The sequence below is a fragment of the Myotis myotis genome, unplaced genomic scaffold (assembly GCF_014108235.1).
Source record: "Myotis myotis isolate mMyoMyo1 unplaced genomic scaffold, mMyoMyo1.p scaffold_m19_p_12, whole genome shotgun sequence".
In the NCBI taxonomy this organism is placed as follows: domain Eukaryota; kingdom Metazoa; phylum Chordata; class Mammalia; order Chiroptera; family Vespertilionidae; genus Myotis; species Myotis myotis.
Window position 1 is genome coordinate 15,124,329 of NW_023416316.1, and position 56,663 is coordinate 15,180,991.

Sequence of the window (56,663 nt, forward strand, 5' to 3'; positions counted from 1 at the left end):
GGTTCATAGGTCGACGCTCAACCACTAAGCCATGGCAACCAGGCACATCAGACTTCTTAATAGCTACACTGAATGTAAAAAGACACTGCAATTTTTTAATGCATAAGAGGGATACAACTTTGAACCCATAATTTTACATCCAGCAAGTTGCCATTCAAATGTAGAGACATATTACAAATAATCTTAAGATACATAAAGAGTCAGAAGGTTTGCCACACAAAGAGACTCGTGGAAGAAACACTTAAATGAAAAGGTAAACATTTTTAGGAAATAATATAAGGTATATGGAAATGAAAAATGGTCAAATATCTTAATAAAATTCTTGGGTTTTTTAAATACTTAAATTAAACTAAAAGGAAATGAGGGAGTATATCCATTAAATCAGAATTAAAATTCCTACAAGTCACTGTCAAAAGACAATCAACCTGCCCTGGCCAGTTTTTCTCAGTGGTTAGAGTGTCTGGTTTGATTCCCAGTCAAGAGCACATACTTCAGTTGTGGATTTGATCCCCCGCCCCAGGTGGGGCATTTACAGGAAACAACCAAACAATGTGTCTCTCTCATGTCGATGTTTCTTTCTCTCTCTCTCTCTCTGCCCGCTTCTCCCCCCTTCCACTCTGTCAGAAAATCAATGGTAAAAATATCCTCAGGTTCAGATTTTTAAAAAATAAAGGCAGCCCAGCTGGTGTGGCTCAGTAGCTGAGCGTTGACCTATGAACCAGAAGGTCATGGTTCGATTCTCAGTCAGAGCACATGCCCAGATTATGGGCTCGATCCCCAGTTTGGGGTGGGCAGGAGGCAGCCAATCAATGATTCTCTCTCATCATCAATGTTTCTATCTCTCTCTCTCCCTCTCACTTCCTTCTGAAATCAATGAAAATATGTATTTTTTAAAGAATAAAAATGATTAGACTCTTTCTATAAAGAATGTGTAGGAATGACCAATAAGCACATGAAAATGTGTTCAACATCATTAGTAATTGGGGAACTGTTCATTAAAACCACAAGATAATGCTCCATATGCTCTAGAATGACAAAAATATATATTTTTTAACTCTAAGATTTCTATTGTGAGAAAATATTTTGTTTTCTGATTTATTTACTTGAGAAAACCAAAGTCCAGAGAGGATAGCGAACCTCATAAAGTCACAGAGCAGTCATTTAGAGTTTGAGGATTGGGACTGGGCATGAACCAAGCTTTTCCCTCAATGGATACTTTAGAGACTAGTATTCCCAGATGTCTCTGAAACCTCCCTCAGAGAGCTCTGGGGATTGTGCTAGAAGCTGCATGTTTTCCTGGGATCCTAGCCAGGCTGACTGACTCAGGATCTAGGATGCCCTTCTCTCATTTCTTCTTCCTTAGAGTAGATGAGGTTTCCATATACCAGGGGTCCCTTCTGCCTTAAACATAGGGGAAGATGCTATCTTTCCATCTGATCATCAAATATGACTTCATCAGTCTTGACAAGTGAGAACTGCGAACAGAATAATCAAACATGTACTTTAACATGAAGAAATAAGCAGCTCTTCTTGGCCCAGCTCAGGACTGACAGTAAGTCATTGGCCATATATCAAGAGAAGCAGAATGGTCCACTGTAAATTGTTTCAGGAATCTTGTTTTTGGTAACAGGTGTAGTGTTGGACAGATTGCAGCAGCTCTTTGAGGTCTGTTTACTTGTTCATAAAATAAGACAGTTGTATTAGATGGCTTAATGTCCTTTAAGTTCCTCAAGGGTGGAGTGGTTAGATAGATTTGGCTATTGCCCAGATTATTAATTTAACCCTTTGGTCCCTGAAACCACAGTTTCCTAAAATTACCATATACCCCTGAGAGGGGCTTGACATGTGAATGGAGCATATCAGATCATGTTGGCTGTTTTCAAATATATAAAAGCAAGAGAATTGGTGAATACTTCTCAGCATTGGGAAGGGGCACATGAAGATACGCTCACATTAAATCTGAATTCCAAGCATTAATTTCTTGTGCATCTTTTTAAATTAAAACAAAACAATATTTAATTCAAATGTAAGATATAAACAAACCATGAATTCAGTACTTGTGAAAATACACGATTACTAATTCAACATCCACAATACATTTTTTTAAATATGGTTTTTATTTATTTCAGAGAGAGGAAGGGAGAGGGGCAGAGAGATAGAAACATCAATGCTGAGAGAGAATAATTGATCAGCTGCCCCTTGCACACCCCCTACTGGGAATAGAGCCCAAAACCTGGGCATGTGCCCTGACCGGGAATCAAACCGTGATCAGGAGATCAGGAGAACGTTCATGGGTCAACATTCATCATGCCACACCCGCTGGGGCATTTTTTCATTTTCACAAAATTTTGAACACCTTCTATGTACCAGAACATACGCTAAGTAATCGAAGATCTTCATTAAGAGTCATCTGCTTTATTAACTCTCTGTAAGTAAAAGGCAATGCTGGTAGCTAAACAATAACACCATACAGTTTCACTGTGGCTTAAAATGTCATTTTACTGTCTACCCATCCATTGATTTATTCAATAGAAGATCACCAAGTACATACTAAGAAGAAACAAGATGAATAAAAATGAGTCCCTGGCACTGAGGACCACACAGTCTAATGGAGATAAGCAATTATAAGGCAATATATCAAGTGTTCTACCAGAGACCCATATACAGGACTGGGAAGCACAGAAGATAAAGCAATGAACTCCAACATCCCCAGGTGTTAACACCTGCCTGAGCTCTTGCCAGGTGGAGAAGAGGAGGAGACATTCAGGGAGGTGGAATAGCTAAGCAGCAAAGGCATGCAGGAAAAACACGATGAGTTGTTTGAGGACTGTGAGTGATTCATGGGCAAGAATGTGGAGTGGCATGGCATGCGGGGGTGGGAGGAAGTGGGAGGTGTTACTGGACAGACAGATGGGGAAGGAATTGTGAAGGGCTGGTTATGTCATAAGAAATAGCATCGACATTTTCCTGATGTGAGGCAATGAGGAACCTCACAACAGCCTATGAGACAGACTCAGTTATCCCTCTTCACAGGGAGGGAAAGTACAGTTCAGAGAAGCTAAATGAATTATTCAATGCATATTATTAGGTTGGATATAGAAGGTGAATCAAAATTCTTCTTCTTTACTCTATGCACCTAAGTATTCTCCTAGGAACACATAAATGAGTCTAAGGCAGAGGTTTCAAGTGTATAGATACCGTGAGAGTTCCATTTTGAAATTTCCATTCCTATGCTCCCCGTGTGATTGTGACACACTCCTCCAGCTTGGACCCTTGGCCAGGGTGTTAGACCATTTGTCATAATAATCAAATTTAAACCAAAAGACATATTGTTTTCCCAAAAGTTAATTGTTTTACATTTTATTAGTTTATAGGCCCAGAATATCAGAAGACTCAGATTAATTCATTTTGTACATTTTCATTTGGAATCAGTGTAACTGTTTATAATGGGTGATATGCTTCTAGTGAATAATGAGATTCCTGAAGGTTAAGTTACCCTTGAGCAAGAAAAGTGAAAACTGGAATAAATGTTCATTTATTTCCAATTCTCACTATAAAGGTGATACAGTTGGATGCATATAAAAGAATATATCACTGTATTTCCTGCTATTTGCTAAGCTCCTAAGTCTAGATCCAGTTGCATTTGGGGACAGAGGAGAGAGAGACACCAGAAAGGAAAGAGTCTGGGCCTCTCATGTAAAAATCATGGTTTGAGGCCTTAAGCTTTACAAGTATAGAAACTGGATCTTATCCAAACATTGGGCAGAAGTGGACTGATTTACATCAATTCACACTCACATAAGATTGATGCATAAGCCAATATTACAAAATATCCTCATTTGCCATGAACTGGAACTGCCCAATTGAATGAATATTTCAGTTCTCTAAGGTGATGGATATGTTAATTAACTTGATTGCAGTTATCATTTCACAATGTATCTGTAGTTATGCACTAAACATATTAAAACATCACATTGTGCCCCTTAAATATATGCAATTTTTATTTGTCAGCTATAGCTCGATAAAGTTGGAATGAATGAATTTGCTGATGTTGCATTTTCTCCTTATTGAACATATGCAGGAAGCTGAGCTACAGTTAGAAAGTGGTTTGGAGAACACTGAAAAGCAGCATAGCAGATCAGAGAACTTAGGCTTTTGATTCAGACAATTTAACTTCAATTCCTAAATGTGTGGTTTTTTGAAGTTTCTTAACGCCTTAGAAGCTCAGTTTCTTAATAAAGATAATCACAGCAACTCTGCACAGAGTTATCACTTAAGAGAATCTAGTGGCCAGCACATGGCTAGTGCTCAGCAAGTGTTATTATTATTATTATTACTCTGACTTTTTCATTAACTCAGAGCAATGGATATGGATTGGTTAAACCTAATATCCAATATTTAGTTATGAGATTTGTTATGAGATTCCTGATGCATCTGCAATATGATTGCTATGGAAAATAAAGATATCTGAGTCTCAAGTAAAAACATCCTCTTCTCTGAACAGGGCTGGAAACAAACAGGTAGTTTGGGGGACGAACTAAGGATTTGACACCTTCTATTTAGCTTTGCAATAGATCGATCTAGTATCTAAATATAAGAAAGCCCTGTGAGAGCAAAGGAGTCAGAAGCTGGAATATACTGTCCATTAGATTTTTAAATACGGATGAAGAGGTTCAAGGTGGGTGGAAAAGCCAGATGAGTGAGAATATCAATGTTGTCAGAGAAAAAGCACAGTAATTCCCAGCCTTGTCAGAGCGAATGGGAGCAATATTTTATGCACTTCCTACAGCCTTTTCTTTGGAAAAGTTGGGAAGATTCAAAAGGGCGTGCATGGACTGGGCTATGATGACAAATTACTGCTCCCTCACTTGTTCTTTCCTTCACACAGGGTCAGAGGCATTTGATTTTTGTTCTACTCACTTGTCAGACCTGCCTTTCAGAGAGTACACCCTGGTCAACTTGACAGAACTCCCCCAATCTCCAAGCCTTCTGGATGGTCACTTGGATTAATTCAATTAATCAATCGCATCCTTCATACTTTTAAAAGAATTTTTTCATTACAAAGATAATACGTTCTGTTAAAACTGAGTAATGAAGAAGGTGGCACCCACAACCTTCTGACCCATACTCACTTCTCAGAAGAAAATACTATTGACCTCTACACGGTGTTTATTTCTGTGTCCTTACTCATATACCAACATTTATGTTTTACTTTTACAAAAATGAAATTATGAATATACACGCTGTTCTGAAATTTCACTTTTTAAAAAAGTATTTTAAATAAATTATCCAATTATTTTATTATATATGATCAATTAATTATAATTAATCAAAATTTTATTTACTTAATGGCATAATTATTCAGGGAAGTTATAATCATCCAGTGTGCTGATAGGATGGGTGCCGTCCAGAGCACCTTCCATACTCCCTGCCATGTTTCATGGGGACAGCTGGAATCGTTTGAAGGAGCCTTGGATATCGGGTCAAGTGCTGACACCAATCTATAACTTTACAAACCATCTGATCCAAATGGTCTTTCCTAATGTGCATAGTTACAAATTTCAAGCTCTCCCAAGCAGAATTGTCTAAAACACAGAACTTTTGTAGGAGCTCGAAAATTTTAACACGGCTATATTTTACTTTTTGCTACTTATACTTAATACAATTTATTTCATACAGAATTCCAGACATGGAAAGAAGAAACCAGACCAGCATCCATGAGTTTCTTCTCATGGGCCTCTCTGAGAAGCCAGAGCAGCAGCCTCTCCTGTTTGGGCTCTTCCTGGGCATGTACCTGGTCACTGTGCTGGGCAATCTGCTCATCATCCTGACCATCAGCTCTGACATGCACCTCCACACCCCTATGTACATCTTCCTGGCCAACTTGTCCTTCTCTGACATTGGTTTCATCTCTACCATAATTCCCAAAATGCTAGGTAATATTGGCTCAGGGAATAAGCTGATTTCTTATGGTGAGTGCCTTACACAACTCTATTTCTTTGGCCTATTTGCAGATCTAGACAACTTTCTCCTGGCTGTGATGGCATTTGATCGCTATGTGGCCATCAGCCACCCCCTCCATTATGCCATGACCATGAACTCCCAATGCTGTGTCCTTTTGGTGGCTGGGTCATGGATGGTCACTATCCTCCATGCCCTAGTGCATACCCTCCTAGTGACCAGGCTTTCTTTCTGTGGCCCCAATATCATCCCCCATTTCTTCTGTGATCTGGTCCCCCTCCTGAAGTTGGCCTGTTCCAGTACTTATGTCAATAGCCTGATGCTCATCTTTGTAGCAGGAATACTGTTAATTGGACCCTTTGTCTGCATCCTTACATCTTACTTTTACATCGCATTGGCTATTCTAAGAATTGATTCCCCAAAGGGTAAGCAAAAGGCCTTCTCCAACTGCAGCTCCCACCTGTCTGTGGTCTCTCTGTTTTATAGCACAGCTATTGGGGTCTATTTATGTCCTCCATCATCCACCTCAGGTGGGAAGAACAGAGTCTTCTCAGTGATGTACACAGTGGTCACCCCCATGCTGAACCCTTTCATCTACAGCCTGAGAAACAAGGATATGAAGGGGGCTCTAAGAAAGCTGCTCAGAAGAAAAACACTCTAACACTCTTTCCAGGACCAAGACTCAGAACTAAGAGTCGAAAATTAGCCTCCGGAGAGCCCAACAACTGTAACTTCTCTAAACCTGAGACTCCTGTTTTTCTCGTGTTTATATTTCACAGTGCAGACTGACATCTGAGGACAAGGAGAGGATCTGTGATAGCAGTAACGTCCAACCATCTCTGTGAAGTGCCCATGCTTTGAGCAGTGTACTACCCACTCCCACAACAGTACTTGTTCATTTTTAATGGATGACTAAGAAAAGTCCACAGGTGGGGGCTTGTAGACATATAAAATGAAAATAAAAGTCCAAATTTTTTGTTTAGCTCACGTTATAAAAGAACTATAGAAGATATATATCTCTAGCTCAAGAATACAAGATTTATTCTGTCTGGTAGAAGGAAATACAAAGGAAATGACCAGATACTTTACATTTAAAGAGGCAGTGTTCTAGAGAAGAATAAGAATGAAGATTTCATTTAAATCCTGGGTTCCAGTGTTGGCTTTGCCATCAATGAACTGTGTGACTGCTAATCACTTAATGTCTCTGAGCCTTGGTTTCCTCATTTATAAATTAAAGTAATTGGATTATGTTAGTCTACACTCCTCCCCACATATACCCTAGTTCTAATTACATTTAGTGTTTTAGTGACAAGAACTCAAGACTTAATGTCAGAAGTTACAAGTCACAACCAAAAGTCCACCGTTTTCATTCTATGTAACCTGAGGAAAATTCTTTGTCTCAGCTCTGGTTTCTTTTTCTGTAAAACTGAAATAACTACATCATTGGATTCCTCTAAGTAGTAAATAATATGTTAACTAACTTGGATCACAGTAAATGCTCAATAAACAACACTTAGGCTGTTTCCATATCTTGACTGTCATAAATAATGCTACAATGAACATGGGGTAACTCATATATATGCTTACTGTGAGGATTAAATGACATACAAGCATTTGAACACTTTAAACAGAATGCCTGACACATAGTAAACACTCAACATATGTGAGCTGTTATTATTGCCAATTCTGTCCATTCGATGATGTCAGTCTTCATACTAGTATGTGTTTCCGATTTTTGAGCACTGACTGACATGAAATCTGACAAAGAAATGTCACACTGCCCTAGCCGGTTTGGCTCAATGGATAGAGCGTTGACCTGCAGACTGAAGGATCCCAGGTTTGATTCCAGTCAAGGGCATATGCCAAAGTTTCAGCTCAATCCCCAGTAGAGAGCGTGCAGGAGTCAGCCGATAATGATTCTCTCATCATTGATGTTCCTATCTCTCTCTCCCTCTCCCTTCCTTTCTAAAATCAATAAAAAAAAAATGTTACACTACATTCTGGGGAACTAATGATTTGTGTTCTCAGAATGAACAGAGCATAAGTAAGAGAAAAAAATGTCCATCCACGCTGGATACTGAGAATACTAGTAGTTAGAGAATTATGAGTCAGATCAAGAAGGAAAGCCTAAAAGAATATCTCTTTACCACATTATAACCCTTATAAATCAACAAAAAACAACAACATAGCAATCACATAGAAAAAGTGAGCAAGGATGTAGCTGGAAAAGTCAGAGAAGAAATGCTAAAATGGTCAAAAAATTGCCCCCGGAAATTAGGAAAGTAAAAAGTAAACCTCTTGTAGTTTATTTTTTTGTCATTAGGTTGGGAAACAGCAAAGAGTTTGTAAATGGTGCTGTCAGTTCATGTGAAAAGGGCACTCTCATATGCTCTTAAAGCAGCGGTCCTCAACCTGTGGATCGGGACCCCTTTGGGGGTCGAACAACCCTTTCACAGGGGTCACCTAAGACCATCGGAAAACACATATATAATTACATACTGTTTTTGTGATTAATCACTATGCTTTAATTATGTTCAATTTGTAACAATGAAAATACATCCTGCATATCAGATATTTACATTACGATTCATAACAGCAGCAAAATTACAGTTATGAAGTAGCAACGAAAATAATTTTATGGTTGGGGGTCACCACAACATGAGGAACTGTATTAAAGGGTTGCGGCATTAGGAAGGTTGAGAACCACTGCTTTAAAGGCTGTAAAAATTGGTTTTAACTTTTTTGAGGACAATCCAGTGGCACTGATGAGATTTAAAATACACATATACTTCCATCTAGCATTTCCACTTCTATAAAAATATATGTACATGAAGAGCCTGTAAAAGAAAATCCATGTAGAGTTTCTTTTGTAATAGCTCCCCCCAAAAAGGAGATAAGTGGCATGAGTGGGGACATTTTATAACTTCTGGCACATCTAATCATCTACAAAATACTTTTAAAATAATGAGGTAGGCCTGATGGTGACATAGGAGGACTATGATATATTGATGAGATAAACAAAGAAAGCTCCACAAATTAACTAATTTCTGTGGAAACAAAATTGTACATATACATATGCGTACCGGAAAATGTGTTAATTGGGTACATGTCGAAACATTAACAGAGCCCTAGCCGGTTTGGCTCAGTGGATAGAGCATCAGCCTGTGGACTGAAGGGTCCCATGTTCGATTCCAGTCAAGGGCACATGCCCGGGTTGTGGGCTCGATCCCTAGTGTGGGGTGTGCAGGAGGCAGCCGATCAATGATTCTCTCTTATCATTGATGTTTCTATCTCTATCTCTCTCTCTCTCTTTCCTCTCTGAAATCAATAAAAATATATTTTTAAAAAAAACATTAACAGAGATCACCCTTGGAAAGGAATGGGAAAAGTGAGAAACAGACTCTGTTTTCAATACACATTCACAGCTAAATATTTTGAAAAACAAGAGTGTATCACTTAAAAGAACGTTATATTTCAGGCCTCAGGCAGGGTGATACCCATCCATGTTTTGACCATACCAAAGTTTTCCTGGGCTTTCTTCTCAGTGCCACAGTTTGGAGCTCACATCAGAGAACCCCATGTCCAGGCTGGTCTCCCAGGTCCTGGCTGCTCTCCTGGGATCAGCTGAGATGCCAAGCCACGGTCACTAATACTAACTGTGGAAGTACTACCTCATGGGCCCCACTCCCCAGAGAAGGCAGTGAGCTCGGCCAATGACACACTTGGAAAACTGTGCTGCAGGAAGCAGGGAATTCATGTAGAAACACATGCTCAGTCCTCCCAAGGCCTTTACCGGACACGCTTTCCTGCCCCTGACAAGCAGAAGCACCCCCAGGAATCTAGCTGTTCTGCCCTTCAACCCTTCCTGATACCTTTCTTTCTTCTGTGCTGGGCAACTTTCTCTGTCTTCTCCGAGTGGACTGCTCCGTGCTGCAGTCAAAACAAAACATGACGGCACATGCTGCTGAAGGGAGGATGGCGTGCCAAGCCCAGCCCATTGCAGTCTAGTTGGGGATCTGCAGTAAGGTGAGTGCCTGCACTCAGGGCTGCACACCACACAGAGCTTTCTGAGCACCTTAGACTATTCCTACATAGAGTCCTGGTAATTTCCAGAGGGAAGACCATCTTTCTCAAATATTGTGCACACTGTGGAGTTTGTCTCTGACTCCCTACGTCATCTTCCTTTTCCTCTTCTTTCCCTTCACAGTGCCTCTTCCCTACACCATCCTCAGATATGCTGTGTGTTCATGGACTCTCTCCCCTCCCCTTACTAAAACTTAACCACAAAAAGAATGAATAATTCAGTCAGTCAAGAGTGTTCCACTCGGGGACATTATCCTGATTCAAAGAGAAAATATCTGATGGAATTTCAGAAAGCATCAATCAGCTGGGGAGGTATTATGGGTAATCAGGGTTGGATGGTCCAAAAGTCGGCCCCTGGACATGGTTGTCCACTTTGTCTTCTCTTAATGATAGGCCCAGACTTTTCTTTCCACTTCTAGGGATTAATGATCAAACAGAGAAACTCAGAGAATAGACTGCTATCCAAGTGCCTCCTCTATTTACAAAGCTCACTTTGGAATGAAAGGCAGCTGTATTATCAGAAAGTCTCTGCATTAGACTATTGGAAGTTATGGGGACCTATCTGTGAGAGAGAGCCCAGGTTCCTACAGAAATCTAACGTGAACAATTTCTCACTGCTTCATAAGACTTGTCAAGGGCTTTTATGTCCATGGTCTCTTATGTTTTGTTTTGTTTTGTTTTGTTTTGTTTTGTTTTGTTTTGTTTTGTTTTAACAAAGACTGTGGATTGAAAACAAGTACTATTCTTCCCATTTCTCAGATGAAGAAACTGAGGGCCAAAATAGTAGTGATTTTAAGGTCTCAAAGAAAATTTTCATAGCAGATCTGAGACTAAAGCCCAAATCTTCTGGTTCCTAGATCAAGACATCCCATTTTTCCTGAACCAAGAGCACGACAAGAATGAAACATGGGTGATACGGTAAATGGGTGAGGTGGGAAAGAGCATTGCTTCCAAGTTAGACAAATTCATGATGAACCTGGCTCCAATCCTGTGCTCTGTGACCTTGCTGGGGCGGGGGGGTAATTCATCCCCTGGTCCTTAATTTCATGATCTAAAAATGGGAATAATATCTACTTCCTAATTCTATAATAAGGATTAAACTAGAAAAACTATGATAGACACTTATCACAAGATAGGTCAAATGCACAAGGTAGCACAGTGGAAAAGGAAAGTAGGAACTGCAATAGTTGGGGAAAGCTTAAAAGGAGGCATAGCCCAGTGGTTAAGAGCGTGGAAATTGAGGTCAGATGGAACCGAACTTAAATTCCATTTCTACCATCTACTGACTGTGACTTTGAGCATGTTACAGAACCCCTCAGAGCTCCAATGTCCTCATCTATAAATTGAGAAAATAATACCTCTATCTCAGAATTGCTGTGATCATTAAGGGAAAACACATACATAAAGCTCTCAGACCAACTTCTGGTTTACATGAAGTGCTCAATAAATGTGGTTACAACTCTTAGTTCTTATTCCTCATCATACCATAGTGAAATCAATTAAGGATAGCTCAATGGCATATTATGAATTTGTTCACTTTTATAATTGAACAAGCTAATGCTCACCCTCTTAAGCTGTACTATGATGACATCCTTTAATTTAACATATAAAAGTAGACAGTCCAGGAGTGATGAATAAATCCATTTCCATAGGGGAGATGCTAAGTAAGCTAAAGGGGAGTGTGATGTAGCCAGACACACATAGTACTCAAGGCATTCAGACATAAGTGTAAAGTCCAGCCAGACCATTTATCCTGAGTAAATCACTTCACCTCCCTCTGCTTTGGCTTCCTCCTCCATGAAATGAGGATAAGTGACTGCTGCAGTCAGAAGTGCTGTAAGGCTTATATAAGACCATGCATCTGAAAGTGCCTTATACGGGGCAGATCTTAATTGTTTGCACTTTTTTCTTCCAATGACCTAATTGTGAAGGTTAAGTATTCTTGGGATAGCCATGGACATAGCTCACTTGTGGACTGCCAACTCTGATCTCCACCCAAAAATCTATGATTTATGACCAGAACAAATCATCATGATTACCCTGTGATGAAAGAGCAGACTCACAGAATTTTGCTTAGTTCTGAGAGCCACATTTTATTTTAATTTTTATTTAATTCTTTATTGTTTAAAATATTACATATGTCTCCTTTTTCCCCACTGACCTCTCCCTGGCCATTCCTACCCCCCTGCTCCAAGCACATACCCTCATCCCCCTACCCATGTGTCCATGGGTTCTGCTCATATGCATGCATACAAGTCCTCTGGTTGATTTCTTACCCCACCCTTCCCCTGCCTTCCCTCTGAGGTTAGACGGGGTCTGTTCACTGCTTCTCTGTCTCTGGATCTATTTTTGTTCATCAGTTTATGTTGTTCATTATATCCCACAAATGAATGAGATCATGTAACATTTCTCTTTCTCCAACTGTCTTATTTCGCTCAGCATAATGCCCTCCAGGTCCATCCATGCTGTTGCAAATGGTAAGACAACGACAAACTGGAGCAGTTTCACTGTAGAGAGGCCTGGATGGCAAAACACTGTCCACCCAGAAAAACCTGGAGACTGTGCAGAGAAGACTGAAAAATTGATAGGCATAGTTGCTGTCACTGAACAGTTCCCAAGGACCAGGTACTCTCATTTAATCCTCATAACAACTTTATGAGTAATGTGCTATCAAAATCCCCCCATTTTACAGATGAGAACACCTAGGCTCCTAGAGGGTAAGTGGCTTCCTCAAGGTCATATGGCTGTTAAATGAAAGCATCGGGGTTCTAGCTCACTGCACAATGCTGTCTCTGTTGATTGATGTTTAGATTTAATGTTGAAAAATAGTAGACTTGTTCTTTGAGATTCCAGGGGACCAAACGCTGTCCAAGTAATATGACAGTAACTAGTGTTACATATAATCAAAAATTATTTTTAATGATGTGCTGACAACTAGATTAGGTATTCAATTTTTTTGAGAGCAAGCAATTGGAAACCCCTCAATCTAAAAATATTTGTATTCTGTTCATTAAAGTAATTCATTTTCTTAATAGTTCTAATTGTCCCTTCATTTGGCTCCTTCGGGGTTTTTATATCCTGAGCCAATGCAAAAGACTTGGATGGATTAAAGTATGTCTTTCATTTGTTACGTGGGAGACAGAAAATGCATAAGGTGGCATCTTGAAGACTAAACGATTTAAGAAAAGAAAAATGCAAAAGCTGAGAATCTGGATACTGATTCTCCTAAAACCATGTCTGTGCACTCTGAGAAGTCATTGGGCATCACTGGGGTATGCATTCCCCAAAATAGAAATTGCTGGACCAAATGACCTCTGAAATCCCTTTTAGCCAAAATGCCTATATATAGCCTGTCAACAGGTCTTATTACCATGGACGAGATGCCTTGGTTTTAATTTGAGGAGTTGTGTTATGCACTGTCACTAGCATAGCCTCTGGAGCCAGATAAACAAAACTTTAAGTTCAGATTTTGCCCTTTTATGAGCTTAAACTTTCTATACCTCAGTTTTCTCATTTGTAAAATAATAATAATAATAATAATAATAATAATAATAATAATAATAATTGCTTCTATAGAGTTATTATAAAAATTAAATGTGATAATGTAGCAAAGTCCCCGGTTCAAGGTAAGTTCTCCGTGAATGTTAGCTATGGTGATAGTGACGATGTTAATTATAATGAAAAATTCATACCTCGTTATTTAGGAAAACAATTAAGCACTTGATCCTTTCATAAACACCATATGTAGTTTACATTGGAGCAAAAAAGTGATAGTAACTAAATGGCCTGCTCCCATGTCCAAGACTATAAAAATAACCCTTTTTGACAAACAGTATAGAGGTTCCTCAAAAAAATTAAAAAGAGACTCACCATGTAATTCAACAATTCTACTTCTGGGTATTTATTCGAAGAAAAAAAACACTAATTTGAAAAGATATATGCAACCCCATATTTACTGCAGCATTATTTACAATAGCTATGGCAGGGACACAACCTAACTGTCCATCGATGGATGAATGAATAAAGAAGATGTGATATAAATAAAGGAATATTATCCAGCCATAAAAAAAAGAATGAAATCTTGCCATTTGCAACAATGTGTATGGACTTTGAGGGTACTATGCTAGGTGAAATAAGTCAGACAGAGAAAGACAGATGCCATATGAACTCATTAATATGTGGAATCTATAGAAAAAAACTCATAGATACAGAGAACGGAGTTGCGGTTGCCAGAGGTGAAGGGTAGAGAAGGTAGGCAAAATGGATGAAAGGGATCCAAAAGTACAAACTTCCAGGTATAAAATAAATAAGCCGTGGGGATACAATGGACAGCATGGTACTTGAGTTAATAATACTATATTGCAGATTGGAAAGTTGCTAACAGAGTAGATCTTAAAAGTCCTCATCACAAGAAAATACAATTGTAATTAGTACACTAGCATGTGGATGCTAGCTAGATTTATCATGGTGATCATTCCACAATATATACTAATACTGAACCATTATATTGTACACATGAAACTAGTATAATGTTATATGTCAATTATACCTCAATAAAAAAACTAGTAATAATCATTTTTGTTCTTATGGCAACAGATGGAAAATACCAACTGGACCAGTGTATCCCATTTTGTTCTCTTGGGCATTTCTGCCTACCCACAAGAACAGATCCCCCTCTTCCTTCTTTTTCTACTTATGTATGCAATCAACATTTCTGGCAACTTTGCCATCATCACACTGATTATCTCTACTCCACAGCTCCACACCCCCATGTACATCTTCCTCAGTAACTTGGCCTTGACAGACATCTGCTTCACCTCCACCACAGTCCCCAAGATGCTGCAGAACATTTTCTCTCCTACAAAGACCATTTCCTACATGGGCTGCTTAACCCAGACCTATTTCTTCATATGCTTTGCAGCCATGGAAAACTTCCTCCTGGCTATAATGGCCTATGACAGATACATCGCCATCTGCCACCCTTTCCACTACCATATGATTCTGACCAGGATGCTGTGCTCACAGATGGTGGCCCTGTGCCTTATCCTCTCCCATCTTCATGCCCTGTTGCACACCTTTCTCATGGGCCGATTGATCTTCTGCGCAGATAACAGGATCCCTCACTTCTTCTGTGACCTCTACCCTCTGATGAAGTTATCCTGCTCCAGCACTCACCTCAACACCCTGATGATTCACACAGAAGGTGTTATTGTCATCAACGGAGCTCTGGCCTTCATCATTGCCTCCTATGCCTGCATCATCTCAGTGGTCCTCCGGAGTCCCTCAGACAAGGGCAAGTGGAGAGCCTTTTCTACCTGTGGGTCCCACCTCACTGTGGTGGCTATCTTCTATGGCACGCTCACATGGCTCTACTTCCAGCCTATTACCAGCTATTCAGTGGCCAAAGGTCGCATCCTGACAGTCATGCACACAGTGGTGACCCCCATGATGAACCCCTTCATTTACAGCCTGAGAAATGGGGATGTCAAGAGAGCCTTCAGGAAATGGAGGAGCAGATCATGGATTTCTTTCTTTAGATGAAACCCCAAAACACTGTTCCAAATTTTATCTGTGATTCTGGGGAAACAGTTTTGTCCCTCGCATATTTTTCTTTTAGAACTTCCTAGAAATATCTATATTACGTACATCTCACAGACTTTCTCTTTGGATATTATCCTGAGATATTCCTTAAACCCAAAGCACATGAAACTATGTATTTAGTGTAAAACAATAGCATGGCTTTGGTTATAGTTGAGGTTGTTTTCTGGCCCAGTCATTAAACACTCAGGTTCTAATGCTCAGAGTTACTTAGATGCAAGGAACAAAAACCAATTCTCATTGAATCGTGAAGGTAATATGGTTATTGAAAATGTACATGAATTTTCCAAGAAGATTAAGTGATGAGGCTCAATAAAATAGAAAAGAAACACAGTCAAAATCATACCTCAGATTGGTCTGATGAGCTCAATGCTGTAATCACCACACTGTTCACTGCCACTGTATCCCCAACAACAATAGTTACCAGCAACAGTCACTGGGCATAGCCCTTGGAGGCCTGAAGACCAGATGCGGCCACCTCCAGTAAGAACTGCCCAGCTCTTATTCTTTGCACCAACACATCCAGATTCAAATAAGGTGGTACAGGTGAATGGCCAAGTCTTGGTCACTCGCCCATGTTCTAGTTCATAGGGAAGCTGAGAGAGCAACACGGCTGCTTTTATTCTCTATGATAGAAGGAGGTTCTGTCTCTGACCAAGATAAATAAAATGGGGGAATTATTTCAATATAGGGAGAGGGATATAATGACTAATGTCCATTGAATAAGGTCAGGAGTTACAGTTGCCTCGTTCAACCTGCAGACTTTAGACTGAGAAATAAATGTCTGTTATAAATACGGAGGTTTTGGATTATTTCTTATTCAGTGCTTTGAAGGAAATCCCAAACACAATACAAGTATACTATGAACTGCTATTCAGTCAATAAAAAGAATGAGGCAGATTAACTCCTGACCTTACTCTCAGTTCAGCAATAGTCTCTAGGTACATATAGATACCCAAGCTTTACCTAGCAGCTCTTTGTACTTATATCCCATTATTTCTTCATCGGTATGCTAATAATAACAGAATATACATACATGGTACTTACTATGGGCTGGTCACTCTTATGAGTGCTTTCCATAATACAGGCTAGAGCAAAAGTAAATTTATAGTTGTTCGTATGGAAAAGAATACAATTAATTAATAAATAACAATACCAAAATAAACTGTTTCACACTCACAACTATAAAGCTACTTTTGCCACACCCTGTATATCAAATCATCATGTTCTAAACGTAAATTTATACTATTTTTATTTTTTAAAAATAAAATAACATAAATAAGGAAACTTTCTGGTGTTTTGCCCTTGCTCCTTGATGACTTCAGCATCTGATTCTCTAACTCTCTCCACCGCTACTTAATTATCACTTTGAAAATACAAATGTCCATGTAACTGGTTTATCTTACAAACAACTTGAGTTCTCAGTTCCTGACCTGTTTAGCTTCAGCAATCTTTTACTTTACCCCATCTTAACCACCCACTCAGGTATGGTCATATCTTAGACTTTGCCATTATAAATAACCAGAGGCCCAGTGCATGAAATTCGTACACTGGGGGGTCCCTCAGCCTGGCCTGTGCCCTCTCACAATCCGGGAGCCCCGCAATTGATCGCCCCAAAGAGGTAGGCCCCACCCACCCACCACAGCACCACCGTCGGGTAGCCTGGACCTCCCTCTTTAGGGCAATCGATTGTGCCCTGATTGATCATGCCCCCCCCAACTCCCGCGGCCTCCCTCTGCAGGGCGATCATGTGATCGATCATGCCTCCACAGAGGGATGCCCTGCCCACCCGCAGCAGCCCACCAGTCAGTGGCCTGGGCCTCCCTTTTTGGGGTGATCATGGAGTGCCGGGGTCCAACCCCAGCAGGTCCAGGGGTCCCCAAAGGTGTAGACGGAGTCGGCAAAGAAGGAAGGACACGGAGACAGTGTTCAGTTGATCAGCAGCCTAGCCAGGATCTCCAGCCAGGATCTCCAGCCAAGTTCTGGTCTGGATCTCCAGAGAGGTTCTGCTTAGGATCTCCAGCCAGGTTCTGTGTCCATGTTCTCTTGCTAGGTTCTCCAGGTTCTCCAGCCAGGTTCTGTAGCCATGTTCCCTCGCTAGGTTCTCCAGCCAGGTTCAGTCACCAGGTTCTAGTCATGTTCTTTTGCCAATTTCTTTTTTTTTTTTTTTTAATTAAATCTTTATTGTTCAGATTATTACATTTGTTCCTCTTTTTTTTCCCCCCATAACTCCCCTCCTCCCAGCTCCCGCCCCCACCCTCCGCCCTCACTCCCCACCCACTGTCCTCTTCCATAGGTGCACGATTTTTGTCCAGTCTCTTCCCGCATCTCCCACACCCCTTTCCCCCCCAAGAATAGTCAGTCCATTCCCTTTCTATGTCCCTGATTCTATTATGATCACCAGATTATTTATTCACTTGATTCTTAGATTCACTTGTTGATAGATGCATATTTGTTGTTCATAATTTGTATCTTTACCTCTTTTTTCTTCTTCCTCTTCTTAAAGGATACCTTTCAGCATTTCATATAATCCTGGTTTGGTGGTGATGAACTCCTTTAGCTTTTCCTTATCTGTGAAGCTCTTTATCTGACCTTCCGTTCTGAATGATAGCTTTGCTGGATAAAGTAATCTTGGTTGTAGGTTCTTGGTATTCATCACTTTGAATATTTCTTGCCATTCCCTTCTGGCCTGCAAAGTTTCTGTTGAGAAATCAGCTGACAGTCGTATGGGTATTCCCTTGTAGGTAACTGGGTTTCTTTCTCTTGCTGCTTTTAAGATTCTCTCTTTGTCTTTTGCTCTTGGCATTTTAATTATGATGTGTCTTGGTGTGGTCCTCTTTGGATTCCTTTTGTTTGGGGTTCTCTGCGCTTCCTGGACCTGTAGGTCTATTTCTTTCACCAGGTGGGGGAAGTTTTCTGTCATTATTTCTTTAAATAGGTTTTCAATATCTTGCTCTCTCTCATCCTCTGGCACCCCTATAATTCTGATGTTGGTGCGCTTGAAGCTGTCCCAGAGGCTCCTTACACTATCTTCATATTTTCGGATTCTTTTTTCATTTTGCTTTTCCAGTTGGGTGTTTTTTGCTTCTTTGCATTTCGAATCTTTGACTTGATTCTTGCTCTCCTCTGGTCTGCTGTTGGGAGTCTGTATAATATTCTTTATTTCAGTCAGTGTATGCTTAATTTCTAGTTGGTTCTTTATCACAACATCGAGGGTCTCATTAGATTTCTTGAGGATCTCACTACATTTATCGGCGGCTTCTAGACAGTTCTTAAGAGACCTTAAAAGTGTGGTTCTGAACTCAATATCCTCCATTGACAGTTTTGTCCTGTTTCTTTGTCTCCGCATTTTTTATGCTTTCTTGGTGCACCCCCTAGTGGTCTTTGTCCGCAGTCTTGTTGCCTTTAAGCCTTGATTGATGTCGGCAATACCGGGGTGATTTGACCTCCAGGCTAACTGGCTATGAGAGTCTGCTGTGTCTGTAGTGGGAGGGCTTCTGTGCTGGATCTCTAGAGCGGTGCTAATCTAGCGTTTGCCTGAGGCTATCGGGCAAATGGTTCTGTGCAGGGCTTGGGCGGGGCGGGTCCCCGGGGATCTACAGGGCGGGCGGAACAAGCCGTTATGGCGACTCTCAGTTCCTTCCCCAGGGGCTCTGCCTCTCAGAGCCCCAGCAATGGCTGCAACCCTCGGAGAGAAAGCTGCCTTCGAGTTCCGACCGAAGCCAGACAGTCCCGTTTCTCCCGTTTGAGTCTCGGTCCCCAGAGACTCGCCCGGATCTGGAGCTCAGAGTCTGAAACTCCCTCCCGATTGAAAACAACAACCGCGCCCTCCGCCGCCAGCCCGCTCCGCGCGCACACTCCGCACCTGAGTATTTCACTTCAGCACTGCGCCTCCTCTGAGTCTGGGTATGATATTCTCTTTCCTCCTAGTTGTAGAATTTCCACTCAGCCAGCCTTCCCGTGGTTCTGGGTGATGTACGTTCTGTCCTTTAGTTATATCTCTGAAGTGGTTGTTTGAGGCAGCGATCTCTGGCGTTAACCTATGCCGCCATCTTGGTTTTTTTTTCTTTTGCCAATTTCTGTAGTCAGGTTCAGTCCAGGATCTTTTGCCATGTTCTCTCCAGCGAAGTTCTTCTGTCTGTAGGTTCTGTGTAGGTTCTGTCTTCTAAGTTCTGTGTGTAGGTTCTGTCGTCTTCTAAGTTCTGTCTTGTTACATCTGTATTTATACCAGTTGATTCCAATCCTATCAATCTCTATTCCAAAGGTTAGGGCGTTTCTTATCTCCATTCCAGGGAGTAAAGATTATGTAGCTTAAGCATGATTGTTCATAGTTAAAGTGATTAATTACCCGCCTGGCACTTAGTTAAGAGGTTTTATTCCCTCCCTAACTTCAGGGGAAAATCCCTACCTGGGGAAACAACCTTTCTCAGAGACCTTGGTTAAAACACATAGTGCCAAGAAGGTGAGCAAACATATTAAGAACAGTATGCCATATATGCCAGGTCCCTTGAAACAGCAAGCATGGACCGGCTCCCAGCAATGGAGCCCCCCAATTGATCGATCACCCCACTGGTCGGTGGCCTGGGCCTCCCTCTGCAGAGCAATCATGGGGCGATGGCCAGGCCCCTGACCAATCGCATCGCACCCGCCTTGGCTGACCTGGTGCCAGTGGGTGTCACAGCATGGTCGTCCAGAAGGTCGTCCAGATGGTCATTTTGCTGTTCAGTTGTTTGGTCAATTTGCATATTACGCTTTTATTATTATAGATTATACCACAGGTGAATCTCAATTTTAAACTTTTCACTTCCTACCAGCTACTATATTTTCACCTTATTTAATTTAGTTCTTCAACTACAATTCTCTGACATCACTGAGATCTATTGTCCCTTGAAATTGATTTTCATTACCCATCACCTAATTTATGCCCTTCCTTCCCACCTTTACAAGAATACATTTTATGGTCCAGAACTGTAAACAACCTTCTTGTAAACACCCTTAATTCTTTTGTTCCCTTTAGCTCTACCCAGCCCTAGGTAAACCCAGCATTTTGTTTATTCATGATTGTACTTGATTACCTGATCATTGTTGCAGAATATCAACAACCATGCTGACATGACTAATATTAAACTTGTAAATGAAATACCTAAATGGGCACTCAATACTGGCAGAATTGAGGCTTACCATAACATTTTTCTAGTACTTCACTTTCTCAAACTCTAGCATATTTCACATAATTTCTTTCTACAATTCTCAAAAACAATCCTGCTCCCTGCCACTCTCAGCTGAAGTCTTTTCAAGTATATGCCATCTTCCCACCATCAAATCAACCAGCCCATCTGCATACTCTGACTTCCTTTATGTTACAGGGAAAGAAGTGGCTCATCTCCTAGGTAAAAACATCCCCTTAATAGATATGCATCCCATTTCAAGGACTCTATTCCTGCAATTAATTACTTTCTTTCTTGAATCCTGAATATTTCATTATATACTGAATTATTTCTACCAGTAAATGATGCTGTATGTCACCAGTCTTTACAAAAATTAGAAGAAATCCTCCATTGACTCTTGTCCTCCTCAAGTTACACACCACTTTTTAAATCTATCTTCTTTTTTTCTAAATTATACTTGAGAAATGTCTATCATCACAGCCTCCACTTACTCACTTGCAACCTATATGTATAAAAGCCTAAGCGACCGTTACAACCAAATGACCAGAATGACTGGAACAACCAGTCGACCACTTACTATGATGCTCACTGTCCACCAGGGGACAGATGTTCAAAGCAGGAGCTGCCCCCTGGTGGCCAGTGCACTCCACAGCTAACTTTCCACAGACGGCCAACCACCCGTGGTCCCTCCCCCCATTCCTCACCCCCAGCCAGCAGGCCCCGATCAGCCCACCACCGGCCTGCTGTGGTGGTGGCACGGCAGCAAGGGAAGGAGGAGGGGGAGAGGTGAGGAACCGTGCGGTGGTGGGGCGCTGACGGCAGCGGCATCCGGCGTCCATTCCTTACACACCCGGCCAGGCAACCGTGGCCTCTTCTCCTGACCCCATTTGGGACCTTAGGGCCCCAGGCTGGGACAGGGAACTGGGGGTGGATGGCAGCGGACACAGCCCCTTTCCCAGGAAGGCCAAGGGCCAGCTCCCTCCAAGGGCTGGCGGCCAACCTCCTGCAGTCCCTCCCCCCATCCCTCCCCGCAGCTGGCAGACCCCAATTGGCCCTGATTGCTGGCCAGGCCTAGGGACTCTGCCCATGCACAAATTCGTGCATCAGGCCTCTAGTTGTATCATAAAATGACAATAATTGTCACTTTTCCCCTAACACTTCACTTGACTGGCTTTACCATGGTTTCCAATAATCTATATCTTGTCAAATCTAATAATTGATTATCTGCTCTCATTAATGACTTCTTAACTGCATTTGAGAAAGTGACCACTCCCATTTTCCAGAAACACTCTGTCCTAGGATTCAGGCATATCAAACTTACCTTCTTTCTTCCTGTAAATAGCCATTTCTCACTTTCCTTTGCTGTCTCCTCTCCCAGACCTCAAAACGCTGGCATGAACAACCATCTTGGGACTCTGTTCATAGTCGTCTTTTCTATATTTTCTCATTAGGTGATTTTACCCAGCCCCATGGCTTCAAATATCATCTACATTTTGTTGTGACATGTCTATCTCAAGACAATGCCTTAAGCCTCAAGAATTATGTATTTAACTGCCTAGGAAATATCTCCACTTTAATAGATATCACAAAATATGGCCAAAAACAAGTTATTGATTTTGCACCACCCCCCCTACCATATCTATATGCCCCCACTTCCACAGAGCCTTCCACACACAATTATTCCACCCATTTTCACAATCCATCCTTGGTTCTTCCTTTTCCCTTACATATCGTGTCTAGTCTCTCAGTGTGTCTCAACAGCTCTACTTACCATATGCCCCATATCTGACCACATACTCCTGATGTTAGAGCCACTATGAAGATTCCTCCACTCTTTATTATCAGTGACCTACACTGTCTTTTATGAAGTGACACAAAATTTCAGATGAAATAATTCAGTCACTATAAGTATTAAACTGTTTATTATTACTGTGAGTTTGGAATAATGAGAAATCATAAAATTATTACCATTGTAAGAGAGGTTTAGACTACTCTATGGTTTGCTGAAAAATCTCTCTTCTGTATAGTGGTATTGTACCTCACTTTGACTTCTCTCTGGAAAACAGTACATGCTATATCCTCACTAAAATGATCAAATTTCTGCAGGCCATGCTGATCTGTAATAATTCGACTTAGTACTCCCCCATGCCTCATATTAGATCTGAAAGATGAGAGGTTCAAGTTTGGTGATTTAAAAGTATCTTTTCAGTTCCAAAGTGATGAAATTCTAAGTCAGTCAACAGGGACCAGAACTATTTATTCAAAAATGTACTTCTTGACAAATCCAAATAAGATGGAGTCAACAGAAAAGATTAGCCCACAGGAATGTGACCATACCAGTTAACAGGAGTGCAACCATCTCTTCGAGGCATTTTCCAGTTAGATCTTAACTTTCCCGGGTGGCCTGGGAGCCAGGCTGGAAGTTTCCTGAGATGCAGAGTTTCCTGGAAAGCCTTTGCAGAGCTCCCTTGACCTCCTGGTTCCTCAGGCTGTAGATTAGTGGGTTTAGCATAGGGGTAACTACTGTGTAAAAGATGGCGACCTGGCGATCCTGATCCAAGTCATAGCTGGAGGAGGGCCGAAGGTACATGCGGATCACAGAGCCATATAGGAGCAGCACAACCAGAATGTGGGAGCCACAAGTGGACAGAGCTTTGCGCAGGGCAGCAACTGAGTGCATACGGGCTATGGCAACACCAATGCGGGCATAGGAACCCAGAATGAAGAAGAAGGGACTGATCACCACAGCTACCCCTTCAGTAAATATTAGCATTTCACTGACTATTGGTCGGGTGCACGAGAGCTTCAGTAAGGGTGTGATGTCACAGAAGAAGTGGGTGACCTGGTTGCCACAAAAGGTTAAACGGGTGACCAACACACTATAAAGGAGGCTGTTGAGGCTGACAACCACCCATGAGGTCAAGGTTATGTATAGAAAGAAGCGACGGCTGATAATGGCAGAGTATCTTAAGGGGTCACAGATGGCAACATAGCGGTCATAGGCCATGGCAGCCAACAGGTGGCCTTCCATGCTGCCCACAGCCATAAAAAAGAACAGCTGGAGCATGCAGTGATTAAAGGAGATGGTTTTATTCACAGACAGCGTGTGGACCAGCATCTGGGGAACAGTGATGGTTGTGAGGAATATGTCAATAAAGGAAAGCTGGCAGAGCAGGAAATACATGGTGGTCTGAAGCTTGGCGTCTGAGAGTGCAACAATTACCAACAGGGCATTGCCTATAACTGCCACCAGGTACATAGCAAGGACAGTCCCAAAAATAACTGGCTGCATCTCTGGACAGCTGGACAGGCCCAATAAGACAAAGTCCGTTACTTCTGTCCTGTTTCTAGTGGCCATAAGACACAATCCACATTCCCTGCGAAAAGCAAGTGTTAAGATCAAATAATGCTGAAATTTACTCTGGGATAACTATTAGGAAACATCTTTTCTTGCATGAATGGCTCTAGTTTCCAAGAGAGTTGTTTGTTTGTTTTTTCATTTAATTCATTTCCCTTGCCGTGATCTTTCTATCCAACCACTCACTCATCCACTCTTTAGTTTATTCCAGGTTCATTGATTGATCACTAAGAATCTTTCAATTTGATAGATATGAAGGACAGCAAGATAAATTACACATGGTCTCTGCTTTTAAGAAATTCACTATATGACAAGAAAAGCATCACACTATACACAAAATTTCCTTGATGCTTGTTATGAGCTGAAGAGCATACTAAATATCACACATTTGGTTCTCACAACAATCCCATATGATAGAAACTACAGTACTTTCAGACCCATATTACAGATAAGGAAAGTAAATCAAAGAGACTACTGTATTAAAGATTTGAGAGACAAAAACTAGACTTGACCCTGTATAGCTTTGTTGGACTTAAGCACCACACTTGGCTAGCTGTCAGAGTTGGAGAGGAAAGGGAAAGATGTCAAGACTCCAGCCAGATGTCAGTCTCTACATCCTTGATGGGGGCACTGGAGTAAAGATCTGGTCCTAACTTTGTATGTTCCTTTGGGAGGGGAGTTTTTATTCCATTAAGTCAACTAAATTTACCTGAAATGAGAGAAGCGATTAATATAATCATTAATTTTATTAATGATTAATTTTCAATTAATAATAAAATCTTATCACGCTGTTACACTGTTGTAAAATACGCTCTGTCTTCCTGATGACAAAATATACATTTATAACACAAAATAAAGTCTATGTGATGTCAAGGGTTTTGTATGACTGCAAGTTGGCCAAAATACCAATGACTGCATTTAATTATCACTGCATATTTCTGGGTGTTCTGTTGTTGAGCCAGCCACGTTTGAATGGATAAAATAAAGACATCTGTAATTCATAAATTAGTATGTATTTATTCTATAAATTTAATTTTTCTTGCTTTTGGTTTAGCAACATTATTCTGTTCTTATAGTCAAGATTCCCTTTACCCCAGTTTTATTGAGATATAATTGAAAAATAAAAATTGTATGTATTTAAGGTGTTCAAAAAATAATAATAATAATAATAATAATAATAATAATAAAATCTTACAGGGATAGAATTCTCATGTCTTTTCAGCTCAGGTTTTCCCTATAGGCAGATCTACATGGTACACCAAAGAGGTAACTTTCTGAGGCTGCTATATGGATAAGGATATTTTGATGAAATACTATTTTTCTTTGTGAATGTGAGAAAATAATTTTAAAATAGTAGAGTATAAGAGAACATATAATGAAAAGCAGAGTTCTCTAACTTTGCCCACCTCCATGTTTAATTAGTTTTAACTCGTCTGGTGGTTCGTAACATTAATGCCTTTCAATAATATACTATTTGTTTATAATCTATGTAACAATTTTATCAATTTAGGATTATCTTTTGACTTTATTATGAAAGATGAACTTTTATCTTGTTTACATAATCCTCACTCTTTTCTTCTCCCTTTCCCCCATTTTGGATGATTATTTTAGTTCTCCAATTAGTTACTTTTTTGCTTTTAAATAACATAGTTAAATCTGTATTTCTTATTCCATCAAGTTAAGGCTATACCTATCATCTTCACCCCTGCAACCTCCCTAACTTTGGAAAGCTGTTCTATATTTGTTTATTGTCAAGATTGAAAAAACATATAAATTAGGAGTTATAACTATAGGTAACTCTTCCAGGTAAAAGAGAATCAACAGACAACATTTATATTAGTATAACTATGTAAGTATGTTTCACTGCAGAGCCAAATGGTGTGCTATGGTTACATCTATTCTTTGATGAGACCAGTGTTCCACCCAACTAAAGGAGAATACTCCTAACATTGAGATAAAGAATCAAAACTATTTAAGGACATCTCTCTTGGTGCTTTCTTTAATCTAAAGATCACACATAAAGCAGAAACTTAAAATGTAAAACTTACCTTTTGTCTTTATTTCTCTCTGTATCCTTCTCTGTGTCCATAGATATAGCTCAACTATATGCTGTTGTGGTCCTATTACTCATTCAAGGCAGTGGCCACGTAGGGATGTCTATATTGAGGTATAAATGAAGGTGAAAGAGAAGAAGAGATGAGAAGAAAGGGAGAGGGAATAAGCCTCTTCCTGGGGAAAGGGAGAGAAAATGGCTTCTAAGGGGCAAAAAGAAACAAAACGTATAGATTTATCCACTATGAGGATAAGAATGTAATAACATAGTGTCTATTTTTCCCAAGTACAGCAAAACTGTATTTTTAAACCAATTATATGCAATAAGAGTAATAAGCAGTTGTAGTGCTCTTACTCGCTGACTTCATCAAGAGTCATCTCTTTATCTTTCCTATTTTTCAATATCTCAACATGCTCCCATCAGAGTCTGAGCTCTGTGGATCCTGTTCAGACAACTTTAAGGGATCAAGGATGCTGATGCCAGAGAGAAGAGTAATTTGTTAAAATAAATATGAAGATATGCACATGTACAGATCTGAACACCTTAAGATAGTAACCTAAACTGAAATCTGGCAAACAAAAACAAAAGGAAGAATCCCTGAAATGAGAACAAAAAGTATCTCAGGTCCTCTAATCCTACCTGGTGCTTCAGGGACATCTAGAGTAATAGTTAAGGGAGGGAGCTAGAGGGTCAAGGCCTAAACCTGCTTACCGGTATTCTTGTCTTTCTTTGATGAAAGCACAACGGGACATATGAGTCTTCACTGTTTTATAAACATCTAAATCCTAGGAATGTGTACTAGTTAATGTCTTTAGTCGAAATTCTATTTCTAGTCCATACCCTGTGTTGATGAACCACAAATATTGAATCTGAGATATGTAAATTAGAACTTCCTTTTTCTCTGTCTCAAGAATATATCTTCCAAATTCTTACAAGATAAATTGGATCCGCTATCACACATTTCTAGTACCTGGAAACTATGAAATGTCTCTCCATACTCTATCTTATTGCATGATTATATTCTCCATCCACACCTTCATTTTTTCACTCAAAAACTGACCCCTTCGTATTATTATTGACAATTCCTCCATCCCATTGCTTACCTTTATTTTAATACTTTTACCACATTCTATTCATTGGTCTTCTTGGAACAAATATCATACAATTTTCTACAAGAGGATTATAATGTCTTATTTTCTATTCCCTTTTTATTTACTATTAGGGCAGATTATAACCTTATCCTCACCTTTTCTCTGTATCCAACATCATACACTCAAGTTAGAAAGTCTGAGTAGAGCTCCTAGCTACATTCTCACAAAATTAGAGATTGCCTTTGTGTAATTTTCCATTACAGCCCTCTTAAGCCCTGACCGGTTTGGCTCAGTGGATAGAGCATTGGCCTGCGGACTGAGGGGTCCCTGGTTCGATTCTGGTCATGGGCATGTACCTTGGTTGTGGGCACATCCCCAGTAGGGGGTGTGCAGGGGCAGCTGATCGATGTTTCTCTCTCATCGATGTTCCTGACTCTCTATCCCTCTCCTTTCCTCTCTGTAAAAAATCAATAAAATATATATATTTTTTTTAAAAGCCCTCTTAGGACAACTCATCCCATTGAGGCAGCCTTGCTTACATGTATGCACTCTGAGACTCTAGCAACCCCAGAAGCCTCCAATTGAGTTGGGATGAAATATTGATTAGAATGGGCTGAGCCCTTCTATTTTTCTTTATAAACACGGACTGTAGCTCAGGAGTCTGCTCCTCCTTCCTTGTACCTAGATCTCACTGAGGCAAAAAAAAAATTTTTCTGAAAACAAGTATGTCTTTAGGGAAGGCCTACCCTACGGGGATCACCATAGCTTTGCATAGTGTCAACAGGTGGGCAATAAAAACCCCAAGGAGAAATTGATTCTCATTTCATCACCTCAAGAAACCATCTTTTCTAACCTATTAAAATAATTCAGCTGCATTAGTTGCAAGACATGAGGCTTTATGAGATAGCAATAGGACAACTCTAACCACTCTCCAATGACTTCCTCATTTCCCACCCTCATCTAATTGCATGCTTATGCTGGATTTCATCCAGCCACTTTATCTATTTTTAGGAACTATCATCCTCAAAATACTTGATTTAAACAAGTCTTTGAGTATAAAAGAAAGAGCAGGATGTAGAGCAGCACATCAAAAAATCTGAGACTATGTGAACTGGAGAAATATTTTGTCTCATTTTAAAATATAGTAATAATGACATACGGCTTATTGATATAGATTATATATTATGGGAATGGTTACAAACTGAATACATACCAGTATTTTCCACCATTGACCTGCACAGAAGAAACTCAGTCCCATGCTAACTACTAATTGGTAAATATGATCAAAATTCATTGGAAACACAAAGAGATTCTAATCAATCAAAATGTAATCAATTTCCTCAAAAAGTGTAATACATTTATTTTTGTTTGCAGAGCAGCTATTTGATTTTCTAACAGTCCTACTTACTTTGGGGGGAAAGTAAGAGGACTGAAAATGGTTGGATGAGATTCATTTCTACCAGTCTCACCCTAAGCAGACAGTCCTGAATTTTAGGCTGTTTCTGACTCCCTCTGAGTCGTTACCCATGCCTATACGTGTACAGTCCATGTTTACTAAGTCTTCCAATGCAAATAATGGATTGGAAGACTTAATACTAGTATTGTTAAAATGGCAACTGTCCACAAATTGATCTACAGATTGAATGCAATCTCTATCAAAATCCCAATCAATTAATTTATAGAAATGAAAAAGGGAATCCTAATATTCAAATGGTATTGCAAGGAGCTGGGTAGAGATAGGCAAAGGGGGGAAACGGGAGACATCTGTAATAGTGTCAACAATAAAAAATTGATTGACGTCCGGCCGGCGTGGCTCTTTGGTTGAGGATCAACCTATGAACCAGGAGGTCATGGTTCAATTGCCGGTCAGAACATATGCCTAGGTTGCAGGCTCGATCTCTAGTGGGGGTGTGCAGGAAGCAGCCAGTCAATGATTTTCTCTCATCATTGATGTTTCTATCTCTCTCTCCCTCTCCCTTCCTTTCTGAAATCAATAAGAATATATGTTTAAAAAATCAATTGACAAAAATAAATGGGTTTATTTCTGGACTCTCAATTATATCCCAGTGATCTGTAGGTCTATCCTCTCACAAGTACCACGAATGCTGCAATGAACACAGGGTGCATATATCTTTCTGAATAAATGATCCAAATTTTCTGGGTAGATACCCAGGAGAAGGGTTTCTGGGACATATGGTAACTATTCTTAATTTGTTTAGGAACCTCCAAACTGCTTTTCATAGTGGCTCTACCAGTTTACATTCCCACCAGCAGAGAATGAGGGTTCCTTTTTCTCCATAACCTCTCCAACACTTGTTATTACTTGTCCTGTTGATAACAACCATTCTAACAGGTGTGAAGTGGTATCTCATTATAGTTTTTTTTAAATATATTTTTATTAATTTGAGAGAGGGAGAGAGAGAATCATCAATGATGAGAGAGAATCATTGATCAGCTGCCTCCTGCACACCCCCTACTGGGGATCGAGCCCACAACCCAGGCATATACCCTTAACCAGAATTAAACCTGGGACCCTTCAGTCCACAGTCCGACACTCTATCCACTGAGCCAAATTGGCTAGGGCACTCATGGTGTGTTTTTTTTAATTACTTTATTGATTATGGTATTACATATGTGTCCTTATCCCCCCCATTAGCCCCCTTAACCCCGCCCCACTCATGCCCTCACCCCCCTGTTGTCTGTGTCCATTGGTTAGGCTTATATGCATGCATACAAGTCCTTTGATTGATCTTTAGTTTTGATTATCACTTCCCAAATAGCTAGTAAAGTTGAGCATAAGATATATTATTTTAATGTACCATTGTGGGAGAAATGCTGCCAATTAAATGCTGCCATATATTTAAATTCACCCCATATAAGAGATGTTAAAATGTGGGAAAATATTAGTATCTCAGATATCAGCTATCAATAAAATATGAGAGGTGGACCATAGAAAATATAGAGTATGGTTTCTGGAATCATGCCTGCATTTGAATTAATGCTTCAAAGAAAAGTAGTCCTTATGCTAAAAGTACAGACTTTCAAGCTTAATCTGGCAAAGTAAGGCAAAATTTGTGCTCCATTAGTCATTTTAAAGCTGTTTCTTAATATAAAACTTTAACTCTGTCAGGGAAAAACAGAGAGGTTCAACTACATGGTTTGGATTCAAATGGCCTTTGGTTCAAGTTATGTTTAATAGTTACCATGTTTTTCTAAGTCACTATAAAAATGAAGACAATAGGTGGTTGTGTGGGTTGCATGAAAAAAAGCTTATAAATTACTGAAGACGTGATAGTTGTCTTCCTTTAAGTGAAAACTTATGTGACAATGAATGTGATTTGTGTTTAATGACAATTCACATACTAAGGGAACAGAAAAGACATTCCATTAGTTCATCAAAGAATGCTTTTTTGTAAGAGGCTGTGTTTGAGCTTGAAGACCCAGGTGAAGGGAGAAATATACGAAAGTGAAGAGAGTGAATTGTAAGATGTGATTAGAAATCAGTGGCAAGAAATAGGCAATGTGCATTTGGCAGGGCATGTTGGGATCCTGATGCGTGAATTCTGTGTGCTTTCATGAATTAAGAAGAGTAACTATCTAAAGAGGTGGCTTTCCCTAGTTGTAATAGAAGGAATGAGGGTTGGCTAACATGGGAAGGGAGACCTGTGGCCAGGTTCAAAAGTTACAACACTCTCTTTTGTAGGAGGACAGCATCATAAAGTCATAGCTACTAAACTAGCAAATGTATCTGAACTTGGGAGGAGTGGAGCAGAAGGTACCCAACGCTGGGCTACACTAAGTAGTTGTCCTTCAGAGAAATGGAGGCACTAGGGGGAGGTCTAATCAAAGCTTTATAAGTTCAAGGAAAAACTGGAGCCTGGTACTCTGTCCTCAGTGCTGCATGGGATGACATCTCCCAGGTAAGCCCCCAGAAAGGCTGGAAGAGCCAGTGACAGAAAAGTATTGTTTGTTTCCAACACCTACTTCCAGGCTAAACAGATGTTGCATTATACCCAGAGTCAAGGAGAGGCATGTAGGCAACCTGGAAAGGGAGAATACTTGTAAGGTCCTCTGGCTCCTTGGAGACAACCTTGCAATAAGTTAATAGATGTTTGTTTTCTTACTCTCTCCCTCATGAAACATCAGAAACTCAGTGAGACAGTCTCAGAGGATACTCCCATGAGAGAAGCAGAGCATATGAGTATCTACACCTATGAAGGATGGTAAGAATCCAAGGAAGGGAACATTTGGATTCAAGCATTCAGAGATTTTTATCAGGTAGCTTTTCTATATGCTGTCTCTTGGCAGAGTTTTGTCTTCTTTTTGACAAATCATTTCATGGAGCATAAAGGAAAGGAGTGGAATGAATAGAATACATGACACAAGAGCTCAATGTCCTTTCTAGGTAAGAAATCAACTTTGAGAACACCTGGTGAAAAGTGGGAATATCTTATCTCAGAGAGACACTAAATAAGAGAGTTAACTTATGTTCATGCTAAATGTGGATGACTTTTGCATCTATACTCTAAAGTTCAATCTGCCTTTGCCCTGGTTTACTTGTGAGGCACAGTTCCCCGATCTCAGGATATAAATTATCAGCCAAAATGTAGGGAAATTTGGGAGAGAATTTTTCACACAAGTTCACTCCCTTTCTCTCACTTTCCCTCCCTCCATCTTTCTTTTCCCTGTAACTGTTTATATTCAATTTAATGTTCTTTAAATGACTTTCTTGTTTCCATTGTAGATGATGTGGAAAGAGGCATCTTGACTTTAAAATGATGGTTATTCATCAACCACAAGCTAGGTGAGATAGCTATCATGATTAGCTAGATATGGATTAGACACTGATAATCCTTAATCTAAAGCTGACCTGAACTTGATTCAAAGACTGCATCTGTGGGGCCTGTGACTTATCAGCCCAGAGTCAGGAGGCAGAAAAGAAAATACAGCTCTCCAACCTAGTCTCTCTCTCTTTCTTTCCCCCTGCTTCCTGTCTTTTTCTTTAGATTTCTATCTCAAAGATTTTAAAAGAACAAGTTAAAAACACTTTCGGCTCTGATTTTTCCATATTCAGGAAGAAAAACACTGGAGTACATGCTCTATTAATAACAGCTCAGTATAATAAACAAGATGTAAAAATACACATTACAGATGACAAGAATCATTTATTGACAGTGTTGTTTACCTTCAGGTGCATATAAGTCCATGGAAATGCACAACCTGACAAGACTTCCTGAATTCATCCTCTTAGGACTCTCCTCTCGCCCTGAGGACCAGAAGCCACTCTTTGCCCTCTTTCTTATCATGTACCTGGTCACCTTGATGGGAAATCTGCTCATCATCTTGGTTATCCGCTCTGATTCTCAACTCCAAAACCCCATGTATTTCTTCCTGAGCATCTTGTCCTTTGCTGATATTTGCTACGCGACAGTCATAGTCCCCAAGATGTTAGTGAACTTCCTATCAGACACAAAGACCATTTTCTATGCTGAATGTCTGACACAGATGTATTTCTTCCTGGTCTTTGGAAACATGGATAGTTATCTCCTGGCAGCTATGGCCATTGACCGCTATGTGGCCATTTGTAACCCTTTCCACTACGTCACTGTTATGAACCACAAACGCTGTATGTTGCTAGTGGTCTTTTCCATAGCCTTCTCCTGCCTCCACTCCCTCCTACATGTTCTCATGGTGAACCGACTCACCTTTTGTGCATCAAATGTTATCCATCACTTCTTTTGTGATGTCAACCCTGTTCTGAAACTGGCCTGCTCTTCTACCTCTGTCAATGAAGTCGTAGCCATGACAGAAGGGCTGGCCTCTGTGATGGCCCCATTTGCCTGCATCATCATTTCGTACCTAAGGATCCTCATTGCTGTCCTTAATATTCCCTCAGCTGCTGGAAAACGCAAAGCCTTCTCCACCTGCAGCTCGCATCTCACTGTGGTGACTCTGTTTTATGGGAGTATTAGCTATGTCTATTTCCAGCCATTGTCAAAATATACTGTCAAGGACCGAATAGCAACAATCATATACACTGTATTGACATCAATGTTGAACCCATTTATCTACAGTTTAAGAAACAAAGACATGAAACGGGGCTTATTGAAACTGATAAGCAGGATTAAGTCTGAAATGGACAGGCTTTCTACTACAACAATCAACAAAATTCATGGACCCTAATTGCAAGGTATGGTGTGTTTGTGTACACATACACACACACGCACACACACACACACACACACACACTTGCACACTCACGTGTACACACAAACACACGCGACCAGCACCTGAGGCAAGTTTTGGTGGAGAAATACTCTTTAATCTTTGTAGCTGCACCCTGTGGTTCTCCACCCTGTGGTCTCTGCCGTGCCATGACAGGACAGTTCCACGCAGTCTTAGTACCTGGGCTATGACTGCAGACCTACCCCATAATATCTCTCCATTCCAGAAAATCACATTCTCTTTACTCCTTCCATATTTATTTGGAAATTTCCATATTTCTCTCTACTTATAAATTCAGCCTGTTTTGTCACTGAATATCCAGAAAATTTTTATACATATCTATACAGAAAGTATATACGTGCAGAGATGTTTATGCATAAATAACCACTCTATTCTATTTGAAACTGTTAGAATTTTTTTCCAGGGGTGTGTGTGTGTGTGTGTGTGTGTGTCAACTTCCTATCAGACTAGAAGCTACCCAATGTAGAATCTGTCCCTGATCATGACATTTCTTAAAATTCTCCCGGCAGCTGAATATCTTGGGTTCTGGTCATTAGATTCCCCAACAACTGACATCAAGCACCCAATTTACTACTAGTGAGCCAGCTCTATGCTTCTACACATGTTTTGGTCTCGACTCTTCCTCTCCTTCATATACTCAGAGTGCATTCATCACCTGATTCTTCCTGGGGCTACTTGCCTGTGTGCGCTCCTCTCTAGAGATGCCTGTGTTTCCATGTGTCTTGTCTCTGTCCTTTTTTTAAGAATAAAAGATTTATTACATGTAATCAGAAGTGTTTCCTGTGGCCACTGGAGTAAAGAAAATGATGGAAACTACTAGTAAGAAGCTTTGTTGAGAATGCCTAATACAAAACAAGCTTCAATTTAGTTGGAGAATAAATTATATAGCAACGCAGTAAGATGAATTATTTTGTTTTATGTTGTGAAGAAAAACCGCCGTTTATTGTGATTCTCTCTCCCTCTCTCATTCCCTCCTGGTGTTTATATCTTAATAGATGGAAATGTCTAAGTCAAACAAATTAAGCTTTCATGGTATTTTAGACAAGGAATAAATGGATGATTTTAAAGATTTAAAATAATAAAATAAGGAGTCTTTAAACTCCATCGATTTTGCCTCAATCATGCCAAACCTAGGGTGAGACAAAGTCTGGGTGAGTATATATTGCCCAATTTCATTCCTTTGTTGCATGTATCGCAAATTAGTTTTCACTTCCATACCTACTCTGATAATTTAATGAGGACTTCCTGAAATGCTGTAGTGAAAAAATCTTTTCCCTACCTTTGGGCTGAATGAAGAAGGATGAATAAAAATTGATTACAATGTGTACTATGGCCATGGGAGCAGAAAGTGCTAGTACATATTAACCATTTGTTTGCTATATGCATTTGCAAATATTTTCTCCAAATAAACCATTTGCATTCAGCTTCAATTATAAAATTAGTTTTGTTTTGTTTACTCTCTGCATTCAAATTCTGTGCTGCTTTGCTTCCACTTTGCCAAGTTTCCTTGGGCAACTGAATCTTAGAGTGAGATCCACATTTTCCTGAGTTTTCTGACCATAATGCCCTCTCATAATTTCCATCACGTGGTGAGCCAGCATATACTACTGTCCCCTGGACTGCTTCCAGGACCTCCCCAAAATACCGACATCCATAGATGCTCAAGTGCCTTGTATAAAATGATGTAGTATTTGTATATAACCTATGTACAACCTCTTTTATACTTTAAATCATCTCTAGATTACTTATAATACCTAAGGCAATGTAAATGCTATACAAATGTTATTATACTAGTTGTTACGCTAGTCATACTGTTATACTAGCATTGTTTAGGAAATGACAAGAAAAAAAGTCTGTACAAGTTCAGTACAGACACAACTATTGTAAGCCTAACTACATAGTCCATGTCATCAATAAGGTAACATTTATTTTTAACATTTTCTATCCACAGTTAGTTCAATCTGCTGATACAGAACCCATGGGTACAGAGGGCTAACTTCTTTTTTATCTTTATTGTTGAGAGTATTCCAGATGTCCCCTTCTTTTTCCCCACTGCCCTCTTTTACCCAGTTCTGGCCCACCCAAGGCCTTCACCACCTTATTGTCTGTATCCATGGACAATGAATATATGAATATAAATTCTTTGGTTAATCTCCCACTCTCCCTTCCCTTACCCTTCTGAGATCCATCAGTCTGTTCCATGTTTCCAAGCCTCTGGTTCTATTTTGTTCATCAGTTTATTTTGTTCATTCTCTCTGACTGGTTTATTTCACTTAGCATAATAATCTCCAGATCAATTCATGCTGTCACAAATGGTAATAATTCCTTCCTTTTTACAGCTGCAAAATATTCCATTATGTAAATGTACCACAGCTTTTTTTTAAAAAAATATATTTTATTGATTTTTCACAGAGAGGAAGGGAGAGAGATAGAAAGTTAGAAACATCGATGAGAGAGAAACATCGATCAGCTGCCTCCTGCACATCTCCCACTGGGGATGTGCCCGCAACCCAGGTACATGCCCTTGACCGGAATCGAACCTGGGACCTTTCAGTCCGCAGGCCGACGCTCTATCCACTGAGCCAAACCGGTTTCGGCTACCACAGCTTTTTTATCCACTCATCTACTGATGGGCACTTGGCTGTTTCTAGATCTTAGCTATTGTAAATTATGAACATAGGGGTGCATATATTCTTTCTAATTGGTTTTTCAGGTTTCTTAGGATATAGTCCTAGAAGTGGGGTCACTGAGTCAAAAGCAGTTCTATTTTCAAATTTTTGAGGAAACTCCACACTGTTTTCCCTAATGGATATACTAGACTGCATTCCCACCAGCAGTGTACTAGGGTTCTTTTTTCTCTACATCCTTGCCAGCACTTGTTTGTTGATTTATTGATGCTAGCCATCCTGGCAGGAAGGTGATACCTCATAGTGGTTTTAATTTGCATATCTCTGATGATGAGTGATGTTGAGAACATATGTCTTTTGGTCATCTGTATGTCCTCTTTGGAGAAGTGTGTATTCAGGTCCCCTGCCCATTTTATAATTGGACTGTTTAATAAATTTAAAGATGCCAACACATGTACACAAGGTTATCATGGTAATGGAAAGGCAACTAGGACAAATAAATCATCCAGAATTCTGACTTATGGAAATTAATAACCTAATTTTAATGATGAAGTTCAAAGAGGTGAATTGACTTACCCAAAGTCACCATCAGATAAGTAGTAAATAGAATTCAAACTCAAAATGGACTAACTCTAAATCAGAAGTGCCTACCCAAACACCATGGGGAGAGTGGGAGCTGCCTGAGGCTACATTTTAACCTGTGTGAGCACATCACCGAGGACAGCCATCACATCCCCACAGTCCCTTCCTGGCTCCTACTTCAGAATTCTGAACCAGAGGAGCCTATGTCCTTCTGAACAGATCGACACTTTTGCTCTCAAGGTAAAGCATGCTTCTCAGACTAGACCAGTGATGGCGAACCTATGACACGCGTGTCAGAGGTGACACGTGAACTCATTTTTTTGGTTGATTTTTCTTTGTTAAATGGCATTTAAATGTATAAAATAATTATCAAAAATATAAGTCTTTGTTTTACTATGGTTGCAAATATCAAAACATTTCTATATGTGACACGGCACCAGAGTTAAGTTAAGGTTTTTCAAAATGCTGACACGCCGAGCTCAAAAGGTCCGCCATCACTGGTCTAGGCGGTGTGATAAATGTGCCTTGGTGGTCTCTTTCTCTGACCAGGGGCTGTGCTGAGATCAGTTGTAGCCATGGTTACATTGAGACTGATCTGATGTGCTGAGAGACAACTGGTTTCATTCCCAACCAACCATTCCCACGGAGGAGCCAAGCTTTTGCCCCTGGGTTCTATTCAATTGGTCTATAAGAGATGCTCTAAGTAGTTCATTATCATCCAAGTAAAGGAGCCTGGAGGTTCACCAGTAAGAGCTCCCCAGAGCCTCGTTAAGAAAGCTGAGATTGGACCTCATCCCTCTGAGGGAGCTTCTGCGGTGACAGTGGCTCAGAAACTTTTCAACAGGATGTTTCCTGGTTTCCTCCTGAGGCCAATCCTCCACGGCTAGCACTGGAGGGAGCTACTGAGTAACCTGTTTTAGATGGAGGGGATTTTTTTTTATTAAGTTATTACATATGTGTCCTTATCCCGTTACCCCCATTCCCTCCCACTCATGCCCTCACCCCCCTGTTGTCTGTGTCCATTGGTTAGGCTTATATATGTACGCATATAAGTCCTTTGGTTGACCTCTCCCCCATACCCCACCCTCCCCTACCTTCCCTCTGAGGTTTGACAGTCTGATCGATGCTTGTCTGTCTCTGGATCTGTTTTTGTTCATCAGTTTATGTTGTTCATTATATCCCATAAATGAGTGAGATTATGTGATATTTATCTTTCTCTGACTGGCTTATTTCACTTAGCATAAATTTTTAGGGGTGACATTGATAACAAGATTATATAGGTTTCAAGTGTACATTTCTATGATACATGATCTGAATTGTGCATTTTGTGCCCACCACCCAAAGTCAAATATTCTACCATCACCATATATTCGACCTCCTTTATCCTTTAATTCGCTTCCCACATCCCTTTCCTCTGGTGACCACCACACACACTGTTGTCTGTGTCTCTGAGTCTTTGTCTTGTTTGTTCATTTGTTTCTTTCAGTTTTATATCCCACATATGAGTGAAATCATTTGGTTCTTAACTTTTTCTATGACTTTTTTCATTTACCATGATATTCTCAAAATCTATTCATGTTGTCGCAAATGGCAGTATTTCATCTTTTCTTTTCTTTTTCATCTTTTCTTATGGCTGAGTAGTAGTCCAGAATTTTAAGCTAGTTCTAGCCAGATCCTTTTTCCTTGTATTCTTTGAATAACATTATCCTCCACATATTTAGCATATAAGAAGATCCCGATGCTCAGGGCCACACACAGATTAATTAAGTCTGAATCGCTGAGCTGTAGCCTAGGTATCAGTAGTTTTAAAGCACCCACATGATTTCAGTGAACAGCCAGGTCGAGACCACTGATCCCCTTAGAAGACCCCAGTTGGCTTGTGAAATTTGTTAGAACTGGTATTTTAGGGTTCAGCAAATTAATGAACTTCTTCCCCTGTCTCCTAGGTATGTTTTTATATATCAAAGAAGTTTTATATATCATTAACGTTTTCTGTGTGTCAATACTTGATAGCAAGAAGACACCATAAGGCACTAAGTTAAAGATATTCTAATTCTACTTTTCTGGCCTTCTATATTTCTCTTTTCTATTTCCTAAGTATACAGATAACACATGAATACACTACAGTTGTGAAATTTAAACAGAAGTTATAAAGTAAAACTGAAAGTCTCTTGATCCTACCTGAAAAACTGGTTTTTATAAAAATATATCTTTACATTTACAAATATGAAGAGTAATGGCACTGCCCAGGCTGGTGGCTCAGTTGGTTTGAGTGTCATCCCATACACCAAAAGATTGCAAGTTCAATTCCTGGTCAGGGCACATACCTAGGTTGTGGGTTCAATCCCAAGTTGGGGCACATACAGGAGGCAATCAATCAATGTTTCTCTCTCACATTGATGTTTCTCTCTCCCTTCCTGTCTTGAAAAGCAATAAAAACATATCTTAGGGTGAGGATTTTTTAAAAAAACAATGTTCAACGAACTTAGGGGAAGAACAGATGAACTTTGTGAGAGCTTCAACAGAGATAGGGAGCATAAGAACAGAACTAGAAAACACAAAAAAAGAACCACTCAAAAATGAAGAATACATTACTGAAATGAGGAATACATTACAGGCCCTGGTCAGAGTGGCTCAGTTAGTTGGGCATCATCCTGTGTACCGAAAGGTTGCCAGTTCGATTCCTGGTCAGGGCACATGCCTTGACTTGATCCATGGTAGCGGGCGTGCAGGAGATAGCCAATCAATGTTTCACTCTCACATCAATGTTTCTCTCTCCCTATTCCTCTCTCTCTAAAAAATCAATTTAAAATATATTTTTTAAAAACAGTACATTATAGGGAATCATCAGTGCAATATATTAAATAGATGATCAAATCATAGATTTGGAAGATAAGGAAGCAAAAAACACTCAATCAGAATAGCAAAAAGAAAAAAGATTCCAAAAAAAAATGAGGGTAATATAAGGAGCCTCTGGAACAACTTCAAGTACACCAACATTTGCATCATGGGGGTGCCAGAAGGAAAAGAGAGAAAGCCAGAAATTGAAAACCTATGTAAAAGAAATAACGATGGAAAATTTCCCTAACCTGGTAAAGGAAACAGACATATAAGTCCAGGAAGCTCAGAGTCCCAAATAAGGTGAACCCAAAAAGATCCATACCAAGACACATCATAATTAAAACCAAAGGTTAAAGACAAAGAGAGAATCTTTAAAGCAGCTAGAGAAAAGCAATTAGTTACCTACAAGTGAGCTCCCATAAGACTGTCAGCTGATTTCTCAACAGAAATTTTGCAGACCAGAAGGGAATGGCAAGAAATATTCAAAGTGATAAAAAGCAAGGACCTACAACCAAGATTATTCTATACAGCAAACTATCATTTAGAATCAAAGGACATATAAAGAGCTTCCCAGACAAAGGAAAGCTAAAGGAGTTCATCTCCACCAAACCAGTATTACATAGGTCTTCTTTAGGAAGAAAATTTTTTTAAAGATCAAAAATTTGAATAATAAAATGGCAATAAATACATATCTATCACCAATTGAATTTAAAAATAAAAATAATTCATTTGTAATACCTTAACTAATAATAAAAAAAAAAAATTAAAAACTAAAAAAAAAAAAAAAAAAAAAATAATTGAACAAGCAGAACAGAAACAGAATCCTAGATATAGAGTACATTTTGACAGCTTGCAGATGAGAGATGGGTTGTGGGGATGGGTGAAAATGGTGAAGAGATTAAGAAGCACAAATTGGTAGCTACAGAACAGTCATGGGGATGTAAAGTACAATATAGGGACTATAGTAAATAATATTGTAATAACTATATATGGTGTCAAATGGGTGTAAGATTTATCAATATGATCACTTAGTAAGTTATATAATGTCTAATCATTGGGTTGTATACCTGAAACTAATACAATATTTTATGTCAACTATAATTGAAAAAAAATATTTAAAAAGAAATCCTACTGAAGTTTTGTGAGTCTACTGACTAATATATATATATATATATATATAATTTATATATATAATAATTAATTATATATAATAATTTATATAATTTTATATGTGATTTATATAATATAATAATTTATATATAAATAATTAATAATATATATAATGATTAAGTAATATATATTAATTTGGAGGACTTGTCATTTTTATTATATTATCTTTCCATCCAGGAATATGGATTATGTGACCAATTGGTCACCCTCTAAAACTTACTACTTATAGGGCTTTGTTGTCTTGATGGAATCTGTTAATACATATCCCTAATCAGTATGTGTTTGAGAAATAAAAGATGACCTCAGTCACACTTTGCAGTGAAACAAGCCAAAGAGAACTACAGCAGCAGCAGTCACAAGCTCATGAGAAGGCCAGCAAGGATATTCAGTCTTAGAACATGGAGCTTGGCCCCAAGACTGATGACTTTTCAAGAAAGAAGCGACTCTGCTGAAGGATGAGAAACTCGTAAACATTCAAGTTATATATGCTCTATCACTAAAATTCAGCCAAAACTCTTATTCCATGCCGTATTTTTAAATGCTTCCTTCCTCCTCCTTAAAAAATGAGTAAAATGGACATTCTCCCATATTAATTCCATTAAGTTATATACCATAACAAACCACTTTAAAAACAATCTGGCCCTAACCGGTTTGACTCAATGGATAGAGCGTCGGCCTGCGGACTCAAGGGCCCTAGGTTTGATTCCGGTCAAGGACATGTACCTTGGTTGCGGGCACATATCCAGTAGGGAGTGTGCAGGAGACAGCTGATGGATGTTTCTCTCTCATCAATGTTTCTAACTCTCTATCCCTGTCCCTTCCTCTCTGTAAAAAATAAATAAAATATATTAAAAATATAAATAAATAAAAACAATCTGTCAACAAGGGGGAGACTTTGAAGGATGTAGAGCAGAGAAGTGGCCACATAATTACAAAATTATTTCTAATTTATAAAGACCACTGTGGTCACCAGATGGAAAATGAACGGAGTTGTGAGGACAGCTTCCATTTTTCTATTTACTCTTCTCTCCACCCTTGTCCACCCTGCTCTATGCTCCATGAGACTGAGATGTGTATCAAAAGGTTTTCTTTCTAAAATTCAACAATAATAAAACAAAAACTGATTAGAAAGTGGGCCAAAAACCATAAAGACACCTCACCAGTGGGGGGGAGGTTGGGGGTTAATGGGGGGGATGAGGACACATTTGTAATACCTTAACTAATAATAAAAAAAGAAAAAAGAAGAAAAAAAAAAAAGACACCTCACCAAAAAAATAAATAGGCAGAGCACAGAGGATTTTTAGGGCAGCATATGAAACAATTCTCAGTATCATATGTCATGAAGGAAATGCAAATTAAAGCCACAGTATGATACCACTACACATGTATCAGGATTGCCAAAATCCAGAACACTTTTAACACTGAATGCTGACAAGGATGTAGAACAATAGGACCTCTCACTCATTGCTGGAGGGATACAAAATGGAACAGCCACTTTGGAAGATAGTTTAATGGTTTCTTACAAAACTAAACATACTCTCTTGCCATATGATCCAACAATCACTCTTCTTCATATCAACCTAAAGGAGTTGAAAATTTATGCCCACATAAAAACCAGATGTTTATAGAAGCTTTATTCATAATTGCCAAACTTGGAAGGACCAAGTGTCCTTCAGTAGCTGGAAGAAAAGAAAAGGTGAAACTATGGAGACAGTAAAAAGATCAGTGGTTGCCATGAGTTAGAAGGAAAGGAGGAATGAGTAGGTGGAGTACAGAGAATTTTTAGGGTAGTGAAACTATTCTCTGTGATACTATAATGGTGTCAATGTATATTTGTCAAAATCTACACATGGTACAAAGCCAATAATTAACCTTAATGTGAACTATGGACTTTGGGTGATATGTCAATGTAGATTCATCAGTTTTAAAAATGTATCATTCTGGTGGGGATGTTAATAGAGGGGGAGGCCATATGTATATGGAGACAGCAGGTAGGGGAAATCTCTGCACTTTCTGATCAATTTTGCTATGAACCCATAAAAAGGGCTCTAAAAATAAAATCTTTATTTAAAGGAAAATATCTATCTGAAAGTTATGATTGCTATGCCATTTGTACATGAGGACAATGTGAGCTGGTGAAGCTAAATATCCTACCCAAATTCACCCACTTAGTAACTGGTGGAATGGGCATTTATTTTATTTTTAAATTTTATTTAATAATGAGGTGGGGGAGAGAGAGATCAATTTGTTTTTCCAGTTATTTATGCACTTATTGGTTGCTTCTTGTATGTGCCCTGACCCAGGATAGAACTCACAATCTTGGCATATCAGGAGGACGCTCTAACCAACTTAGCTATCCAGTTAAGGCCTGGAACTGGCATTTAAAAACAAGTAGTCAGGCCCTGTCCGGTGTGGCTCAGTTGGTTGAGCATCATCCCCCTGCACTGAAAAGTCACCAGTTCGATCCCAGGTCAGGGCACATACCCAGGTTGCGGATTCAATCCCTGGTCAGAGTGCATATGGGAAGCAACCAATCGATGTTTCTCTCTCTCTTTCTCTCCCCTTTCCCTCTCTCTCTAAAATCAATAAAAACATATTTTAGAAAAAGCAGTCAGGCTTAAAAAATGGAAGCAATAAAATATTTGGGAAAGGCAAACAAAACAAGAACAAAGCAAAATGAGGTTAACTTCTGCAAATGCTCACACAGCTTATAAGAGGCAGAGCCAGTATCTGAAGCTATTCAGTCTGTCTCCAGAGCTAGTACCTCAATCCCTTCCCCATAACACTACATCTGCAGCTAGACAGTCATACATACAGACATAGAACCTCAGAGATGTCAGAAACCATCACCTCTCCTTCTAGGTAGGTACTCATAAGCCTACACACAGACATGCACAGGAGCACATGCATGTACAGAGAGTACATGTGCATGTGAACACATATGTGCATGAACACAGCTCCACCCCTGCTGCTGCATGGCCCTAATTCCCTTCCCAGGGATGAGGCTACACTTCTGGAGCCCAGGTTCCCCACAAACTCCTGGGCACAGAGCTCAGCGCGGGCATCAGTAATGTTTCTTCCCCTAGGAAGACCGCAGGACCAATGCCCCCAGGGCTCTGGCCTGCTGGGAGGGCAGGCCCCTGGGTCTCCCTTTCTGTCAATTCCCACAGTAGATGGAGAGAAGAGCTGGCACATTTCTGAAGTTATATGAGCACTTCTAGCAGCCTTTGTCCTCAGAGATTAAGAGCCTGATCTTAACTCCCTGGCAAGCCCCAAGTTCAGGACACTGAATCTCCTCTGTCAGCCCACAGGTAGGCAGGCTGAAGGGTTTGGGGATCAGAGACTGTGGCATCAATATATTCAAGTGATCTTCCTCCCTTTCCTCATCCTATCTTCTTCTCTCCTCCATCTCCAAAGCCAGGAAACAAGTAAACAAGGAAGTTAGGATAATGCAAGGAGGGGTTCAAAGCACACACTCCGAAGCTGGACTCCACTCCTTCTAGCTATGTGGACTTAGGCAAGTCACTTCAATTCCCTGTACCTGACTTCCATTATCTATAAAGCGAAGGGCTGTAAAGACTAAATGACCTACTGGGTGTGAAGTTCTTAGAGCAGTGTCTGGCATGTGTAAGCGCTGACAATACACAGGGAAGAGCCTGCAATGAAGTGGGCATCTCCAACAGGGAACTTCTGGGTGAGGTGCTGCCAGCTCAGCAAAAAAAAACGCAAGCGATTCGTTTCCAGCATAAGTCCCATTTTAAGCACCTCTGGTTGATCAGATGGAGACTAGAGGTATGTTGAGGCTGAGGGAAAAGAATTCCAATGGGCATATTTTACTAGTAAATGTCCACTTCCTTGGAATCTAGAACAGCTGGGAAGGGAGAGGTAAATCGCTAAACTGACATATTTGTAAAAAAAAAAAAAAAAAAAAAAAAAAAAAAAAAAAAAAGACAGAAAGGAGAGATTTCAGAGAGCTGAAAAAAGGGTCCTGCACAATCCCTAGCTGGTCAGTCATGCCTATTCAAATGCAGACAATAGAATACAAAGTTAAATATGGAAAAAACTCCTCACTCCATCCCTCCCATCTCACTTCAGAAAGAAGCCACACACACCAAAACAAACACAAAATAAAGATTTTTTAGCAAAATGGGATTATTCTATATGCAACTTGCTTTTATCACTTAAATAAATATCCTAGACAGTTCTGTAATGGAGATAACATAGCTTAGCAATGAGTAGCTTCCACTCTGCGCATCAGACTGCCTGAATTAAAACCACAGCTCTGCCACCTCCACACTGTGGGATCTGGTGAGTTACTCAACTTTGCTAAATCCTATTACTTTATCTGTAAAACAGGGATAATGACAGTGTCGATATCAGAGGATTTGGAGGAAATAAAATTATAAAAGACACACAAAATGCTTAGTTCAATGTGTGGCATATATTGAGTCCTAATATATGATGGCTAATGTTAGCCATTATTTCTTTAGAGACAGCATGATACTGACTAACAAGAATGCACTACAAATTGTTTAATAATTCAGCTATTTGATATTTAGGTTGCTTCCTCTGTGGATTGTTTTGCATATTTGTACTGTTTGTTTGGTGTTATAAACAAAGTAATAACAAAAATGTGTCCATATCTCTGTGCTACACATATGTGACTATTTTAAAAGGATAGATTTACTCAAGAGGAATTATTGGATAGATACAGATTTTCAATTCTGATAGAAACTACCAAAAGGTCTATCCTGATTACCCTCTCATTACTAATGTATGTGAGGATCTTTTTCCCTTTAAATGTTGTTCAAAAACTGTACTGATAATCTGATGGGTAAAAATTGTATTTCAGTGTAATTTATGTTTCCTAATTGCCAGTGGGCTAAACATCTCATGTTTTCTTTGGTAAATGTGTTGCAGATATTTTCTTTGAATCAATAGTTTATATTTCAGCTTTACTTATTGTCTATTTTGGTGCAATTTTTACATATTTTAGTACACTAACTTGTCTTTTTTACCGCTATATTTTATTTCTTGCTTGGAACAGCATCCCCATACTGAGACCATTAAAATATGCTCCTTCATTTTTTGCTAAAACTTACTTTACACTTTGGAATTTTACTTTTAGATTGTTCATTCATACGAGTTTTATTTTTATGTGTGGGTTAGCTAGAAATCTAGCCATATTTTCCAAAGACTCAGCCAACTATCATAAATATCACTTATTTAATACTCCATCTTTCCTACATTGCTATGAAATAAATCTTTATTACATACTAAGTTCCATAGAGTTTAAGATCTGTATATATGTATAAATACAGATATACAGAATTTATTTATGTTGGTCCATTAATTTGCTTTTCTCTGAACGTTTTTCTTATTGTTTTTCATTATTTGTGTGTTTTTATTTTTAGATTAGAAAAGTTCTCTGTTATTATTCTAATTTTTTTAAATTAGAATAAGCTTGTCTTTCTTTAGCCATTTAGCCCTTTAGATAAATTTAGAATGACTTAAAGTGACAGTAAAATTTCCCTTGGGGTTAATTGTAAGAGGGAATGGGGGTGGGGGACGGTATAGAGGGCATAGTGGGAATGAATGGTGATAGAGACTTGACTTGGGGTGATGAACACACAATACAATATACAAATGATGTATTATAGAACTGTGCACCTGAAACCTATATAACCAGTATAATTTTATTAACCGATGTCAGTCATTCTAATAAGTTCAATTCTTAAAAAATTCCCTTGGGGTACCACTGTTTTACATTGCTTAAATGTATATGTGAAGAAGAAATGATGTGCAAGATACTATCATTCAAATTAGCTAGTAACTTTTAAAATATGGTATTGTTTTACCAAAGCTGCATAAATCGGTATAAACTTGTAATACCTAGGATATAGCAAGGTTTTTGTTTGATTTTCATTGTAATCAATCCTGAGTTCTTGTGAATGAAAATAAAGCTTAAGGTGAAGATGCTCAACAGGTTGTGAAGGATTAATCTAAAATATTCTGACCTAGCAAAATAATCAACACTTTAAATTCTCTTTGGGTGTTATTATAGGTGCATTGAATTTTATAATTCAAGAAAAACTGACTTTTCTCCAGCTTTACTGAGATATAATTAACACATAACATTGCTATAAATTAAAATGTACAGATGATTTAATACAGTTATATACTGCAAAATGATTACCACAGTAGGGTTAGTTAATAACTTTATCACCTTACATAATTACTATTTCTTTTATGTGATGAGAACATTTAAGATCTACTCTCTTAAGTAGAAATTGTGGTCACCACGGGCTGGGGAGGATGGGTAGAGGAAATGGGGAAATACTGTTTTGAGGTACAAACTTCTAAGCAGTAAATTAATCCTCGATATCTAATGCACAGCACAGTGACTATAGACAATACTGTACTATAAATGTTAAAGTTGATTAAAGACTAGATATTGTTTTCCACCATAAAAAAAATGATAATTATGTGACTTGTAACATAATATGTGTGTCAGCTAATGCTATGCTGGTAATCATACAGCAATATATAAATGAATCTAATCAACATGTTCTGCCCCTTTAAACTTATACAACGTTATATATCAATTATGTCTCAATAAAAATAAATAAATATCTATTCTCTTAGCAAATTTCAAGTATCTAATACAGTATTTTTTTACTTCAAATGTATAAATGACTTTATTGGGGATTTTTTTCCTTTTTATTGAATTTATTAGGGTGACACTGGTTAAAAAAATTATACAGGTTTCAGATGCACAATTCTACAATACATCATCTGTGCAGTGTGTAATACAGTAGTGTTAACTTTATTCACCATGCTCTACAGTAGATTCCGAGAACTTAATCATCTTATAACTGGAAAATTGTACCTTTTGTATAACATCTCCCCATTTCACTCACCTCCCAGTCCCTGGCAACCACCATTCTACAATCTATTTCTGTGAGTTTGTCTTTTTTAGATTCATCCATGGGAAATAAGGAAATCCTGCCATTTGTAACAATGTGGATAGATTTCAAGAAAATTATGCTAAGTCAAATAAGTCAGAAAGAAAAAGACAATTACTATGTGATATTACTTATATGTGTAATCTATAAGTTGACATTCTTTAATGTTGAATCTTTTTTAAGAACAAAATATCTACATTTATTCAGATCATAACTTTGTATTCTGTTATAGTTTCTTCAGATAGATATTTCACATTTCTTTTTATTTTCCCTTTTAGGTTTATTCCTAAGTATTTCTTAGACTTTCTTAGCATTGCCAATTGAAACTTTTTCTCCATGCATTTTCCTAATGTAAGAAAAGTATTAATATTTGTGTATTTATCTTGTATCTGGCCACTTTGGTGAAATCTTCATATGATTAAAGTCTTCAGATATGTATTAGCACTTTTCCAGATATACAAGTCATTTAAAAATAATGACAATTTTACCTAATCACATGTTTATGCCTCTTATTTCTTTAATTTTGCCTTTTAATTGGCTTAGACTACCATCTGAGCAATGCAGTTCAATAATGGTAACAGAGGCCATACTGACTTGTCCTTTCCATGATATTGATGGGAATCAGACTTTTATATTCACAGTTTTATATTCAGGTATTTTGAATGTTTAGAATAAGGACTTCATAGTTTTTATCCAGAAAAATTAATATATTTAAATAATTAATCTCCATAACATAGGCTATCCCTGGTAACATTTCTATTTTGAGTGGCATCCTTGAACAAAAACTTATAATTTAAGTGGCCAGATTATATTAGCCAAACAGAAATATTTAAATATATATTAAGAAGATTTTTCTCTTAAGATTTAAATATTCTCATCTGATTTCTGTGGATACCAAGGAGCACTGATTAAATCTGATGCTCACTTTTGTCAGATCCCAACTACCATGACCCCTGGAACTATCAGAAGAGGATCCTAATGAGAGGACCTCATTAACCCCTTCTTTGAAAGCATCATGATTAAAGGTGGGACCCAGCAGCCTCTTCCCATGGGATTAAAAAAAAAAGTGGCTAGTAAGTTGGTCAGAAAACAACCTAAGAAGAATCTTTAAAAAGAGAACTGAGGGAAAACTCAGACAAATTAGGCTACATGGGAGGTCCTATGAGCACATGAGAAATGTTTAGTTTCTCATCTAGGAAGCAACTTGAAATTTTCAAACGTTTCCCTTGTGAGATTTTTACTCCCGATTTCTCTACAGTTTCTTGAAGTAAATGATCTCTAAAACCCTAACAAACAGCAGCGCGCTTTTTTCATAGGCTGGCGGTTAGGAAGATGCTCATATCTCTTCCACTGCTTCTCCAACCCTGTCCCGGAAGGCAATAGACATGGAGATAAAGAACGGCAGCAGCAGCACCTCAGGATTTATCCTGCTGGGCTTATCTTCCAACCCTCAACTGCAGAAACCGCTCTTTGCCATCTTCTTCACCATGTACCTGGTCACTGTGGTGGGAAATGTACTCATCATCCTCGTCATCTACTCTAACTCCCGGCTCCATACACCTATGTACTTTTTTCTCAGCAATCTCTCCTTTATGGATATCTGCTTCACAACAGTTGTTGTGCCCAAGATGCTGGTAAATTTACTATCAGAGACAAAGTCTATCTCCTATGTGGGCTGCCTGGTCCAGATGTACTTTTTCATGGCATTTGCGAACACTGACAGCTACCTGCTGGCCTCTATGGCCATAGACCGGCTGGTAGCCATCTGCAACCCCTTCCATTATGATGTGGTTATGAACCTACGGCGCTGCGTCCTCATGCTGCTGGGTTCTTGCACCATCTCCCATGTGCACTCCCTGTTCCGTGTGCTACTCATGTCCCGCCTGTCTTTCTGTGCCTCTCACGTCATTAAGCACTTTTTTTGTGATACCCAGCCTGTGCTGAAGCTATCCTGTTCTGACACTTCCTCCAGCCAGATTGTTGTCATGACCGAGACACTGGCAGTCATTGTGACCCCCTTCTTGTGCATTCTCTTTTCCTACCTGCAAATCATCATCACTGTACTCAGAATCCCCTCTACAGCTGGGAAGTGGAAGGCCTTCTCTACCTGTGGCTCCCACCTCACTGTAGTAATCTTATTCTATGGGAGTGTCATCTATGTTTACTTTAGGCCCCTGTCCATGTACTCAGTGGTGAAGGACCGGGTAGCCACAGTTGTGTACACAGTAGTGATACCCATGCTGAACCCTTTTATCTACAGCCTTAGGAACAAAGATATGAAGAACGGTTTGAGGAAACTAAGGGACAGAATTCACTCATAGAAAGAGCAATACAATGGAATGTCATAATGGGGAGGTGACCTAAGAGATGATAGATTATCCTCCTTCCTAACTATTTTTCACATGGCACCCACAGAGGTCATGGCAGGTGGTGTTGAATAGCAGTAAGAGCATTGACCTGGAAGCTAGGACACTTGGTGTCTATCAATGAACTTGACCAAATATTTAATCCCAGAGTAGGTACTGCTAGGAATCCGAATTTCAGGAAAACAGTTTCTTCAACCCAGATGGTAGAATAAAGCTTTCTCCAAATATGTCTTCTATAAGTTTGACATCAGCTAGTCCTCAAGGAATTATAAAATTCAATTAGTTTTTAGAATAAGAAATTATATGGAGTTGGTCAGGAATTGGCAAAGGCTCTTTGAGGAATAACCTAAGATTTGTCCTTAGGCTGGGTTGAATTTTGACAGATGGGAGTTCATTAGACGAGGAAATGAGCAGAGTATTTAAAACAGTGAGAATCATCCAAGCAGGTAGAGGCAATCAGCACATGGGATGTGTTTGATATACAGTAAAGAGCCCTGTGAAGCTTGTTCAATTTGAGAGCAGGGAGGATAACGCTGGAAAGATAAAAGAATTTACAAAGCAGATGTATATCTTACCAACGCCAATGTATTATCACAGTGTGAATTCTCAATATTCATTTCCTTTTCCCTTCCTTTCTCCACATGGCCAGATTCTTCTTTTCTCCACATGGCCAGAATCTTCACTGAAGTTCCCTTTTTAGCTTGGGATAGTGATATAAATCAATCAGGATAGCTAGGTTCTGTTGTGGGAATAAACAACCTCAAAAATCTTTGGAACTTAAAACCAAAGGTCTATTTCTTATTCACACTGCAAGTCCACTGTAAAAAAAAAAAAAAAGTATATGGGTGTTGCCCATTTTATACACTCAAGGATCAAACCTGATGGAGCAGTCATCATTGTAAGCATTAATCATCACTGTCAGAGGCTGAGAAAGACTCTTGAAGATTTGGTCTGACAAATAAATACTTAGGTTCAGAAGTGACTCACAGCACTTCTGACCACAACTCATTGTCCACAACCAATCTCGTGACGCCACCCAACGAAATGAAGCCCAAGGCACAATCCAACAATGTATTTGTAAAATGGAGAGCCCAAAGTATTCAGTGATCAACATTAATGGCCATTACACAATCCTAACAACTCACAAATACATAAAAGTATAAATCTGTTGCTTAATCAGTCCTTCCCTGATTATGTTATTGCCAATAACAATAGTAAAGTAAGATATATATCCTTCCCGGAATTCTTTTGCCTCAATTAGTTCATCAAGTTTTTACAACCAGCCCTGGCTTGTGTTGTTCAATGGTTAGAATGTTACCTTTCCTCCCCCGTACCCCCCTCCACACACACACACCAAAGGGTCACCAGTTTGATTCCTGGTCAAGGGCATGTACCTGGGTTGCAGGTTCAATACTGGCCCTGGTCAGGGTGCATGTGGGAGGCAACCAATCAATGTGTCTCTCTCATTAATGTTTCTCCTCTCTCTCTCTCTTTCTTTCTCCCCTCCTCCCCCCGTGTGTGTGTGTGTGCGCGCATGTGTGTGTGTCCTCTCCTCTCTCTCCCTCCCTTCCTCCCTTCCACTCTCTCTAAAAATCAATGGAAAAAATATCCTCAGGTGAGAATTAACAAAACCAAACTAAAAAATGTTTTTACAACTAGCAGATTTTATGGATTATAAACGTGTGGATAGCAGGACCTAAAGTTGAATACAAGTCCTTTTGCCCTAACAATATAATAAGAAGTTTATAAGGGCCTAATGAAACTCAGGGACACCTAGGGCCCAAAATCAAGGTCCCCACCATTGCTGTCATTATGTTCTCTTCTAATTGTCATGAAGCAACCAGCAATTCATGCAACAAATTTAATTTGCAGTAATCTTCATATCTGTACAGGCACACCTGGCTGTCACCACTAACTCTTACCAATCATTTGGCTTAGGGATGCTGGCCTAGAAGATCTGTACCCTTTCCACTTCCTCTATTTACATGCCATAGTTTTCTCATGCTCAATCAAGTATAATACACCACTTTAGAATATGAAGAATTCCTGGAATATATTAAATAAATAAACTCATTAATTATAGCTTCTGGTAACTTATAAAGTCCTTTGGTACCAGGAAACATGTTGTTTCATTTCTATCCTCACTCTGCCATCAGCATCTGATTTCTTTGTCTCAGCAACACATAAGTCACTAAGAAATCAAGATCTTTTATGTGTAAGCCTACAGATATTCCAAAAAGTTCACACTAAAGAGAATTCCAGATAATAAGACCATGCAATAACATGTCAGGTGAAAGAATTATCAATCTGGCCCTCAGGTTAGTCCTAACCTTCTCAGTCAGAACTATGGTGTCTATCAGAATATGAGGCAATGCCCAAAGACATTCTGTTACACTTCAGAAGGTGAACTAATGTGGACAGGTACTATCTGAGGACTTCAATAAAAGTTTTTCTATCCAAACTAGGTGTACAGAAGTTAACTTGGGAAAATTCTAATAAGTCTTTGGTAGGCACAAAATAAATTCAAAATTGGCATTTTTAACAGAAATAGATAAATAAATCCTAAATTGCATATGGAAGTAAAAAGAACCAAACATAGAAAAAACAATGTTAATAATAAAGAACAAAACTGGAGGCCTCACATTTCATGATTTCAAAATATATTCAAATCTACCAAATCAAAATAGTACAGTACTGGCATAGATACCAATAGAACAAAAGAAAGTCCAGAAATAAACCCAATATACATGAATAGCTAATTTTCAACAAAGGCATCAAGAATACACAATGAGAAAAAAATAATGGTGGTGGGAAAACTGGATATATCCAATGTAAAAGAATGAAATTGGACCCTTATCTTACATTACTCCCAAAAATCAATTCAAAATTGATTAAAGATTAAAATATAAGACCTGAAACTATAAAACTCTTAGAAGAAAACTTAAAGGAAAAGTTAACTGACATTGGTCTCGGTAAGGATTTCTTGGATATGACACCAAAAGCATACGTAATAAAAGCAAAAATAGACAAGTGATAATACATCAAGCTAAAAAACTCCTACAAAGCAAATTAAATAATCAATGGAATGAAAAATCTACAGATTCAATGCAATTCCTATCCATGTTATAAAGCCAGCATTACCCTAATTGCAAAACCAAATAAAGACACTACAAAAAAATTTATAGGCCAATATCCCTGATGAACATAAATGCAAAAATCTTCAACCAAATCCTCAACCAAATCCAGTAATACATTAAAAAGATCATATACCATGGTCAAGTGAAATTTATTCCAGGGATGCAAGATTGGTGCAATATCTGCAAATCAATAAACATGATACACCACATAAACAAAATGAAGGATAAAAAACACATGGTCATATCAATGGATGCAGAAAAAGCATTTGATAAAATCCAGCACCCGTTTATAATCAAATCTCTCAGTAAATACTCATTAATTAAATGCAAGTTAATGTATATGAAAATTTTTGTCACTTGAAAGTATATAAATATGAAAGAATTAAATTAGCTAGTAAAGGGACAAAGAAAATTTTGGACAACTTTTGGTCCTCACATCTCTAAAATAAATACATTGTTCTTGACTTCTCCAAACAACAAAGGAGAAGTTTCCATGTGTAATGATTGAGAGCGTGGGCTATGATCACACACATTAGACTGAATCCCATGAAGTACATAATACCTGATCATTTTTAATGTACAGAAAATGATAACACACACATACACACACACATATATATATCAAGTTATATACATGTCACATATATTATAGATACAGATATACACACGTGTGTGCCATTCTGTCCCCTACTGTACTGTGTGTGCCTACAGAATTTGTGTCATTTATGTGTCTATGTCTTAAAAGCTAAAAAAGTTGAAAGAACACAAATTCTTAATGTAACTGTGAAGATGGTTTAAAATCTGGGAATGTAAGACTGATGTGTAGATTTAATTAGGAAATGTAGGTAAAGTCCTTAGACCAGCACCCAAACATTCACCAAAATGTTCAGCGCTATTGTGAAAGAGAGTTTGTGGGCTATCCTGGTTTTGGAGCTATTTGATCATCAAGTCGCTTTAAAAGGCACCCATCGCTGGAGTATCCCTGAGTTTACATGTGTGGGTCAATGGGACTGGGTTTCACATTACTTTCAGGCAGAAACAACTGACACAGGTCATCTTCTATTTCTGCCACAGTGAATTATTATGGTTTGGCCTTGGCCAAACTAGAAATTATCTCTCTATGGTCATTAACATGTAAACTCAGCCCGGCTGGTGTGGCTCAGTGGTTGAGCATTGACCTATGCACCAGGAATTCACAGTTCAATGCCCACTCAGGGCACAAAGCGGGGTTGTGGGTTCAATCCCCACATTTCCTAATTAAATCCATACATCAGTCTTACATTCCCCTTGCAGGAGGCAGCCCTTCAATGATTCTCTTGGCAACATTGATGTTGCTATATCTCTCTCTCTCCTTCCTTCCTCTCTGAAATCAATAAAAAAAAATATTTTTAAAGATGTAAACTCACAGAACTGGGTGAATGTCCTCTTGTTTCTGTGAAAGGAGGTCTTGCTGGTTGCTTTAGGAGTGTGATGATTCCTGGAGTCAGAAGAGAATAGAGGCAAGATGTATGAATCCACAGGTGTGAGAAATTAATAGGTATGCAGTTAAAATTCATGGTTTTCCCAGAGAATGACAGTATGAGATGTGATGGTCCTGGTCATCCATTCTGCATTCCTAAGATTCCCACACCTTCTTCATCCCAGCAAACAGAAGAGCAACATGAGGCCTGAGAACCACAGCAGTGTGTACCAATTCCTCGTCGTGGGAACCCCCATCCCGCCAGGGCAGCAGGTCAACACCTTCACCCTGTTCCTGGGCATGTACCTGACCACGGTGCTGGGCAACCTGCTCATCATCCTGCTCATCAGGCTGGACTCTCACCTGCACACGCCCATGTACTTCTTCCTCAGCCACTTGGCCTTCTCTGACATTTCTCTCTCATCTGTCACTGTCCCTAAAATGCTCATGGACATTCAGACTCAGCAATAATCCATCTCCTATCAGAATGGCTACCATCAACATATCAACAAATGACAAGTGCTGGCGAGGATGTGGAGAAAAGGGAACCCTAATACAGGGCGGGTGGGAAGGCAGATTGGTACAATTGTTATGGAAAACAGAATGGAGTTTGCTCAAAATATTAAATATGGAACTGTCATTTGACCCCATGTTTCCACTTCTAGGAATATATCCTAAGAAACCCAAAACACAAATCAGAAAGAATATATGCACCCCTATGTTCATAGCAGTGCAATTCATAATAGCTACGTCCGGAAAACAGCCCACCTGAAGATGAGTGGATAAAAAAGCTGTGGAATTTACACCATGGAATACTATGCAGCTGTAAAAAAGAAGGATCTTTTACCCTTTGAGACAGCAGGAAGGGACCTGCAGAGTATTACACTGAGCAAAAAGCCAGTCAGAGAAAGACAAGTATCACATGATCTCACTTAAATGTGGAATCTAACGAACAAAATAAACTGATGAACAAAATAGATCAAGAGACATAGAAGCATGGAACATACTGTCGGATCTCAGAGGGAAGGCAGGCATGGGTGGGTGGGAAGAGATCAACCAAAGAACATGTATGCATGTATGCATAATCAATGGATCCAAATAATAGTATGGTGAAGGTCTGGGGTAGGGAGTGGGGGAAGGCTACAAGGGTTAATGTGGGGAAAGGGGGCATATGTAATACTTTCAACAATAAATTTTTTTTAATTTGTTAAAAAAGGATAAAAACAGTAGCTTTGGAAACATTATCATATGCCTTCTGATAATATGTGCTGGTATATCAGCTATAAATCTCACCCTGAAATATACATAAAAACATACTAGTACATAAATGTATACATACCAGTAGCCCTGCATAGGAATCTGTGCGCCCGCCATTAGGTCGCTGCTACACTCCTGTAGCTCTCCATGCACTGCCCCGCCCTCCTGTAGCTCCCCCAATCGCCCTTCCTGTTACCCTGCCCTCTCCTGTAGCTCTGCACCTCCCCCTTGCTTGCTGCCCTGCCCTGTCCTGTAGGTCTCTGCAGCCCACTTGTACCTCGCTGGCCCAACCTCTTGCTGATCCATGATCTGGTCTTGATGCACTTGGTCATTACGCCTCAGGGAGTAACAGCTAATTAACATGTTCCTCTCATATTATATAGGATACACACATGGAAGGTAAACATAGAAAAATGTTAACCATTGGGGAATTGGCTGAAGATTGACCAGGAATTCCTAATATCGTTATTACAACTTTTCTATAACTTTAAAATCATTTCAAAATAGAAAGTTGAAAAACCTTTTTTCCCAGCTGGAGCAATGCCCAAGAACAAAGCAGTCCAGGGCATGACTGGAATCAGGGACACTGTCCCCTAGGACTCCAGTCCCTCTGGCTCTTGGACACACAGCTCCCAAAGGGCACTTAGAAATCAGCCACAAGCTTGGGGACTTGGCTGCAGTCTCTCATTAGCAGTTAAGTG

At 39.3% G+C, this 56,663-nt stretch overlaps 5 protein-coding genes across 5 annotated transcripts; 4 read left to right on the forward strand and 1 right to left on the reverse strand.

Moving 5' to 3' along the window:
- The first annotated feature begins 5,689 nt into the window (after positions 1-5,689).
- Positions 5,690-6,622, forward strand: LOC118667753 (olfactory receptor 1361-like). The gene has a single exon (XM_036331516.1). The coding sequence runs from the start codon at positions 5,690-5,692 to the stop codon at positions 6,620-6,622; it is 933 nt and encodes a 310-aa protein (XP_036187409.1).
- An 8,018-nt stretch (positions 6,623-14,640) lies between these two features.
- Positions 14,641-15,585, forward strand: LOC118666886 (olfactory receptor 1Q1). Its single transcript, XM_036329163.1, has one exon. The coding sequence runs from the start codon at positions 14,641-14,643 to the stop codon at positions 15,583-15,585; it is 945 nt and encodes a 314-aa protein (XP_036185056.1).
- Positions 15,586-23,196: 7,611 nt separating this feature from the next.
- On the reverse strand, positions 23,197-24,168 carry LOC118667655 (olfactory receptor 1361-like). Its single transcript, XM_036331454.1, has one exon. The coding sequence runs from the start codon at positions 24,166-24,168 to the stop codon at positions 23,197-23,199; it is 972 nt and encodes a 323-aa protein (XP_036187347.1).
- Positions 24,169-32,517: 8,349 nt separating this feature from the next.
- Positions 32,518-33,495, forward strand: LOC118666770 (olfactory receptor 1L3-like). The gene has a single exon (XM_036329098.1). It carries the CDS (start codon positions 32,518-32,520, stop codon positions 33,493-33,495), a length of 978 nt encoding a protein of 325 aa, XP_036184991.1.
- Positions 33,496-49,090: 15,595 nt separating this feature from the next.
- LOC118667754 (olfactory receptor 1L4) lies at positions 49,091-50,064 on the forward strand. Its single transcript, XM_036331517.1, has one exon. The coding sequence runs from the start codon at positions 49,129-49,131 to the stop codon at positions 50,062-50,064; it is 936 nt and encodes a 311-aa protein (XP_036187410.1). The 5' UTR covers positions 49,091-49,128.
- The last annotated feature ends 6,599 nt before the right edge of the window (positions 50,065-56,663 follow it).

Coding starts and splice junctions, on each gene's coding strand:
- LOC118667655 (XM_036331454.1), bottom strand. CDS start 24,168: ATGGCCACTAGAAACAGGACAGAAGTAACGGACTTTGTCTTATTGGGC.
- LOC118667754 (XM_036331517.1), top strand. CDS start 49,129: ATGGAGATAAAGAACGGCAGCAGCAGCACCTCAGGATTTATCCTGCTG.
- LOC118666886 (XM_036329163.1), top strand. CDS start 14,641: ATGGAAAATACCAACTGGACCAGTGTATCCCATTTTGTTCTCTTGGGC.
- LOC118666770 (XM_036329098.1), top strand. CDS start 32,518: ATGGAAATGCACAACCTGACAAGACTTCCTGAATTCATCCTCTTAGGA.
- LOC118667753 (XM_036331516.1), top strand. CDS start 5,690: ATGGAAAGAAGAAACCAGACCAGCATCCATGAGTTTCTTCTCATGGGC.